Source organism: Macaca fascicularis, chromosome 13 (genome assembly GCF_037993035.2).
Source record: "Macaca fascicularis isolate 582-1 chromosome 13, T2T-MFA8v1.1".
NCBI lineage: Eukaryota > Metazoa > Chordata > Mammalia > Primates > Cercopithecidae > Macaca > Macaca fascicularis.
The window spans coordinates 115401540-115473628 of NC_088387.1; the positions used below are offsets into that span (position 1 = coordinate 115401540).

Here is a 72089-nt window from a genome sequence, read left to right on the forward strand (position 1 = left end):
TTATGCCACATTGAAACTGAAGCCATCTCTAAATGTAAATGCATAACGACCTTTAGCAGAAAATTGTAAAAAAGCACAAAACAATAAGAAATACTATGACTTTAAAATGAACTCTCCCTTTTTCTCTCTCTGTGTGTGTATGTGTGTGCGTGTGTGAGAGAGAGAGAGATAAATTAAAAGTAGTTGTGAGAAAGTGACCTCATTTATAACAAAATCTTTAGACAACAATATCGCTCACATTTTTTCTAGCATGATGAGTCTATGAAATGAAAATCCTCAAATTTTCATTTTATTTTGGTTCTTAATGGTTTTTTTTGTTTCTTTTAAATGACCATAAGAATCCTTAGTTTTTATTTTTCTGCTAATCATTAGTTTTTATTTTTCTTGCCTAAATTGAAGCCTTTATTGCCTCTGCTTCCTGTGGGTATAAATGGAGATTAATGTGACGTTAATCTCCTGACTGCCCAAGTGAATGGAGAACATCTCTGGGTGAGCAGGAAGAGAGAGGTACTGATAGGCAGACACAAGGGCTGCTTTTCTCCACTTCAGATCATGCTCCCTTCGCCCTCCCCCTATTTCTGATACCTGGATTGAAAGAACAATGGCTAAAAGAGGAATTTTTCCTAAAACAACTGGTCAACCAGACAAATTATCCATGACACAGAAGCAAAAAAGATCTGCATTGGAGCTCTGAGTTCTCAGTTCCAACAGGTTCTGGCACCAATTAGTGAATTGCATTTTGCAGAATGTGTCCTTTGACTTCTTCAGACATTTACATGAGGCAGGAAGATTCTTTTCAGTTATAAAATCTTGCACAGCTTATCTATTTGCTCATAGCTGAAACAGTCTTTCTTTATACCATACAGATTGAGACAATCATATTCAATTAAATCTCCACTATCGTCAAATAATTTTGCTTGAATAAATAACCTCCCTGACCCAGGTGAGCATTGTTTCCCAAGAAAACAATGCTTGTAAACTTGATAGGCATTCACCCTAACTTTGCTAAATATAGAAAAGACTCTCCCCAGCAGAATAACTCCTGGACAAGATGGATGCTGGACAAGCTAAATCCCAGCTGGGAAACCACCTTCCAAGGTATTTTCCTGGAGTTGCTGCCTCTGGGTTGTCTGCTCAGGAAGGACCTGAAAGTAGCCCACTGTGGTCATCAGTGTGAACTGAATGGACCAGGGGACCAGGGGATGGTGGTCTCTACTCATGGAAGACTGTGCTTACTGTTGGACCAAGGAGATGCTCTCTCTTTATAGGTCAGAACATGAGACAGAGTTAGGAATTTGGTAGCAGGAATAAAGGAGAAATGCATAGAGAACAACTAAATCATTTTAATACTGCAGCACCCCAAGGTTCTGCAAAGGTTCAGTGAGATAACAGAGTCCTGATACTGCCTTGGTTTCCAAGCAATCTTTCCAGTAACCATGAGCCTGGCCCCTACTCTTGTAACTTGCTGCCATCCATTCCTCTCTTCCTTATTTTCATCTTCATCACTATCAATCAAAATAGTAGGGCAAAGGATTAGGTATAGTACAGATCTATTTTTCCTGTATGGCCTCCATTTATCCTATTCCCAGTGACAATATTATGAATTTTCTCTGGGGAATGACTCTCAGTCTTCATGTATTTTGGAGTTGTCTCATGGGAGCACAGGACCAAGGCCAATCATCACAGCTTATTCCTGTGTTCACAGAAAATGTTTCAGGGGCAGGGATGTAGTTTAGTTCAGTCCAATGGTACTTATGCTCAGCACCTTTATTTGAACGTGTGTGTGTGTGTTGGGGTAAGGGAGTGTACATCTAGAGTTGTTATTAACCATCTTGTCAGCAAATGGACTTTGAGAAAAAATACGATGAGACGGGAACAGAAACTCAGCTATGGGACTATCTTTATCCTGAGTCAAGTCACTTCTATGGCCAGCAAAACCAGTAGTATCCCTGAACTTTTTGGTTACATTATGAAATTATGCTATAGCAAGTATGGCAGACTGGTGTAAGGTTATGAAAAGCCCCTGCCTCCTCTTTGTGGTGTAAAAGCTAGGCTACTTTGGCAGCTTCTTTTGTAGTTAAGTGTGGCCACAGGAATATGTGGAAGACATGTGTTCCTCCATTCTTGTTCATAAAACCTTTTTATGACCCTCCTTTCTCTTTTTCTTTGTCTGCCACCAGAAGACTCTGAAGCCTCCCAGAATGGTGGTTTTGGAAAATGGAAGGTACTTGGGTCTATGAATGACTGTGTCAAAGGTGACCTGCTTGCCAGTCCACACTGGGCTTAGTATGAGTAAGAAAGAAATGTTTGTTGTGTTGAGCAACTGAAAATGTAGTGACGGCTTATTATAGCATCCACTTAATAGAGTCAGTTCTTTTTCTTTCTGTCCTTCTCAACTCAAATGTAATGAACTGATCATTTTGTATCTTTCCCTTCATTCTTACCTTGCAGCCCCAAAGAGCAAATGAGCATTCATTGCATGCCCCCTCCACTGTAATGTGTGAAGTTTACACAGAAACTTTAATGTGATTTGTATACCATAAAGAATAGTTAAAATGAACAACAGTGAAATATTACTTTCTGGCTTCAAAGAAAGCATTTCACATGCAGACATTATTTACTTAATTCATTTGTATTTTGAAGATTCCAAAGTTAGCCCTGGCTTTCCTCTATGTGCTTTGGAACCACTACTCTTATTTATTTATTTATTTAAATATGAATTAACAAACAAAGAAACAAAGAAACCAAGGCAAGTGTTGGTTCCCAAGAGATCAGGTTTATTATATACTGCATTACTTTCTTACCTAACTTTTTTATTTGATTTCATTTTCATAATAACAGCTTTGTGATGTAGAAGCAGAGTATTAGCCTCATTTTGCAAATCTGTAAATTAAGCTCTAAGGACAAGAAATTTATGCGTGGTTACCTAGAATTCAAATTCATCTTTAAATTCTATGGTTTTTCAATTTTTTCACTTATTTCTTAATGTTTTAAAATGATATAACAATGATAGCTCTTATATTTCTGTGAGTGAGACTTAAGAGAGTTGTGTGAGAGGCCAACATTAATGAATACAAAGTGAAGGCTCGAGATAAGTGTATAAAGAACCTGACATTTCCTTCCACTGGCAAAAATTGCTGTATATTAAACCCTGGAGGAGCCTCTTTGATGAAAAAGCCAGTATTCAGTTCTTCTCATTGGAACTTGAAACTTTTTTTCCACTGATCATACTAGAATTGCAAAGGCTCAAAAATGCCCCCATACATATTTAAAATATTTTTATTAAAACATTACCACAGTGACTCCTGCAGAAAGAATATATGTATACTTAGACCAAAACATTTTTTCCACACTACCCACCCAATGATATTTCTGGATTTACGGTAGTACAGCATTTAAATTTGCCATCTGTTTTTAAGTATTAGTTTATTCACACATGAGTTTTTAGATACATTTTTTACTACAGCATATATGCAGCAAGTGTTTGCTTTACCGAATTTACTTGCCTTATCCAGCCTCATGTCTTCCTGAAAGTTCTTTCATGATTATATGGAAATTATGATTAATATTGTTAAAATGCATAGCAATTTTTCAGTTATGTTTTCTTTTTCCTGTGTGTTGTCACGAAATGTAATTTACTAATAATTTATTTTATACTTTTTAAAGTACAAGGGGCATTGATAAAATTTTTAGCAATTGCTAGATAGCATTATTTTCAACTTCTATGCTTGTCTTAGTCTGTTTAGTGTTGCTATCAAGGAATACCTGAGGCAGCATCATTTATAAAGAAAAGAGGTTTATTTGGCTCACAGTTCTGCAGACTGGAAGACTGAGCATCTGCTGAAAGCCTCAGGCTGCTTCCATTCATAGATCAAGGTGAAGGGAGAGCCAATGTGCGCAGAGACCACATGGGGAGAGGGGAAGCAAGAGAGATGAGGGAGTGGCAGGCTCCATTTAACAACCAACTCTTGTAAGAACTAATAGTGAGAGCCCACTCCCACCCAAGAGGAAACATTAATCTATTCATGAAGGGTTCACTCCCACGACCCAGTCACCTCCCACTGGGCCCCACCTTCCCAAACCTCCACACTGGGAATGAAATTTCAACAGGCGTTTTAGAGGGAAAAAATATCCTAACTATAAAAGTATTCCCTCCAGAATGGTACTGGATGCAAGCCACTTCTCAATACACACTTGCTAAATGGCTATTCCTCACTATACTTTAAGAGATCAACATGGCCATTATATTTTTGAAGAAGGACAAAATCTCTGGAGAGTCAACCACCTTTTGGCCACACAGTAAGCTCTTGGCAAAATGCCAGTTTAACTTGCTAATTTGTAGGTTGATGGTAAAATGTGAAATTCTATCAACTTTTTACAACATTTTAATTTATATAAAATTCATATACTATACAATTAACTCATTTAAAGTGTAAAATCTCATGGTTTGTAGTATATTCACAGATATATGAAAACATCAATTGCAGAACTATTTACAATAGCAAAGACTTGGAACCAACCCAAATGCCCATCAATGATAGACTGGATGAGGGAAATGTGGCACATATACACCATGGAATACTATGCAGCCGTGAAAAAGAATGAGTTTATATCCTTTGCAGGGACATGGATGAAACTAGAAGCCATCTTTCTCAGCAAACTAACACAGGAACAGAAAACCAAACACTGCATGTTCTTTCTCATAAGTGGGAGTTGAACAATGAAAACACATGGACACAGGGAGGGGAACACCACACACTGGAGCCTGTTGTGGGGTGGGGAACAAGGAGTGGTAGAGCATTAGGACAAATACCTAATGCTTGTGGGGCTTAAAACCTAGATGATGGGCTGATAGGTGCAACAAGCCACCATGGCACATATATACCTATGTAACAAACTTGCACATTCTGCACATATATCCTAGAACTTAAAGTTAGAAAAAAAAAGGACATTTTCATCCCCTCAGAAAGAAACCCTAATGCTTCTACCCCATCACCCCTTGCCTTAAGCAACCATTAATCTACTTTCAATAGCTATAGATTTACCTATTCTAGATATTTCATATAAATATCATAAAATATGTGGACTTTTTTGACTGACTTCTTTCACTTAGCATAATATTTTGAAGGTTCATTCATATTGAAGCATCTATCAGTACTTCATTCTTTTAAGGGCAAAGTAATAACCCTTCACAAGGATATGTCCCATTTTGTTTATCCATTTGTCAGTTGGAAGACATGTAGGTTGCGTCTACAATTTTGCTGTTATAAGTATTTGTTTACAAGTTATTGCATGGACATATGTTTTAATTTCTCTTGAAAATATAACTAGGAATAAAGTTTCTATGTGTTACAGTAAATCTACAGATGACTGTTTGAGTAAGGAACTGCTAGACTATTTTGCTATTTTCCAAAGTGACTGCATTTTCTACCAGCAGTATATGAGGGTTGTGATCTCTCTATAACCTCTTTATCACATGTTATAATCTGATTTTTAGATTCCAGCTGTTCTAGTGAGTGTACAATTATATCTCATTGTAGACTTGATTTGTATTTCCCTGATGGCTAATGATATTGGGCATATTTTCATGTGCTTATTGGCCATTTGCATAACTTACTTGGGGAAACATCTATTAAGATCATTTGTTTACTTTTAAATTGGGTTGTTTTGTTATTTCTGAGTGGTAAGTTTTTATATATTCTATAAACAAGATATTCCCTTATTACATATATGATTTGCAAATATTTTTTCTTATTCTGTTGTCTTTTCACTTTTTTGATGTGTTCTTTGAAGCACAAATTTTGATTAAGTTCAAGTTATTGTTTTTTTAATTGCCCATGCTTTTGGTGTCCTATCTAAAATATTATCAAATCCAAGGTCATGAGGTTTTCTCTCACATTTTCTTCTAAGACTTTCATAATTTTAGCTCCTACATTTATGTATTGATGCATTTTGAGTTAACTTTTTTATATGGTGTAATGTAAGCGTCCAACTTCATTCTTGTGTTTGTGACTATCCTGTTGTCCTGGCACATTTGTTAAAGAGACTATTCTTTTTCTGTTGAATGGTACTGGCATCCCTGTCAAAAGGTCAGTTAACTATTGATGTGTGAGTTCATTTTTTGGACTCTCAAATCTATTCAATTGCTATATACATCTGTCTTTATGTCAGTACCGCACTGTCTTGATTACTGTTGCCTTGTAGTCACTTTTGAAATGAGAAAGTGTGAGTTCTACCTGTTCTTTTTCAAGATTGGGTGTGTGAGTGTGTGTGTGTGTGCATGTGTGTGTGTGTGAGAGAGAGAGAGAGAGACTATTTTGGCTCTCTTGCAATTCTATCTGACTTTAGTATCCTCTCGTAAATTTCTACAGAGAAATCATCTGGAAATCTGACAGGGAATGTGTTAAACCTATACATCAATTTGGGGAGTACTGTCATCCTAACAATGTTAGGTCTTCCAACCCATTAATGTGAGATGTTTTCATTTATTTAGATTTCTACTTTTTTTCATCTGTGTTTTAGAGTTCTAAGTTTTCCACTGACTGTTAATTTATTCCTAAGTATTTTATTCTTTTTGATTCTATTATAAATTGAATTGTTTTCTTAATTTCATTTTTTGAATTTTCCTTGCAAGTGGATAGAAATATAGTTTGTTTTAGATATTGATAATGTGTCCTGCAACCTTGCTGTACTTGTTTAGTAGTTCTAATATTTTTTACACAGTCATGTCATCTGTGAATAAAGGTATTGGAACTTCTTTTTTTCCAGTATTTATTTATTTGATTTATTTTATTTCTTTTACGTGTCTAATTACCCTGGCCAAAAAATTAAGTACAATGTTGAATAGAAGTGCCATGAGTATTATTGCCTTGTTTCTGCTCTTAGGGAAAAAGGATCAGCTTTCCAGCAATAAGTATAATGTTAATTCTGGAATTTACAGATGTGTTTTATCTTATTGAGAAAGTTTTCTTTTAGGCCTAGTTTGCCTAATTTATTTTAATAGGTTTTGTTGTGTTTTGTTTTATCATAAAAGGGTATTAAATGTTAATTTTTTATGTTAATTTAAATAATCATGTGGTTACTGTCTTTTATTGACATGTTATATTGTATTAATTGATTTTGGGGTGTTAAAGCCATCTTACTTCCCTGGTCATGGTGTTTAGTTATTTTTACATGTTGTTGGATTTGGTTTGCTACTACTTTGTGGAGGATGTTTGCATCTACATTCATAAGATGGTAGTCTGTAGCTTTCTTACCTTGGGATATCTTTGTCTAATTTTGGTATCAGTGTAATGTTCACCTCATAGAACAAGTTGGGAAATGTTCTCTTCTCTGTTTTTTAGTAGAGTTTGTGAAGAATTGGTATGACTCTTTCTTTAAATGTTTGGTAGAGTGAAGCCCTGAAGCCATCTGGGCTTAGGTTTTTCTTCGTGTGTAGTTCTGAAATTACTAATCCAATCTATTCACTTGTGATAGGTCTATCCAGATGGTCTATTTTTTTTTTTTTTTGGAGCCAGTTTTGGTAGTTTGTGTATGGGGGTAATTTGTCCACTCGATCTGAATGATCTTACTTATTTGCATACAAGTGCCCAACAGTATTACTTGTTGCTTTTTAATTTCTGTAATATTCCCTCTTCCACTTGTGATTTTAGTAGTATTAGTCTTCTCTATTTCTTTTTTTGCCAAATATAGCTAAAAGTTTGCCAATTTTGTTGATGTTTAAAAAACTGTTCTGGTTTTATAGATTTGTTTAAATTTTTATTTTAAAACTATAAATTGACAATTTGGAGCTGTGTATATGGAGTACAAAGTGATGTTATGATTTATAAATACAATGTTGAATTAAATCAAGCTATTAAACATATCTATCACCTCAAGCACTTAGCATTTTTATGAGAACACTTGAAATTTACTCTCATAGCAATTTTGAAATGTGCAATATTCTATTATTAGCTATATTCACCTTATTGTGCAATAGATTTCGAAAACAAATTCTTCTGTCTAATTGAGATTTTGTACTCATTGTCCATCATTTCCTCATTCCCACTACCCCTCTCATCCATTGATTTTTCTATAATGTTTATATATTCTCTATTTCATTGTTTTAAACTTTAATCTTTATTATTTCTTTTCAATTGCTTGCTTTGATTTATTTTGCCTTCTTTTTCTTGTGTCTTAAAGTAGAAGGTTAGATTATTGATTTGAGATTTTTTCTTTCTTATTATAAGCATTTGCAGATATAAGTTTCCTTCTAATCAATGCTTTAGTTGCATCTCAAAAATTTTGGTATATTGTGTCTTTATTTTTATTTATCTGAAAATATTTTCTAACTCCCCTCTTTGACATATCAGTTATTTAGAAGTTTTTTGTTTAATTTCTACATATTTGTGAGTTTATCAAATTTCTTTCTGTTATTGATTTCTATACTTATTCCATTGCGGTCAGAGTACAAACTCTGTATTATTGCTATCCTTTTTATTTGTTGAAGTTTGTTTTATGGCTTAACATATGGTCTAAACTGGATAGTATCCATATGCATTTGAGAACAATGTGTATTCTGCTGTTTTGGGAAGAGTATTTTATAGATGTCTGTTAGGTTGGATTGGTTTATAGTGTTGATAAAACTTTTTCTTTGCTTATTGATCTTCCTCCTAGAAGACCTATCCATATTAGAAAGTGTGGTATTAAAATCTCCAACTATTATTATTGAATTGCCTATTTATCCCTTCATTTCTATCAGTTTTTGCTTTACGTATTTTGATGCAGTGATTTTAGGTGCATATATGTCTATAATTTCTATATCTTTCCCATGTATTGACTCTTTCATCATTATACAGTGGTATATTATTTCTGGTAACATTTTTTAAAAATATGTTTATTTCTGGTAGCATTTTTAAAAATACGTTTCTGTCTGATATTAGTAGAGCTGCTGCAATCCTCTTGTGCAGTTTGCCCTACATGTATTTCTATACTTTTGCTTTTAATATATTTGTATTTTTGAATCTGAACTGTATCTATTATATCCTACATATATATATAGATAAATAGATAGATAGATAGATAGATAGATAGATAGATAGATAGATAGATAGAGATCTTGTTTTATTTTTTTAAATCCTGTCTGACATTTCTGCCTTTGGCTTGAGTTGTTTAATCCGTTTATATTTAATTCTGGTATTGATATAGTTGGATTTATGTCTGCCAACTAACTTTTCCTTTCTGTATGTCTCATGACTTTTTTGTTCTTCCATTCTTCCTTTATTTCTTCTTTTGCATTCAGTGAGTGTTTTCTAACAGGATTTTAATTCTGTTAATGGTTTTTTTCCACCATATTTTTTAGTTATTTTCTTAGTGGTTGCACCTGTTCTTGCCATAGACCTCTTAACTTACCAGAAACTCCTTCAGATTTATATGGTCTTAATTCCAGTGTGTTATAGAAATATTGCACTTAACTTTATTCTATTTCAAGTCCTTTTCAACATTATTCTCATACATAATACAGCTGTAGCTGTTACATACCCAATATTGTTATAATTTTTACTTTATACAAGTTTATATCTTTTATTTAAGGTAAGAGTAGAAATGAGAGTAAGTAGATAGCTGTAGCTTTCATTACATAAACCTACTGATTTATAATTTCTGTTTATTCCTATAAATTACAGTTATCATCTACAGTAATCCCTTACCCCAATACAACTTTGATTTGACAAGCAAATAATAACCACATACTAGAAAATAAAAAAGAAAAACAAACAGCCTCTGAGTATGACAAGATATCAGATTTAAAAGACAGAAACTACAAAGTTGCCATTACAAACATCACACCCATCTTCTTTGTGCTGTCATTGAAAAACATATTACATTTCTATGTGCTATGAATCAAACTGTGTGTGTACATGTATCTATATCTATCTGTATCTCTCTCTATATGTTTGATACAACTGCTTTTTACATAATTTAAAAGAAACAAAGAGAAGAATGCTATTTATGCAATTCGTAATATAATTACATAAGTTATCTTTACAGGTGCTCTTTTTTTAAATCATGTGGGTTCACATTATTTTCTGAGGTCACTTGTTTTTGGCCTCAAGAACTTCCTTTCATATTTCTTGTACAGCAAGTCTGCTAATTACAAGTGCTCTTTAGTTTTTGTTATCTAAGAATGTGTGTATTGTACCTCCATTTTTAAAAGCCAGCTTTGCTGGATATAGGATTCTTGGTTATCTTTTTTGTGGGCACTTTGATGATGCTATTCCACTTTCTTTTGGCCTTCACTGTTTCTGATGAGAAGTCAGTTGTTCATCTTTGGGGGAATTACTTATATCAATGACTGCATTTTTCTTTGATGCTTTGAAATGTTCTTCCCAGTAAAAATGGCTTTCAGCATTTTTACTATAATTTGTCTTTTTGTGTAACTCTTCATATTTATTCTACTTTAAATTTCTTGAGTTTCCTGGGCATGTAGGTTAATGTTTTCAATACATTTGGAAAGTTTTTAGCCATTTTTTGATATATTTTTTCTGCTTCTTTGTCTTTTCTACTTTTGGTAATAAAATAACATGTAAGTTGTTGCATTTAATTATGCCCCACATTTTTCTATGGCTTTTTATATTTCTATATTCTTTTCTCTTTCTGTTATTTGGATTGCACAATCTCTGCTAATCTTATTTCAAGTTTGCTAGCAGATTCTTCTGCCAATTCAAATCTACTCTTCAGACCCTCTAGTGAATTTAAAAAAATGTTTCAGTGACTGAAACTTTTAATTCTACTTTCTCCATTTTTTTTTTTTTAAAAATCTACCTCTTTACTGATGTCTTCTGTTCTGTGGCATTATCACGATACCTTTCTTTACTTTTTAAATGGTTTATTTAGTCTAACAAACATGTTTGTAATGACTACTTTGAGGCATCTGTCTTTTAATCTGATACCTAGTCACTCTAATAGGCTGTTTTTTTTCCCCTACTTTTTAGCTTCCTCATATCTGGGTCATACCTTTCTATTTGTTTGCATATTATATGATTTAAATAATGTTAGGGGATCAGGATTTTTTTTTTTTTTTTTTTTACTTGCTTGTTTGTGACTGACTGTGTTATTTTGATGAAGTCTGTTTTCCTCTTGGCCTGTGAATCCTCTGATGCTGCTTCTCAGGGGCCACTGGCTTGGATATGCCCACAGTTACCCTATGATGACAGCAGTGTGGACAAGATTTTCTTTTATTGTCTCTTTCCCTGACCACGACAAGCTGTTTAACTTGACTAATTGCTGGCTGAATGCTGTATTGTTTTCAGCCATCCTGGGGCATATACTGTGATCCAATCAAATGTAGTCTCCTTCGAGAAACTAGTTGCCAAAATCAGAGTTTGAGATTCATTTTGTCCTCAGAAGGGCTCCTGTGAGCAGTCTCTTTCCCCTGTTATTTTCATAAAATTAGCCAGTATATAGTTCAGCTTAAATCTCTAGTGAATCTACTAGTCTCATCTTAATTGCCTTTCATTACAAGCCCCATTGGTTTTGAGAACAATTTTAGGCTTGATTTTCTCCATCCTCTCTTAATTCTTTTGGGAAGAGACTTGAAGATTTTTTTTTACGTGTACTTCTCCTCCCAAGGAACCATCTTTAATCCATAGCTCTGGAGCTGTGGGTAGGGAAAATGGCAAGTGAGCCAGTCAGTACTGAGCACTTGGTGTGGTTACTACCAGTTGCTTCAGATATTTTCAGCTTGCCTCTACCAGCGTTTGACCTCTACCTTATAAAACAGAACAAGAGACATCAGAGCCCCAGTATTCTAGGCAACACCATACTGAACACACAGACCTTCTATTCCACAGTGTAGGTTGAATGGAAGAATGGAGTCTCCATCTCTTGGCTTCACTTGCCTGGAAGGTACTCTTAGCAATAGATAGGTGAAGGCAGGATAAGAACTGTTGGTCCTTACCCTTCTGGGAAGATAGCCCTCCGACTGAAGTGAGAGGGACCCCTGTGTTCTTGGCTACAGCTGTCTGGAGTGACGTTTCCATTCCAGTGAGCTCTGAGGGTGGAGAGAGGGAGCAGAGTCTTGACGTTATTCTACACGGACTTTCGCTGTTCTTACTGGTTGTATTTTTTAAATAAATATTCCTTAGCCATGCATGGTGGCTCACACCTATAATCCCAGCACTTTGGGAGGCTGAGGTGGGTGGATCACATGAGGCCAGGAGTTTGAGACCAGCCTGGCCAATGTGGTAAAACCCTGTCTCTACTAAAAACACAAAAATTAGCCAGGCATAGTGGTGCATGCCTGTAATCCTAGCTACTCAGGAAGCTGAGGCAGGAGAATTGCTTGAACCTGGGAGGCAAAGATTGTACTGCACTCCAGGCTGGGCAACAGAGCGAGACTCTGTCTAAAAAAAAAAGTAAATAAAATAAATAAGTAAATATTTCTTAATTTTATGTATGCCTTTGTGTCTTTTAGAAATAATTAATTTTTACCAGTTTTACTGGGGAGCAGGTCCACAGACTTCCTTATATTATCAAGCAAGAAGTTAACAAATTTTAACATTATTCCTCTTGCTTGTGAGCTCCAGGATTTTTGGAGCATGTTAAATTTACTGCATTTCAGGTGTTCTACTTGTTGTTAGGATTAAATAAGAAAATGCTTGAAAATTTTGCAAATTATAAAGTATAATGCATGTTAGCTCAGTTTTACCCCTTACTGGTTATAGCAAACTAAATGTTGTATAATTTCTAAGCTAATGCAGTCCTTGGACCTATTACCTTTGGAAACGATCAGGCACTGGGGACCACTTCTCAGGGTTGTGGACAGATGATGGCATAGATCTGGCAAGAGTGTTTGGCTTCCTTGTCTTGGTGCTGCCTGGCTCAGTTTGCAGGTCAGGCTTTATTAAGTTCTGTGCATATACCTTCCTGTTCAGTCACCAAGAGAAAATAGGTAAAGGTGGTGCCCTCTTATCTGAGACCTGCTCTGAATGGAAATTGGGGTGTGGATAACGGGAAAACGTGTGAAACTGACAGAACACTGATGGCATTTGTCGTAGTTTCCTTCCCCAAGGTGAAGGCCCTTTTTACTCTTTTAATTCTTCCAATGTTTACCATTTTCCAGGAGTTATGCTAATTTTAGGAGGGGCTAAAGGCATTTTTAAGATTTTATCCTGAGCTTTAAACAATGAACAATCTTCATAGAAAGGCAGACATGTATGCAATAAACAGGGCTTGGGGCTGGGTAAAATGGGAGGTAAAGCTTAATCAAGCAGAGGAAAGGAATGAATACCAGTGTTCAGAGAATTATAACTCAGCCGTGGCTTCCATAATGGGCACTCCATAAAGTGAGAAGAGCAGCTGGTGATAAGAATGTGGACTGGGGGAGGTTACGTAGGATTTGAATAATTATGCCAGGGAGTCTATATATTGTCGCATGGAAAATAGGTGATTATCAAAGGTTTTTAAGCAACTTAGGGCCATCATGTTCTCTTTGTAATTCATATAAACATGGGAGCTGTGTAGATAATGAAATGACCATGGAGAGGGCAGATGAAACATACATTTTTTTTTTAAATGTAATTTTACTTCATTACTCATTGGCTGATGGTCCGCTGCCCCTGTTTGGAGCACAATTTCCTAATCGTTAAGATGAAAGTACTAAAGTAGATGACGCCCAAGGTTTTTTTCATTAAAAAGATATTCACAATAATTCTACTGCTTTTTGAGCTACTCAGATTCACTGACATGATATAATAGCCTTCTTCATTGTAATTCTGATGTTAAACATATTCATCCCAGCTGTTAGATTTTTAAAATACTATGTTCAGTGATACGCATCACACATCTTCTTATGTTTAAGAGGTATTTGATACACTCAGAATGTTGGCATTATATGGTGAATATTTAAATTTAATTCTTTTTTTAAAGTTACTCTGTCACATTAGCCATTACCATAATTCATTAAGCTCCATGAAGGGGCCAGCTATGCCCGTAGTGAGACAATAGTTGGGATTTACAATCTGTTGGAATTGCAGATGAGAGACAGATTAGAGAATGGAAATGAGGATCCGGGTCACACAAATATGGCAGCTGACACATGATGAGAACTTAGCAGGGAGGCTTATCAGAGGCTGCCAGCCCTGTAGTCTCACACATGCTCCAGAGACAACACGGAGAGCTTTAAGAATAGGGATTCATAATCAGAAAGAAGCCAGAAATGTTATTCTAAGCAAAGGTTTGTTATGAGTCTGGCAGTTTTGAAAAAAGCGAGGGATTTTTAAATGGGCAAACTGAATAACAACCGTAATCATAACAAGATGTATAGCTTGGGGAGGTCACCTAACAAGCTGAGTCTCCCTGCCCTGAAATGTAAATGGGTGTGATATATTATCAGGTAATTATGAAAATGAATGTGATAAATGAAGAAAGTCTGTCAAAGATGAATTTATTATGATTTTAATACCTGTGGTGAATCTAAATTTTAGAGTTTATAGGACCATTTTCATTCCCAATATTCTTCTGTATAATCATCCTAACCAACTTCAAACAATGCTCAATTTTCTGTGTAAACAACATGGCATGCAGGATAGTTTAGGTAAGTAAGTGTCAGGCATAAAATAATTGAAACTGATGGAAGCACAAAGTCAGGATAAAGGCAGTGAATAAAGGCCTTTAGATAATCAAACAGTGTTAAAATCAGAATGTAAAGCTTGGTTTACAAATCTGAAAACATCTGATACTTATATTATAAAGAAGGTATGTAGTGATGGTTGGTGTTTCTAATATGACAAATTGTTTCTATCACATACATACACATACACAGGCACATACACATGCACAGGCACACCCTTTGCATTCATAATAAAGAAATAAATCAGATTAAGCAGCAAATATGGAGTCAGAACATGCAGATAAAAGTGCCTAGAACATTGCAGGGGTCCCATGAATATTTAAGGCTTAGAAGCTTTCTCTCTGCTCCTAGGTCTTCTATAGCTAAAGGTAATCCATCCAAAATCATGGCCTCTTAAGCTACAATATGGGTCACACTTTATTATTTCTTTGCAAGTCTAATGTTTTTGAGAACTGAACATTTTACTTTATATGTGTGTATATGTATGTGTGTGTATATATATGTATGTGCGTGTATATATGTGTGTGTATATATATATATAAGATTTTGCTTTTTTTTTGAGATGGAGTCTCACTCTGTCACCAGGTGGGAGTGTAGTGGTGTGATCTTGGCTCACTGTAACCTCCCCCTCCCGGGTTCAAGCGATTCTCTTGCCTCAGTCTCTTGAGTAGCTGGGACTCCAGGCATACACCAACACACCCAGCTAATTTTTGTATAGGTAGTAAAGATGGGATTTCACCATGTTGGCCAGGCTGGTCTCCATCTCTTGACTTTGTGATCTGCCCGTCTTGGCCTCTCAAAGTGTTGGGATTATAGGCAAGAGCCACTGCACCCAGCCATAAAATATATTTTAACAGTGCTGAGTACTGATTCCTGCCCCAGTCTCCTCTGGAGTTTGTGGTTTGCTTATTTATTTGTCTGGTGACCTCAATAGACCATTTCAGTGAGGTTTATTTTTTACACAGTGTGAAGCCTCTGATGTTGCTTCTCAACAGGCTCAGCCTTGGGCATATGTACAGTTACCTTGAGATGATGGGCTGACATGGCTCTCTTTGACTGTCTCTTTCCTTGGTCTTTCTGTTAGCTCTCTACCTGTTTTGGTATCACACTCAGTTCCAGTCCATTGTTGACTGATTATTGTTTTCATCAATGTCCTGGAGCATAAATTGCTCTGCAGTCCAATCCATTTAAACCTGGGCACCTCTACAGGGCTATGTTTGAGGCCAGTACTTGAGGAGCATTCTGACACCAAGAGAGTCCTTCCTAGCTGTCTCCTTGCTTGATTCTCTCTAACACACAAGCTGGCTTATTCATGGGAATTACTGGCCTCTTCTTAGTTGCTTACCACAAAAATCTCCATTGCCTTTAGGAGAGCCCTTAAAAGTTTGAGTCTCTTACTCTGTCCTGAATAAAAGCAATTCCTCTGGGGAGAGCTTTTGAATTTCCTGTTCTGTTGGCCTTCCTCTCCCCTGGACAAAATCTTTGAGTCACTACTCCAGAGCTGATAGTTGGGGCACTGGCCTGCTTCTTTTGGAGACACCCCAGCTTTGTGAGCCAGCTCTGGGTAAAGGCAATTGTTTCTGGTCTTCTTGACTTGCCTCTCCACCTTGTGAAATGGAGCAATGGAAATTGATACTACAGTATTCTCAGCTTGATGCACAAGGAGTGGGTCCTCTACCTTATGAGTGGGGACTGGGTGAAGGAAGGGAGTCCCCAACCTTACATTCCCCATCATGTGGAGCTGCAGGAAAGTAGAAATGCTGGTTTGCTGCACCTCCAAGAGGTTCCCGATTGGGAACTGGGGGGAAGAGGGAGATTCATTTTCTTGGTCACACTCACCCAGAGTGGAGCTTCCATCATGCTGAGCTGATGAGCGTGGAGGGAGCAGGTCGTGTTTTTGCACATAGAATTATTTTTTGTGTGTGCGTTTTGATCAGTTCTGGAAACATTTTCCCTTATTTGAAGTATTTGATTCATTTATATTAAAATGTAAGTACTGATAAGGTTGGTGGTAAGTCTGACACCTTGTTAATTACTTCCTCTTGGTTTCATTTATATATTTTCTTTGTTCCTTCATGTTTTCTTTTAAATTTATCATGTTTTAAAAATAGTTAATAATCACTTTGGTTGTATATTAGATTTATTGTAATAATTTTTTAGTAATTATCTTTAAAATTACAAAATGTTCCAGTTTACCTTATATCAGTATTTTACTGCTTCATAAAATATATAAGAATATCTTACTAGTTTGGCTCCATTGTCCTCTCTCACAGTTTTTTGTTGTTATTGTCAAAAGTTTTACTTTTGCATGTTATATATCCCATAAAACAGTGATTTTATTGTTGCTTAAAGCAACTGATAATCTTTATTATTATTATTATTATTATTATTTTGAGACAGAGTCTCACTCTATCGCCCAGGTTGGAGTGCAGTGGCACAATCTCAGCTCACTGCAACCTCTGACTCCTGGGTTCGAGTGATCCTCCTGCCTCATCCTTCCAAGTAGCTGGGATTACAGGCATCCACTACCGCACTTGGATGATTTTTGTATTTTTAGTAGAGACAGGGTTTTGCCATGTTGGCCAGGCTGGTCTCAAACTCTTGAGCTCAAGTGACCACCTGCCTTGGCCTCCCAAAGTTCTGGGATTACAGGCATGAGCCACTGGGCCCGGCCTAAGTAACATAATCTTTTACATTAACCCACATGTTTATACTCTCTTGAGTTGTTCATTTCTTTTTGCATTGCTGTGCTGCCAGAGGGATTCACTTTTGTTAATTTTGAAAACTTCCTTTAATATTTCTTGTTGTTCAGGTTTTCTGGCTCCAAATATTTCAACTTTTGTTTTTCTAAAAACTTTTTTTAAATTCAAGTTTTTATTTGTAGGTAATTAGAGATTCACATGCAGTTGTAAGACATAAGACACAGAAATCCCATGTATTCTTTTCCCAGTTTCCATTAAGGTCACATTTTGCAAAACTAAAGTGTAAACTCACAACCGGGATATTGATATTGATACAGTCGAGATATAGAATATTTACCTTGTCTTAATGAGAATATTTTAATTTTGCCTTCATTTTTGAAACTGTTTTACTGGTTGCATGCCCCCACCTCCCTATACATGCTTTAGAAATGTTAGTCCATGTCTTTGGACTTTCATAGTTTCTGTTGTAAAATTAGCCCTAATTAGCCCAAATTCTTATTGTTTTTTCCCTGATGGGCTGATGGCAATGCCTAGGTCTCTCTCTCTCATTCTCTCTTTTTTTTTTTTTTTCTCTCTCTCTCTCTCTCAATCTCCTTTTGGGTGTGTGTGTGTTGTACAGTGTGTGCCTGTGTGTGTGTGTGTATAAGTTAAGCATCCCTAATAAAAAAATCCAAATCTGAAATGAAATGCTCCAAAATATAAAATTTTTTGAACACCAACATGTAGAAAATGTCACAGTTTAGTCAAAATACAAGTGCACAACACAATTTATTCAGAATGCCTTTTCATTCCTAGAGGACCCACTTCCTGATCCCTCAGCTGCTTCTGATGTTTCTTTTCCCTAAAAAAATAAAATACAGTAGCCTTTTAATGAAAACACAACATCAAAGGTAGAGACTGCTAGCCTGCTGTAGTCTGTTGCTTAACAGCTGTTGCAGGTGCTCTGGTGATGCCACTGTCACCCTGAACACAGGATCTTTTTCACCGTATTAATGGTCATACCTTTTACTGTTAAGCACCTACATGTGAATAAGTGTGATAAAATGATTGATTATTGCTACTGTACAAATTCAGAGTCAGGAGTGATGGCGATACCGAACAAGCCTGGATTATCCACATGAGTGGCTGTGATAGTGACACCTTTGCTTTCAGATGGTTCAGTGTATACAAACCATGATGCACAAAGTTATTTAAAATACTGGATACAATTACATTCAGGCTCTGTGTATAAAGTGTATATGAAACACAAATAAGTGTGTTTCGACTGAGTCGCATCCCCCAAGATATCGTACGTGTATGCGAATATTCTAAAATTCAAAAAAATTCAAAATCCAAAACACTTTCAGTCCCGAGCATATCGAATAAGGAATACTCCATCTGTATGTATCTATATAGTCTCCCGCTGTGTTTTGATGTCTTTTCAAATATTGTTTCTGTCCTATTCTCTCTCCTCTTTTTTTCTTCTAGGACTTTCATCACATTAATTGATTTTGGCTGTGCCTCGTGTATTTCTTATGACTTGTTCTGTTTTCTTATTGCCTCTTTTTTCCCCTCTGGTGTTTCAGGGCAAACAGTTTCTATTGGCCTGCCTTTAAGTTTACAAATGTTATATTCTTCCCAATCCAATCTACTGTTAAATCACTCTAATGAGATCTTAATTTCAGAAATTACATTTTTCAGTTCTAGAATGTCCATTTAATTTCGTAGTTTCATATTATCTATTAAATATTCCATCATTTAATCTATTCTGTCCACCTTTTTTCTATTATTTTTAATATATTATTTTTGCTAATGTGCTTACATGCCAGCTCCAATAACTGGATCTTTTTTTCTTTTCTTTTTTTTGAGACAGTTTCACTTTGCTGCCCAGGCTGGAGTGCAGTTCCATAATCTCGGCTCACTGCAACCTCTACCTCCTAAGTTCAAGCAATTGTCTTGACTCATCCTCCTAAGTAGCTGGGATTACAGGTATCTGCCACCATGCCAACATGCCCGGCTGATTATTTGTATTTTAGTAGAGACAGGTTTCACCATGTTGCCCAGGCTGGTCTCGAACTCCTGAGCTCAGGCAATCTGCCTGTCTTGGCCTCCCAAAATTTTAGGATTAGAGGCGTGAGCCACCATGCCCGGCCTGGATCATTTCTTTGTACACTTCCATTAATAATATTATCATCTGATTATCAATAATTTTTCTTGTCTCTGCATATGTGTATTATTTTTCAATTATATGTTAGACATTATGCATGACATGTTGTAGAGCTTCTGAATTATGTTACCTTCTTCTAAAAAATGTTGATTTTTTTTTTTGTCAGACAGGCAGTTCGGTTAGCGGCAGACTACTTTGCTCTTGTCAGACCTTTGTTGTAGGCTTTTGTGGAGTAGGATTACCTCGATGACTCCCTTTGTACCAGGATGTAGTTCCTATTCTTAGCATGTAATCATTACCGCTGGGGCATTGCCTTGTTTTCTGTTGTCATTGGTCACATTCCAGTGCTTATCTTGTTGCCAAAGATAGGGTTTGGCTGGGCCCCAACCCCAGCACCTCTCCAGAGCTGTGTGATCTTAAAATCTCCATTCAGGACTCAGCCTCCCAGGAGCTCCTGTCTTCTAGGCCTCCTGGAACCTTGTTCTGTAGAAGTTTTCTAAGGACCAGAGGTCCATTTTGTGGAGAATATTTTTGGATCCTTCTCTGTGACTTACTTTTCTCTTTTAATCCAGCTCCAAAATCTCTGATACATTATTATTCCAAAGGTTTTATCTCTGTTTCTACCACCAAACTACTGTGCTCTGTCAGGCTCTATTTCCCCACATAGCTATTTGGAAAATGCTACAGAGAAAGGAGAAGTGAATACAGTGCTCACCTCATTTAATCTCTTCTCTCAAGAAGCGTGGCTTAACATGACTGCTGTTCAGTGTTTACTAACTGTTGTTTTATGTATTTTGCTCAGATGTTTTTCTTGTGTATAGTGGAGAGATAAATCTGATACCAGGTATTCTGTCAAGGCTCTACAATTGATGTTTAAAGACATAGGGTTGGAGATTCCCAACAGAGTTAGTTGAAATAAAGAGTAGAAGAAAATTGAGGACCAAGCCTTGGGCCATTGCCATTAAAGAGTTCAAGGATTGGAGCAGGACATATCCAAAGAGATTGAGAAGACATAATCAGAGGAATCAAAGATAAACAGAGTGATGTTCTGCGAGCCAAGTGAAGAAAGTCTGTCAAGGAGAGGATGCGATCTATTATTCCAAGTGCTGCTGCTAGGTCAGGAAACAATGAGAACTGAGCATTAACAATTTGATGTACCAACTAAACCTATGTCCTTACACATCAGCTTCTGATTCCAAGATAATAAGCAGTAAACCACATTCTTTTCATTCCTTGTCCTGTTCAGTTTGAAGTGTAGAAAGACGGCCAAATGCTAGAAAATGCCCATAGATGACTACATGGATTTGAGGTGCAGAGTTACTAGAATAGATTGGGGATTCAGGTACCCACTGTCTAATTTGGAGATTAGTGTGGACAACCTTTTCTTTCCCTTTTCTCTACAGTTCATCTCAAAGAAAACCTGTGACAAGCATGGGTTATTTGGGGAGACAGTTTTTTATTAGACTCCATGAAAGCTATTTTGACTTTTCCCTGTTTTGTTCACTGGTATATCTCCGTCATCTAAAAGAGCACCTGGCCATAGAAGACACTCAACAAGTGTTAACTGAAATTTGTTATTATAATTGCATTGTTATTACTGTTGGGCTCTTTTCCAAGTAGGCCAATGTAGCTAGACTGTTGAATCCATCAGTTGGGTTACTAGTGATCCGTCTTTGCTGTTGCCTCAAGATTAACAAGCCACATAATCCTGGGGACTTAGATCTGAGTTAGATCTTTACCACCAAAGAATGCTGGCTAGCACAAATGGAAGAAGAAATAGTACCCATTTTGTCCTTTAATACCATGAGCAATTTTACTTCTTGTCTTCAAAAATTAAATTATTTTCTGTATGAGACAATACATTATTGCTATCTGTCAGGCAGGTGAGCAAAAATATCAGCTATAATTATGTTCATAGCTTCAGCTTTGGCATTCTAGTTAATCTGAAAAACACTCATTTTCCTAGGCGATGTTATGTAACCAGGACTTAGAGTCTGCCATGGTTCACTGTCAGGTTTTGTCCTACTTAAATTTCAGCAAGGAGTGTTACGTGACAACTGTGAACATATTGCTTTGCCCTGTGTCTGCAAGAGGGAGGCTTTAAAGAGTCTAACATTTGTCAGATGAAGCTATTATCAGAGGAAACTATTTTTAGCTTCCTGTTCATAACTCCATATTTCAGTTTTCAGGTGGTGGTGTTAATATTATGCTCTCTGTTTCAACAGAGAAGAGTTTAAGGATTGTCTCTCCAAACTGAGAAAATCAACATGACCCAGGCTGGAGTGCAGTGGTGCAATCCCGGCTCACTACAACCTCTACCTCCTGGGTTCAAGCAATTCTCTTGCCTCAGACTCCCGAGTAGCTGGAATTACAGGTATGTGCCACCAGTGATATGGAGAAAATGAACCACAACGTGGTCATTCATTCATTTAACAACTTTTAATTGAATCTTTAACACAAGAAGACCCACATGCTAGGAAATGGGGATACAGTGGTTTGCAAAATCTAGACGTGACAAGTTCCCTGATGCACACAATAGTCTAGTGGACAAAACAGACATTAATAAATTAAAAGAACACACAAAATAGTTAATCTTTCTGGAAACATATAAACTATGAGAGTTAAATGATTTGAAGCTTCAAGATTTTTAAGCTCCATCTGTATCTTCTGTAATAGTGTAAAATGATTTCAAATTACCACTCGTTTGCTGTTTCTAAATTATAGAATTATATTACGTTGCATCTGGTGATATATGTAATATATGTACCAAATGCGTGGCATTTAGGAGGTGAGCAACAGATGTCAGTTTTCTTACTAGTCTCTCTCCTTTGCCCCAGGAAAAAAAAGCAAACAAATAAAAAGTTGATGTTCTATCTAAGAGACTGCAAATCTCCGGCTGCTTGTAAAATTTTGGGTAATGTCCAACTTTTACAGTTGACTGTTTTAGCTTTGTCATGAAGAGGCCACTGCATAGTTTATGTTACTCACAGGGTTGAAAATGCCTATAGCCTGTTTGCTTCATTGTAATGGAATTGAGACACAGGTCTTCTTTTTTTATGCCTTAAAAAAAAAAATTTCCTGTTGAGTGTTCCTCAGACCAGAATTGACTTCTGAAGGTCAATGGAGATATTTTGTGTGAAGTCAGAATTATTTACAAGAGTTTAAAAATCGATGTTGATATTTTATCTATCTATTGTCTGTCTATGTATATGTGTACATATGTGAATGTCTTTATCTGCTTGTATACCTGTCTGTCTTTATATCCTGGATCATTCAGGGAACCAGGATTTGAGTTTGTAGTCACACTAATGCCAAAAGATCAATTAAATGGCACCACTTTAACCTGTAAAATGCATTTTCTCAACCCAAGATCTATGCTCTTTTGTCTTATATATACACATATATATCCATCTATCCATATACATATATGTATACATATACATATACATATATAACATAAATGACACATATAACATTTATATATTATATATGTTATATATAATATGTATGTTGTATATCCATATACATATAGGTATACATATATCCATATATCCATATACATATATGTACCATAGGTATATGCACATGTGTACATATACATATACACATATGTACCATAGGTATATGTACATACGTATATATACATATGTGTACCATAGGTATATGTACATATGTATATACACACATATATGTGCATATGTATATATACATATGCACATATATGTATATACATATGTACATATACATATGTGTATATGTACCATATGCATATGTAAATATGTATATATACATATACACACATATATGTACCATATGTATATGTACATATGTATATATACATACACACATATGTATATATGTACCATATATGTGTACATATGTATATATACACATACACACATATGTATATATGTACCATATATGTGTACATATGTATATATACACATACACACATATGTATATATGTACCATATGTATATGTACATGTATATATACGGTACATATGTATATATGTACCATATGTATATGTACATAAGTATATATACATATACATGCTCGTATGTATATATGTACATATGGATATATATGTATACATATATGGATATATAACATATATAATATATAAATGTTATATGTGTCATTTATATGTGTTATATATAACACATATATGTTATAACATATATCATATATATATAAACTTTATATGTGTGTGTGTGTATATATATGTAACAATTTTCTTTATCCACTTGTTGATTGATGGGCATTTGGGCTGCTTTCGTATTTTTTCAATTGCAAATTGTGCTGCTACAAACGTGTGTTCATCTATCTTTTGCGTGTAATGACTTCTTTTCTTCTGAATAGATACCCAGGAGTGGGATTGCTGTATCAAATGAGAGGTCTACTTTTAGTTCTTTAAGGAATCTCCATGCTATTTTTCATAGTGGTCGTACTAGTTTACATTCCCACCAACAGTGTATAAGTGTTCCCTTTTCACCACATCCACACCAACATCTTTTTTTATTAATTTTTTTTATTATGGCCATTCCTGTAGGACTAAGGTGGTATTGCATTGTGGTTTTGATTTGCATTTCTCTGATAAATAGTGATGTTGAGCATTTTTTCATGTTCGTTGGCCATTTGTATATCTTTTTTTGAGAATTATCTATTTATGTCTATAGCCCACTTTTTAATAGGGTTGTTTGCATTTTTCTTGCTGATTTGTTTGAGTTCCTTGTAGATTCTGGATATTAGTCCTTTTTCTGATATATAGATTGTGAAGATTTTCTCCCACTGTGTGGGTTGTCTGTTTACTCTGCTGATTATTTCTTTTGCTGTGAAGAAGCTTTTTAGTTTCAGTAAGTCCCATGTATGTATCTGTGTTTTTGTTGTGTTTGCTTTAGGGTTCTTGGTCATGAAGTCTTTGACTAAGCCAATGTCTAGAAGGGTTTTTCCAATCTTATCTTCTAGAACCTTTATGATTTCAGGTCTTAGATTTAAGTCTTTGATTCACCTTGAGTTGATTTTTGTATAAAGTGAGAGATGAGGATTCGGTTTCATTTTTCTACATGTGGCTTGCCAATGATCTCAGCACCATTTGTTGAATAGGGTGTCCTTTCCCCACTTTATGTTTTTGTCTGCTTTGTCGAAGATCAGTTAACTATAAGTATTTCGCTTTATTTCTGGGTTCTCTATTCTGTTCCATTGGTCTATATGCCTGTTTTTATATCCATATCATGGTGTTTTAGTGCCTGTGGCCTTATAGTATAGTTTGAAGTCAGGTAATGTAATGCCTCCAGATTTGTTCTTTTTGCTTAGTCTTGCTTTGGTTATGTGGGCTCTTTTTTGGTTCCATATGAATTTGGGGATTGTTTTTTCTAGTTCTGTGAAGAATGATGGCAAGTATTTTGATGGGAATTGCATTGAATTTGTAGATTGATTTTGGCAGTATGATCATTTTTACAATATTGATTCTACCCATCCATGAGCATGGGCTGTGTTTCCATTTATTTGTGTTGTCTATGATTTCTTCCAGCAGTGTTTCATAGTTTTCCCTGTAAAGGTCTTTCACCTCCTTGGTTAAGTATATTCCTAAGTGTGTTACGTTATTTTTCTGCAGCAATTGTGAAAAGGTTAGAGTTCTTGATTTGATTCTCAGCTTGGTCATTTTTGATGTACAGCCATGTTACTGATTTGTGTACATTGATTTTACATCCAGAAACTTTGCTGAATTAATTTACCAGTTCTAGGAGCTTTTTGAGTGAGTCTTTAGGGCTTTCTAGGTATACAATCATGTCATCAGCAAACAGCAACAGTTTGATTTCCTCTTTACCAATTTGGATGCCCTTTATTTCTTTCTCTTGTCTGATTGCTCTGGCTAGTGATATGGACAGGAGGCAGGGAAATACTGGGTAGAAGAGGGTGAGGACCACACCCTCAATCCGGGACCCACAGCCCAAAGTAAGAACATGCATTTTTCCACTCAAACGTTGCCTTTTCCAAAATCACCCTGGCCTGCCCTGGCTCCCATCCTGTACCCATTAAAAACCCTAGACCCCACTGGAAGAGAGGCAGAGCAGCAGGGAAGAAGAGAAGAGAAGAAGCAGTCAGACATTGGAGAGAAGCAGCCTGGCTTCAGAGGGATGGCTTAATGGTGGGACCCTGGAGAAGAGTTTGGCTGGGGTTGTCAGAACTCCAGGGGAAGATCACCTTTCCACCCCATCTGCTTGCCAGCTCCCCATCCCACTAAGTGGTACTTCTACCACTCAATAAAATCCTCCACATTCGCCACCCTTCAACTTGTTTGTGTGACCTGCTTCTTCCCGGACGCTGGACAAGGACCAAGGTGTAGATGCAAGAGGCTGTCACACTGACCCTCCACTGAGCTGTTTAACACTTAACACAGCAAAGATAAAAGAACAAACCGTAACACATGCCCTTTGTGGCTCCAGGGGTCACAGGCAACCTCTAGATACTGCTGCGGCCCTGCACAAAGTTCTTTTCCTGCTGGTTTTCTAGAAGTGCTCATCCCAGCCTCTGCACCAGCTCACCCGTGTGCTCCCCTCCCAAAAGCAGTTGAGAGCTGCAAACTGAGTAAATGAGCCAACGCCTTTGCAAGTTCCACAAAGGAGTCAAGGGAACTATCCCATTTCATCTGGGTGTTTGTCCAGGATCCCTCAGAAGGGTAAGTATAAACACAGAACTGTTGGATCCGTCTCTTTTGCAAGGCACTGCCACCTCTCTCTCTTCTGGGTGAAAGGAATGTTGGCTCAGTTTCCCTTCACAGAGCTGTAGCTGTCATGTGGGACCACGACAATGTCCTTGGGAACTGAAGGCATCGGCCAAACCCCCAGATTTTCCTATGTATCTTTCCTTCCTTCTTTCACAGTTTGAAATGGCTCCTATGTCTCCTTTTATAATGTTAAGGGTTTTGCTACAAACTACAGACGTGTTAAGTAGAATGAGCATTTGGCCCAGTAATCAGATATGCAATTCAGAAACAGTGTGACTTTCATCTGTTCTTAGAGGTGCCATCCCCACCCCAACAGCCACAGGTGTGTGTGGCACACAGCAGTTTCCCTCCTCACCCCCTCTGCTACCAGTGGAGGTGCCTGGTGTGTCTGCCACACATGTAAACTGCGCCCAGTGGCCCAGCAGGGCAGGAGTAAGCTGTGCATGCCACCAGGGGCCCTAGGCAATTGTGTAGGCCAGGGCCCCCAGACAGGGGGCTGTGTCTACCGTTCGCTGTCCCCTCCAGCCTGCTGTCCCCTCCAGCTCACTGTCCTCTCCTGCCACACTCTCAAAGAGACTTTCCATTCATGGTTGAGGAGTTCAACTCGGTCTGAGCCGGCAGGAAGGATACAATGATTAAAGAGACCCATTTGCACAGAGCAAGAGGTTTTCCTCCCAGGCCCCCACTTCTTTTTGGTTTTCTCTCTTTCACTTTAAGCTGTTTTTCCCCCCTTTTCTATGTGAGAGGGTTGTTTTTTCCTACCCCAGCACTCTGCTTATGATGGGAAAACAACAGAGGAGCGACCCCCATTGACTAATAACTGCAAATTTGGCACGGCCGGTTTGGGACTTAATCTAAACGAATCCATACAGCCCCTCAGACACCTTTTGTACCAAACTCAAATTCTTTTTTTTTTTTTTTTTTTGAGACGGGGTCTTTGCTCTGTCGCCCAGGCTGGAGTGCAGTGGCGCCAACTCGGCTCACTACAAGCTCCGCCTCCTGGGTTCACGCCATTCTCCTGCCTCAGCCTCCCGAGTAGCTGGGACTACAGGCGCCCGCCACCTCGCCCGGCTGGTTTTTTGTACTTTTAGTAGAGACGGGGTTTCACCGTGTCAGCCAGGATGGTCTCGATCTCCTGACCTTGTGATCCGCCCGTCTCGGCCTCCCAAAGTGCTGGGATTACAGGCGTGAGCCACCGCGCCCGGCCAACCAAACTCAAATTCTAATCTTTGGGTTGCAGTCCTAGAAAGGAAAACCAGATCCAAAGGGTCCAAAGCCAGGGAACATGCACAGTGTGAATGGACAGGACTACTTCCTGCCAATTAAGCCCCCGCTTCATGGAAGGGGGACATGCTTCATGGTATAGATAAGGCCCAGGGAACTCAAAGGGTGTCAACAGCAGAGGAGGTGGAGGAATAGGTAAGTGTGTATAATTCCTGTTCTCTAGACCCTCCCTGCTTCATGGGTGCCAGCCACATTGGCACACATGGGTGGCAGCTGCCAAGGTCGCAGGGACTCTGGGATAAAAAGATGGAAGAGAAAGTGGGGACACCCACTTTCTCTCTCCTCACACCCCGAGTTTTCACTGAAAGAAAGAAGGGAAATGAGGGACACCTATTTCCCTGTCTTTGCAAATGGAAAACCAGTTATTTTCACACACTCAATTTACACTCCTCTGAGTGTATCCTGAATCGCTGGGACTGCTTTGACCCTCAGACTCTGGAGCAAAAACACTTTACAGCCCTTTGCACAAAGGTTTGGCCAAATTATGGAGTACTGGCTTGGCCTCAGGAAGGAACCATTCATTTAATGCCATCTGGTAATTGGCCCTTTTCTACAAACGTAAGGTCAAATGGTCTGAGGCCCCATATGTGCAGGCTTTCTTTACCTTTCAGGGGAATCCAGACCTTTGCCAACAGTGTAGAATTGATCCAACCCTGCTATTTGAAATCCCAGGAGACGCTGCAAGGGGCAATCCCAGGGAACTAAAGAAATGAATCCTAAAGGCACCTCTGAGCAGGGGAGCCAGCTCCCTCCAGTTCTGCTCTTCCAGATCCACCCCATCCTCCCTCTCCAGCTTCCCTCTTTCACTTGCCCTCTGTTAGAAATCCTCACCCTAGACGAGCCCCATTCTCACCCTTGCCCCTCCAACAGATGCCTGGTGAATTTGGTCCCAGTAAGGTCCAGGTCCCATTTTCCCTGCAGAATTTAAGGCAAATTAAGGGGGATCATGGTAAGTTTTCAGATGACCCAACAGATACATAGAGGCTTTCCAGGATTTAATCCAAGTATTTTAACACTCCTGGAAAGATGTTATCTTACTTTTGAATCAAACCCTGTATAACACTGAGAAGCAGGCTGCTCTACAAGTGCAGAGAGATTTGGGGATGAGCTTTGTATCACATAGAGCATCAGGGAAGAGACCGAACTTTATCCAACTGGAAGAGAAGGAGTACAAGTGGATGACCCTAAATGGAATCCCAGTGATTAGATGGGAAAATAGAAAAGGAGACATTTTCAGGTGTGCATAATAGAGGGCTTATGTAGGACTAGAACTAAGCCTCTCAACTATACCAAGTTATCCATGGTAGACAGGAATTTAATGAATATATGTCTGCCTTATTGGAGAGGCTAAGAGGGGCCACTAGTAAAGCACACCTCTCTATCTCCTGATTCTGTCAAGGGACAACTAATCCTAAAGGATAAATTTATTACTCAGGCACCCCCTGATATCAGGAGGAAGTTGCAGAAATGGGCTCTGGAACAAGATAGTACTTTAGAGAATTCCCTGAAAGTGGCCACCTTGGTCTTTTACAATAGAGATAGGGAGACACAAGAAAGAAGCAGAAGTTTTAATGACCAGCATGCAAGCTCACAAACCCCAGAATTCCCAAGGTGCATCTGTTAACTGCTACAGATGTGGCAAGAACAGTTATCTCTCTTCTAAATTTTAACTGTTGCCATACAAGGCTTAATATCTTTCACCAGGGTGAAACAGCTGGGGTACAATGTAATTAGTATATTTCACTTTCTTATTTCTGAAATCTTTGGCACTAGATTCTTTCCTTGTATAATACATATGTTTGGCCCATGCATGCTTAGCCTTGTAAAACTTTTTTTTTCTCTTTTGCCTAGAGGCCATCAAACTCCAAATGGTCAGGCAACTGGAGCCTTGGACAATGTCTCCCTTTCACCAGGTAGCCCCCGGAGGAATCTGACTGCCATTTTTTCCAAAACAATGCTCCCTATCATCAGGAAATAGCTAAGATTGGTCATCATCCATATTCCAATGGCAGTTAGATGTCTCTCTTCAGAGGGGAGAAATTATACAGACAGGAGGCAGGGAAATACTGCGTAGAAGAGGGCAGTCCCCAGTGAGGGCCACACCCTCAAGCCTGGGCCCACAGTCCAAAGTGAGGATATGTATTCCTGTTTTCCCACCTGAATGTTGCCTTTTCCAAAACCAGCCTGTCCTGCCCCACCCCCTATCCTGTATCCATAAAAACCAGACCCCTTTGCTTTAAATTTATGTGAGTCCTTCTGTGTCAGGCGAGTCTGTTGAAGAGAGCAGTTATTTGGTTGGTGAATTCTTATCCTCCTGCTAATCTGTATCTTTTAAGTGGAGCATTTAGGCCATTTGCATTCAACATTAGTATTGAAATGTGAGATACTATTCTATTCATTGTGCTATTTCTTGCCTGAATCCCTTAGTTTTCTTTCATTGTGGTGTTGTTTTATAGATCATGTGGGATTTATGCTTTAACAAGATTCTGTTTTGGTGCATTTCAAGGATTTGTTTCAAGATTTAGAGCTCCTTTTAGCAGTTCTTGTAGTGCTGGCTTAGTATTGGCGAATTCTCTTGGCATTTGTCTGAAAAAGACTTTATCTTTCCTTCATTTATAAAGCTCAGTTTCACTGTATACAAAATTATTGGCTGATAATTGTTTAAGGAAGCTAAAGATGGGATCCCAACCCCATCTTTTTTACGGCTTCTGCTGAGAAATCTGCAGTTAATTTGATATGTTTTCCTTTATAGGTTACCTGATGCTTTTGCCTCATAGTTCTTAAGATTATTTTCTTCATCTTGACTTTAGATAACCTGATGACTGTGTGCCTAAGTGATGATCTTTTTGTGATGAATTTCACAGGTGTTTGAGCTTCATGTCTTTGGATGTCCAGGGCTCCAACAAGGCCACGGAAGTTTTCTTAGATTATTCCCTCAAATATGTTTTCCAAACTTTTAGGTTTCTCTTGTTCCTCAGGAACACCAATTATTCTTAGATTTGGTCATTTAACATAGTCTCAAACTTTTTGGAGGCTTTTTTCATTTTTTAAATTCTTTTTTCTTCCTCTTTGTTAGATTGGGTTAATTAGAAAGCCTTTACGTTGAGCTCTGAAGTTTTTTATTCTACTTGTTTGATTATACTCCTGAGACTTTCCAGTGCATTTTGCAGTTCTCTAAATGTGTCTTTCATTTCCAGAAGTTATGATTGTTTTTTAAATACGCTATTTCACTAGAGATTTTTCCATGCATATTCTGTATCTTTTTTTTTTTTTAATTTCTTTAAGTAGGATTTCACCTTTCTCTTTTGCCTCCTTGTTTGCCTTAATAGTGGACCTCATGAATTCTTTTTCTGGCAATTCAGAGATTTCATCTTAGTTTTGATCCATTGCTGGTGAGCTAGTGTCATCTTTTGAGTGTGTTAAAAAACCTTGTTTTGTCATATTACCAAAATTGTTCTTCTGGTTCCTCCTTGTTTTGGGAGACTATGTCAGAGGGAAGATCTAGGATCCAAGGGCTGTTGTTCAGATTCTTTTGTCCCACAGGGTTGTCTCTTGATGTGGTGTTCTCCCCCTTCCTCTAGAGTTGGGGCTTCCTTACAGCCAAACTGCAGTGAGTGTCATTTCCCTTCTGGGTCTAGCCACCCAGCAGAGCTACTGGGCTCTGGGCTGCTACTGAGGAGTGCCTGCAAAGAGTCCTGTGATGTGATCCATCTTCAAGTCTCTAAGACATGAATACCAGTACCTGCTCTGGTGGAGGTAGCAGGGAGTGAAGTGGACTCTGTGAATGTCCTTGCTTGTATTTTTGTTAAATGCACTTGCTTTGTGTTGGTTGGCCACAAATTCATGCTGGCCCTTTCCAGAGCCCATCATTTGCAATAGCATAGGGAGAATGAGGTGGTGGGCAGGGCCCTTGAGCTCCCAAGAGATTATGTCCTTTGTTTTCTGCTACCAGGGCCAGTAGAGAAAGACCATCAGGTGGGGGCAGGGCTAGGTGTGTCTGAGCTCAGTCTCTCTTTGGGTGGGGTTTGCTGCGGCTGTTGTAGGGGATGGAAGTGTGGTTCACAGACCAACGGAGTTATGTTTCCAGAGGGATTGTGGCTGCTTCTGCTATGTCATGCAGGTCCAGGGAAGTGGGGGAAAGCAGCAGCCACAGGACTCACCCTGCTCCCACTCAGCCTACAGCCCAAAAGGTTCGTCTCACTCCCACTGTGCTCCCCCAATAGCACCAGATTTATTTCCAGGCAGCCAATGAGCAGGGCTGAAAACTTGCCCCAGGCTACAAGCCTTCCAGCTGAGAAATCAAGCCAATTTGCAGTTCCTCGCTGTCCCACAGAGCCTGCAGCCCAGCAATCCACCTCCTTCAAAGGCTCCATGGAATCTCTTGGCTTTCCTGTTAGGTTCCCGCGGTCGTTCTTGGAGCAAAAGATCACGATGTGGGTCTCCACACACTGCTCTGTCCATCTGAGAGGGAGCCGCGAGTTAGTCCTGCCTCCCGTCTGCCATTCTCCCCTCCTTTGTTGAACAGGTTTTTATTTTTCTTATGTAAATACCCAAATGTGGGATTGTTGGGTCAAATAGAAAGTATGCATGAAACTTTATCAAAACTACCCTACTGTTTTCCAAAGTGGTTGTATCATTTCAAAGTCTTACCAACAATATGTGAGAATTCTAGTTGCTTCATATCCTTGTCAATACTTGGTGTTTTTTGGTATTTTTTTTTTTAAAAACATTTTATTTGAAAATTTATTTATTTTCTAGTAGAGATACAGGGATTCTTTAAATTTGCATTTCCCTGGAAAATTTCAACCTATTTACCAGGCCAGTGAGGACCCCAGATCATGATAATTTCAGTATAAACAAAGGGCTGTTATCATGTTTTATAATTACAGGATGTCAAAATATGTGACCTAATGAAATATATGAAACAATATTTTTTCTCTTAAAAATAAATCTCAACCAGCAATATGGTGTGGAACAGAGACCAAAGTGATCACTCCTTTCCCATCTCTCCTCCTTCCCACCTCACACAGAGTTTAGAAGAAATGGGATCCTTTTTGTCAGGAAACAATAATTGTGCATGTTGTAAGACTGACTTCACTCTTCCGGGCAATGAGATTTTGGCACTGGAGTCACAGAAATTGCTAGTCCTCTTGGTTGTTTCTGTCATGGTGGAGTCATTCTGTGAGACATTTCTTGACTGTGGTTTCCAGGGTACTGATGTGACAGAGATGCAAGTTCTATTACTGCACTCCTTATTAAGCAGCAACTTGATAGCATAGAGAGAGTTGAATGGGTTTCCAGCTCCTTCAACAGAGAAGACATTTCTTGCCAGTATTTTGGGGAGGGGAAGAAACTTCTCAGAGAATTATTAAATAATGCTGACAGTGCTTGGATGCATTATTATTGTTATTATTTTATAGGATTTTAGCTTAAATGAAAACCAGATTCTGTCACCTCATTGTGGCTTTATTTGGGGTAAAATACATCCATACTGGGCTCATCAAATCTTTTTTCTTCCTTTTTTTTAATCCAAGGCTGGTGGGAGCTAAATCCATAGAAAACAATGTTTGGTTTAGCATCACGTGTCTGGCTGGTTTTCATGCACTATGAGAAAACATTGTTGAAAATAAGAATCCTCAGTAAGGATGACTTCATGGGGTTTTGCAAGCCAGTTTAGGTGGAATCAGATTATGCTGTACCTTGTTCTTCTAATCTATACTCATGTGATCTGAGGCTTACCCCTCAATAGGTTTATATAATCACCTTCTGTGGGGTATTGAGAGATGATTGCAGGCAAACAGCATCACTTGCAGTCAGCTTGGTCCCTATCCTAATGAAATCTCACGGTTGAAAAATGAGCTGGCTGTCACTGAAACGGGATCCCCATTCTCCAGCACAGGCTCACATTTCTGCAGCCTAGCTAGGTCAAGGCTGGCAACCTGGGAGATCTAGGGTACAATAGTAGAGATTAGAATGAGTAGGACAAGTGAAAGTGCTGAATGAATAGAACAGAGGCATGAAAAAGCTCCTGAATTTTCCACTGTGTTTTGAATAATCCCTTTGGTTTAAACCCTTGAGAGGCCCAGATCAGAAATAACAACAGAGATCGGGAAACCAGGTAGATTTACAAAGAGGAATCAATACATCTAAGGAGCCACAGGGAAATATTCCCTCACATCTTTTCTGTCACCCTTTCTTCCCAGTCTTGATTTCCAAAGGCACAGCTCCTGTGAAGCCTAAGACCTCAAAACCCTGCTCTGTAAGAGAAAAGGGTGGGATTCGAGATCCTAAGACCTGCAATATGGCACCAATCCATCCCTTATTATCTCTTGAGTCTAAATTCTCTGAACCTTGCTTTCCTCATCAATAAAACAGAGACTGTAATCTTCAGTTGTTATGAAGGTTAAATAAGAATAAATGTAAAAGTACTTTTTAAACCATGGAACAAGGAACAAATATTTGTTGCAGAAAGACACTGGAAATGAGCCTTCACAGACACCTCACGACCTGCTCACCTTACAAAGGAAGAGACTGAAACTCCAGAAATAAAATCATTTATCCATGAAGATTTGTATCCAGCCCTTGTGACTCTGCGTTCTCTTTGTAGTTCTACAGTTTAAGTGACTTATCCCTTCCCATGGTTTGATGTATGGCCGATTTGCTGGTAATGACAGAGTCTACTTTCAACATGTCCTCTCTCCTTCTCCTCTTCCTTGTTAGCAAATATCTTGACAGGATTAACAGAAATGGGTGACAAAGGAGGACTAGCTAGGCAGGAAGCTGCCCAGGTCATAATACCTGCAGCACCCCGGGTACCCACCAGGTACCCCGGTCACTGTAACTCAGAGGCTCTGGCTCTGGAAAGGTCCTTCTGTCTAAATCCTGTGAGTGCTGTGAATGACCACTCACACCTGAGAAGAGGACTCTCAAATTAATGAGCACAGACCCCCTGGAATCTGTAGATGTAAACTCAAGAGATGATGCCTTTCCTTGGAATACACACACACACACACACACACACACACACACATATACACACACACAGACATTTTAATAGTCTTAACAAAACTTTGGCAGTTAGAAAGATAAGAGGTCCTTCTTGACATAATTCTTAGTGAGAAGATATGTTCCTATAATTAGACTGGTTTCATGTGACTGTGAACTCCAGGGGTCCATGAATGTATTCTGCAGGGTCTAGAGAATTTCTTTCCTTTAAAAGGGATCTTTCCATTATTCAAATTTTAGAAACACTGTGACACATCTGGGACAGTTTATTGTAGAGCTTAAAAATACAAACATATCTTGAAATTTGTTTTTTGATTTTAATCTTGCACTCTGGTCCAAGACTGTTTTAGAGCATCAGTTATAGATTATAACCCTCCCCTGTGAAACCTCAGACCACCTCTTCCTATAATGGGTGGTACTTCCTTTGTAAACTGTAAAGTAAGCCCATAAATATTTTCTATGGGCATAAAAATTTAGTTATTGCAGTTATGGGCCTCCACTGCAAATCTAAGGTCTTATTGAATTACAGCAGGAATTAATCTTGATTCATCACATAGGGTGTGCAAGAATATATATATATATATAATATATAGATATATATAGATATATATATATATAATCTAATTAAATCAGACTCCAAGTCTCCATGATAGGAAGATGATGGGCACATGAAACTGAACTTGACTGGACTCCATCCCCGATAGTGCAGAGGTCTCAGGGACCACATGATGCCCATGATTCTGGAAGTCCTCTACGGACTTCATCTCCAGGCACCACTGAGAAGCTCTTGGTCCAAGAGCCCATGACCCTTTCAGCTTGGAAGCATCAACGTATTTGTACCACTTAAGGCACCTGAGTCTTCGCTGAGACCTTGAGCCCCTAGGCCTGGGTCTGACCTGCCTGACCATGCTGAACTGTCCTTTCCTTGGAGGCCTAGCCCCCTGTTCAGGAAGGATGAAGGAGCTGACCATGAGTTCTTTTCACCACTGTGGAACTCAGAGAAAAGCAATGCTTCTGAGCCAACACTGCACATTGTTCCTCTTCCCATTACGTGTTTAGTCCTCAAAGGCCCTCCTCTTTCATCTTCCTTTCTGAGATACCAAGTTGATTCCCCTTAATACATTTAAGTGTGGTGAAATTGAATCTTTGAAATTCCGAGCAGTTATTTTACTGTGTTTACTTTCCTCAAGTTCGTTGTAGCTCTGAGACCCAGTGCTTCTGGATGGAATCTCAGGGATTATGGGGGTTCTTCTTCTTTCTTTGGATTGCACAAAAACAGAGGAAGCTTACATGGAAACCATACAATGTTGGAGGGGCCTCTGATTTGTGGTCCACTATGGTTACCACTAACCACCTGAGGGTCCAAAGCTATGGTTGGGGCTTAGAAACATTTTTCAGGAGAAGAACCCTGATGCCCAGATGCAGCTACCTTCAGCGTACCCTATCCATTCTATCTTGGGACAGAAACTCTACTATTTCTCTGGCTTCTGAAGGCAAAGCCAGCCACAGGGCCCAGTGACTCACAGGATCTTGTATCTACACCCCTTCCAAAATCTGAGAACACTTGCCTCTCTCTCCTGCTGTCTGCAAGAGCTCTCCCTTCTCTTCCTGTTTCTCCAGCCTAATTTCAGGCAATGGAGCACGAAGGCCAGCTCTCTACTTGGAATGGAGTGGGAAAAACATAGAGCACAAACAGTAGCTAATATTTAGGGGAATTCCCCTTCCAGAGAACTCTAAGGAGAAAGCTAGAGAGATCAAAGCGTGTCTTCCTGCTTAGAATGTGGGGGTAACAGTTGAAAATAGATGATCACAAATGCAAATGTATAGTTCAGTAAATAATGCTGCACGCATTCATTCAATCCTTTAACAAAAATGTACTGAATACCTAATATATGCCAGGGACTAGGCTTAAAATAGATAAGCCCAACCTAATTCAGAGACAGGTAAAGAGAACATCATGCTACAGCTTAAGTCATCCAAGCAATGGGAAGAACATGAACCCTGCAGTTGAGGTGTCCTAGGTTAAAACTTTGACTCAGCTGCTAACCATATGAGTGACTTGTGGGAACTTCTTCCCTGAGTCCCAGTTGTCTTTATTCACCCAATTGGGCTGTGGTATCTGTGTCAGATTGCTGACTGGTCTACACGCCTGGTTTTAGGAATCCTCAGTGTATGGAAGCTCTCACCCTCTCCATGTGTTGCAATGGAATTCAAATTTTATCTCCAAGTTTGTGACATATTTTCTTTTTCCTAGAAGAGTATGAATGAATACGTTTTATACTTAGGTTTTATCATTATCATTTTATTATTCTTGTTAAGCAGAGCAGCAGGACTTTGTATTTCTATGTGCTCTTTCTTCAAAGCTGCTTGCAGATACTACTGAGACTCTTCTTAGAAAAGGGAGGAAATATCCAGTTTCTCTGAGTCATACCGTTTGCCCAGTTGTCACTTTAGAAGTTAACTGTGAGTATGCCAGACACTAGCTGCTAAGGCCCCTCTTTTCAGAATATCAGCATCCGCTGAGGCGCTAGTGAGCAATGACACAGGGCGGTCTTCCTCAAGTAAGCTCCCACAGCCAGATTGTCACGGGACTCTAGTGTTCTCTTGTGCACATGTGAGTTCCTGACTGTACAGCATCCTTTGATGCCCGTCCAGGAGTGCTGTCCTGTATCACCCGGGTGAGAATCAGGGAAGACCCAGATACTTGACAGTGGCTGACCCTATGTGTGAGTCTGTGGGGGCGTTTGTGTGTCTGTGTTTAGATCTTGCTTTTTGTTCCACCATGTGCTATGTAGACTATTTATTTTAGAGCATTTTAATACTTATATTTTATTATAAATATCTTATTATTTATTTATTTTAAAATATAAAAGTATATTTTGCCTTGGTAATTACATAACATGTTTTGAGACAATTAGAGATGTCCTAAGAAATTGTTTACTCGGGAGAAAATAATCGTTTTCATAGTGTCAATAGCTACAATGAACTGAGCACATTTTATGTGCTAGGCTCAGCTCTAGACACTTTACAAACCCTTTTTCTAATCCCCACCTCAATCCTAAAGAACCAACTGTGTTACCCCTTCTTTTGCAGGTGAAGGGATTGAGACTCAGGGGAAGAAACTTAATTTGTCCACAACTATGTGGTTCATTAGAGCTTCTACAGTGGAATTCCACCCTGGTTTTGTCTGAACCTAACTTCCAAATTATCTCTGGTTTTCCACCCACGATTCCATGAGAATTGGGAAACAAAAGTGCATCTCAAATTGAAACACATACACAGTTCGTGTCTGTTGTGCCTGGAATATGTGAAATTTTTGAAAAAGTTTGGAAGAACTCCTAACTTTATAGTAAACTCTCTGTAGATTTGCTTATCACATGTGATTCATATTTTTATAAGGTGTTGGAAAAACAGTTCCCAGAGTGCAAGGGTTTGGAAGCGCAGCAGACCAATTCCAGGTGAGTGTGTGCTCCTCTCCCCCCTTACAGCTTCCTATCCCCTTTAGTGCACCATTTTAATTGGTCTTTTCAAGCTTATTTATGCCCCTATTCAACTGTGAGCTACTTAATTGAAGGATTTGTCTCAGTCATCTCTGTATCCTCAACATCTAATACCACTTTCTGACATACATGTTACAAGACACTTGCTGGTACTTAAAAATTTGACTAAATATTACAAAATCTGTACTTTCTAATAGAAATAATTTAGTTTTTAGTATATTTAGAACATATCTGTTATCACTTAGCATTTCTCATGTAGCCAAATCTGTTAAAATCTGTTCTGTTCTCCTACTGACTCAGGGTTTGGGTAATTTTCTGCTTCATCTATTTCATATAATCCCTTTTGAGCAACCCCTGACAAAGCATTCACTGTGAAAAATGTCTTAAAATACACTTTGGTTACAATTAGGCATTCCAGTTGCCTGCTGTAATGTTACTTCAGTTCTTTACCCAGTGGGGTGCCCTTCCCCAGCCACGGTTTTGGATATTATTAGGAAAGAGTTGAAGTTAAGCCTTCAACCTGGGCCTGTTAGTAGCGTCCCAGTGGCCCTGGTGCCCGTCAAGCAGTGGTGCATTCTTCTGTAGACTCTCCTGGCCCAGCACCATCAACCCTCTCAATGCTACGTCTCCCTCCCCTCCTCCACGCACTGATGCCTAGCCACCTCCAACTACCTGTGTCTCATTGGGACAGGCAGTGATGGTTAATACTGAGTGTCAACTTGAATGGATTGAAGAATGCAAAGTATTGTTCCTGGGTGTGTCTGTGAGGATGTTGCCAAAGGAGATCACATTTGAGTCAGTGGACTGGGAGAGGCAGACCCGCCCTCAGTCTGGGTGGGCACCATCTAATCAGCTGCCAGCACGGCCAAAATAAAAACAGGCAAAAGAACGTGGAAGGACTAGACTGATTTAGCCTCCCAGCCTCCAGCTTTCTCCAGTGTTGGATGCTTCCTGCCATGGAACATCAGCTCCGCGTTCTTTAGCTTTGGGAATCGGACTGGCTTCCTTGCTCCTCAGCTTGCAGATGGTCTATTGTGGGAACTCACCTTGTGATCGTGTGAGTCAATACTCCTTAATACACTACCCTTTAAGTGGCAAGGCCCTGAGGTCTGATTTAGAATCTGCCATATTTAAATCAGCCTGGGTGATTTCTCAGCCAAATATCCCTTCTCTAGTATTTAGATGGACCACAATGCTTTCCTTCTTTCCACTGCTATTTTTTGTTTGTTTGTTTGTTTGTTTTGAGACAGAGTCTCACTCTGTCGCCCACCTTTGAGTGCAGTGGCGCTATCTCAGCTCCTTGCAACTTCCGCCTCCTGGGTTCAAGCGATTCTCCTGCCTCAGCCTCCCAAGTAGCTGGGACTACAAGTGTGTGACACCTTGCTCGGCTAATTTTTTGTATTTTTGGTAGAGATGGGGTTTCACCGTGTTAGCCAGGATGGTCTTGATCTCCTGACCTCGTGATCTGCCCGCCTCGGCCTCCCAAAGTGCTGGGATTACAGGCGTGAGCCGCTGCACCTGGCCTTCCACTGTCATTCTTATGCTTCTCTGAAATCACATGCATAAACTTCTCTAATTAGAACAAAAGTATCTTTGAAGGAGGTAGCCATGTCCAGTTTGCTCTATCCCTTCTCCTTTTCCTTCTGCTTTCCCTCTTCTTGTACGTTAAAGATGCTTTATGGGTGGTTTTGACAGAATGAAAGAAGAGAGTACCTTGGCTGTCTGTGGGGATACAGTAGAAAGAATATGCTGATGCACTAGCTGCCGATGACCAGCAGCTGAATTCCAGTTCTACCCTTTGCTTTTTTTTTTTTGTTTGTTTGTTTGTTTGTTTTTTTTTTTTTGAGACGGAGTCTCGCTCTGCCGCCCAGGCTGGAGTGCAGTGGCCGGATCTCAGCTCACTGCAAGCTCCGCCTCCCGGGTTTACGCCATTCTCCTGCCTCAGCCTCCCAAGTAGCTGGGACTACAGGCGCCCACCACTTCGCCCGGCTAGTTTTTTGTATTTTTTAGTAGAGACGGGGTTTCACCGTGTTAGCCAGGATGGTCTCGATCTCCTGACCTCGTGATCCGCCCGTCTCAGCCTCCCAAAGTGCTGGGATTATAGGCTTAAGCCACCGCGCCCGGCCTCTACCCTTTGCAAGAAATCGTGGGCACATCGACTTCAGAACGTTCTTTCTTCTTAAAATATGCAGGGGAATTAGCGAGGCTTTTTAGTTAATGAATCTCCACATCCAAGATTCCTGCTCTGAGAAACTCCCTGTGGCCTCTTTCCTTCCCAGGGACTTGGTCCGCTCTCTACTTTCTTCCCCGTAATAGCAACGACATCTTTGACTTTTACTGTTTGTTGAATTTTTCTTTTCCTCCTAACCAGTTACAGTGTTTCTCTTGTTTTTCATACATTTCTTATATCTAGTAAGCTTTCGCAAATATGTATTTGTAGAAAGACTGGTCAAATGGATGAACAAAAACTCTAATATCCTGCTAATTTCTTCCAGTGATGTTTACCAGTCACTAAATCCTGCTAGGTCATAGTAGAAGCGTTTTTCCTATTTTATTTTTCTCCCCAACCTCCCTACAAAATAATGCACACAGATCTCCTCTCTCACTTAGATATCATATCCCTAAGGTGACATTTCCTATAAGTGTTTTTATAGAAGAACACTAGCTTTATAACAGGCTCTAGTGAAAAAAAAAAAAAAAAAGAAAAAGAAAAGATGCAAGGCCACATAAATTACTTGATGATAAATGTATTTTTTTTTTCTGAGTAATATCTATTCATATCAGAATCAATTTGGAAAGCACTCTCCTATGTATTCATTGTTTCTACTACACAAAAGCTCTTTTCATTTGAAGATTTTTAAGCATTCCCTAAAACACTGTAATTTTGCATATGAAAATTCTGGATACAAAAAAGATTCTTAATATCTTTTTTCTTTGACAATCAGAGGACTCCTTGTGCAATGACAAAACCTCAGTGGCATCAGAGATTGGATATTGCTCTCCCTTGAAATTCTAATGCCTGGGTCACTTTCTTCTAGCACCCCTTTAGAATTGCATAAATAAAGCACATCACAGATTTTAAAGCCCTGTAATGGAACTAATAGCTTTTTCAAAGATATTCTTTAAGACGTATTCAAATCTGGCAAGACATAATAAATGAGGGAATGATGAGAAGCATTTATTTCTCAGTGTGTAACTGTAATGTCTCCTCTCTACACTCACAATTTATGAGGAGTAAGGATTTTTTTTGTGAGTGGAATGCATTACGTTAGGAAAAAAATTAATGGCCATCTGTAAATGTAGGGATGGCTGGCAAATCTGTTATGCATGTTGTAATAAAAATGGTTTATTGGGCTATCGAAGTCAGACACAGGAGTCAAAAACTGCAGACTCCATTGGGTTACATGCTTGGACCTAACACTGTCTTCACGTACCCTGGAGTTTTCCTGAAGCACAGTTCTTCTGGCCCATTTGGAAGGAGTTTTATGAAATGGCTTCCTTTTGGGATATTAATCCTCGGACAAGTGGCTTCTGCTTTTGAGCCCTCGTTTCCTAATATGAAAGTGATAGGTTAGATTAGATATATTCTAAGGTCCCATGCACACAACTTTCTAGGATTGAAAATCCTTTCTCGTGGACATAGCCTAAAATAAACCCAGTTAGACTGAAGTCCTCTCTATCTCCTTACTGTGTAAGAACAAAAGAAATGACGTACCCACATGATTTTTCAAAACCTCTTGTGCCAGGAAGTAAGGACTTGCTCAGAGAACAGGGACACACACCATGAAGTACAGGGGTCAGCTTGGAGGGATTGCCACTGGCCGAATCAGAAACGGTTTGAGCATCCAAAAATTAACAAAGAATGGCAGTGATGGCTTACAGAACCAACTGAACAAAGTGAGAATCTGTAAGTTCATACTGATATAAATCAATCAATCAGGAGCATAAAGTGCTTATCCCTCCAGTTCTGCCGATGTTGACTTTGGTCATGTGGTTTGGGTGGTCTCTGCTGGGTTTCTCACTGCAAAGTTACTGCTTTTTTCTTTGTAAAATCTTACTGCTCTGTAGCAAGATACTTTAAGACATGTGAACATCGTGGTTCTCATCAAACTTTCACTACTGGCATCCACCCATGATTCTTTCCTGAATCACATGCTTGCTATGATGGTTACCACATAGTGATTCGCTTAATCATCATGTCTTCCACATTTGTGATTGACTGGCATTCTGTTCTAAAGCTGAGTCCCCCGCCTCTAAAATTTATTATTTGTTTGCTTATTTATATCAGTATGGACTCAGTGACTCTTGATGAAGATTATACAGGTGACACGGTTTGGCTGTGTCCCCACCCAAAATCTCATCTTGAATTGTAATCCCCATAATCCCCACATGTCAAGGGGTCAAGGGAAACACACCAGCTGGAGGAACTTGGATCATGGGAGCGGTTCCCTCATGCTGTTCTCATGAGGGTAGTTGTGTTCTCATGAGATCCGATGGTTTTATACGTGTTTGGTAGTTCCTCCTGAGTTCATTCTGCTTCCTGCTGCCTTGTGAAGAAAGTGCCTTGCTCCCCCTTTCCCTTCTGCCATGATTGTAAGGTTTCTGAGGCTTCCCCAGCCATGCTGAACTGTGAGTCAATTAAACTTCTTTCCTTTATAAATTACCTAGTCTCAGGCAGTTCTTTATAGCAGTGTAAAAACGGATGCCTAATATGAGTCTTACTAGTTTTCTATGTCTAAAATTATTTTAAAATGAAAAGTTTATGAAAACTGTACACATGTGCACCAGCAAACTGGGGAATGAATCCTTGGCTCCCAGTGGTTTCTCAACTCAAATAGCCCTCGGTTGCCTTTGCTTTCCCTATGATAGCCAGTGCCTTCTCAGGACTCACCGAGATACATAACGGAGCAGTATTTCTCTGCCATAGCCACCAGCTGTATCATCGCAAAAATAAAAATAAACAAATAATCAAATAAACACATGTACGTGCACACACACACACACCAGAAATCCTTTGAGGGTCTCTAGCTCAGTAATCAGGCATCCCCATGTGGGCTTCTTATGAGGCCTGCCCTGCCTCTAGCCTATGGAGCAGTGGGGTCCCTCATACCCACCATGTTCTCTAGTGCTGAAATTGAGGTGAATTTGAGTCCTTGCTCACACTGATGGGTTTGTTCTTTGCTCCAAGTGGCATCCACCGGCTTAAAATGGGCCACAGTGTGAAGTCCACTTATGCCTCCCTTATCACCTGAGCATGAAATAAGCCATTTCACACCACTGTGGTGTAAATGCTGGTGTCACCTTCTCCCACCTTTTTCTTTTTAATAACTATTTTTTTAGGTTCAGAGGGCACATGTGCATGTTTGTAACATGGGTAAATTGCATCAGACACATACTCTTGATAGCTTACAAAGATTTTATCACTTAGCTATTCTGCTTCTGTGCCCCTTCTTCCTGGAGCATGAGCAGAGAAGGCCAGGAAGAAGGCTGGGATCCAGAGGATGATCTGAGGGGCCCATACCTCTCATCCCAACAATTACTGGCAACCTTTGGATCAAGCCTATGCACTTAGATTCTTGTTCCCCATAAGTCTCTTCAGTGGTTTGTACTCACAAGTTTCTGAAAACCATACCTCAGATTTGCCCTAGATTGGAGTTCACCTGACTCTGCATTCTGGTTTCCTAGGAAAGAAACAGTTTATGCCTATTGTCCTACTTATACTAATAATGCCTCGTTTCACTCACAAAAATGTTCCTGTTTGGATGACGTGTTTATTATTTAGCCAGTTGATCTAGAGGGGGTAATATAACCATAAACCCTTTTATATTTTGGTTTCCCCAGAAATTTCAGACCAACTGGATAGGAGGGTGAAACTTAGGAAACTTAGGAGGGTGAAACTTAGGACCATTCCTAGGGTGAGTGTTTGTGTCTAGGAACAGGGTCGCAAAGCTCTACCCCCATAATTTTTTTCATGGTTCTGCCTGAAGACAAATTAATCAGGTAAAGTGGAAAAGTGAAGGAAGAAGCCTCAAGAAAAATGTTTATTGATAGGCTAAGGCTTGGGATCTCAGAAAAATTAGAGTGTGATGACTGTGGAGATGGGTGAGCATTTAGCATAAAGCTCCGTGAAGCTTCTCCCGGGACAAGGACACTGTGCAGGCCACAGCAAGTTACCACGGCTGTGCTTAGGGGAAAGGGGAGGGGGATGCTAAGGTGCAAACCCGGACAATTCGGCTTCAGTACAGATTGAGGTATGTGCCGGGGCCTAGGAGCAAACCCAGTCTTGTGTGAGCACTAAGGAAGGAGCAGCCGAAGGAACTGGAGGCATCATCACTTGCGGGCCCCGAGCACAGCAGCAGCTCAGCCTGATGGATGGGAAGGGTGCCACGTGGCAAACAGTTTAGTATGCTTGCCTAGAGTCAGAGCGTGTGAGGCCTTGAAAGTCCAGCCAAGGATAGGGCTCGACAGTTACCGAGTGTGAGCATAAAATGTATAGCACTGTTTGTCACTGGAAGATTGAAAAGTGAATTATGAAAGGGTAGACATGTGCTCCAGGACTTCTCAACAAGGACCCATTTTCATCCTTCCCTTTGAGAAGCCCATTCTGGCTAATGCACTGGGTTTTGAGTATGAACAGGCATGCAGTCACCTGTGGAGGTGGCACCTGGAGCAAATTAGTCCAACAAGGTGGTCACCTCTGCCCCAGGGTTTCCTTCTGTGATGGACGGAGTTGGGGCAAAGAAGCATTTGACTTGGACATTTCTCTTATCTCAGAATAACAAAAAGGCATAACTCAATTTTACCCCAGGTAAACGAATGTATAATCTCTTCCATCTGTGCAGCCCCTGACTGTTCCCGAGGCTGCTCTCCTTCGTTTCTAACTCATGGGCAATGAGCACTGGCATGGGAATCAGCTTTGGGTTCCAGCCTCAATTCAAATGGCTTATTTTGTCACCTTGGAGGTGTCATTTACAGAAAGGGAAACTAATATTTTTGAGAACATACTATGTGTTGTCCAGGCTTTTACATCCATTCCTCACCCCACATGTGTTAATCAACCTCCACTGTATGTCAGACACTGAGCTAAGTACTGGCCACACAGAGGTTAGTTAAACAGAAATTGAGTCCTCAATATTCATTAAACCCCCCTGGGAGTGGTGGTGTTTACCTCCATCAGACAATTAGGAAGACTGAGGCATGACAGGGTATCCAAGTCACACAGGAACATGGTAGTCTAGAGATTTATGAATATACTCATGTCTCGGAGGCAAAGCCTTAAGTTTTCCTCACTTGTAAAAATATGATGATTGGATTGGAGTGCTTGTAATGACCTTCCTATCTCTACAATTCTATGACACATTTTTAAAATTTCCATGCCACAACCTTATGTAATAGCTAGGTCAGTTGGTTATCCTTTTAACACCTGGATTCTCAGAAACTGTAGTTGTATATAAATTGTGCTGTTCTCTTTCTATTATATAATATATCATTGGCAGGCTAAAACATAATGGCATCATACTTTCCATGTGATTAACCTTTTGAAAATAAGTTGAGGACAGATCTCACCCCGTCAAGAAAGAAAAATGGAAGGCTTTTGTTTTTTTATCTTAAAGGATGGTCTTTAGGGATTGAGCAAAGGAATTTAAAAGGTGGGAATCACAGACCTCCTAATATGTAAGTGAAGTAGAATTGTTTCTGTCTTGGGTATAATTTTGAAATGCTGATAAGACCAACTAGGGAAAATGCAGCTAATTAGTGGAAGGTCTTTAAGCAAATCATTGCATATATCCACATGCCATTATGGTGGTTGGCCGAGTAAAATAATGTGAGGCTCTCTGACGGCTTGTGAACCACACCCAATGAGGATCTGGACTGCAGACTTGTTTGGCTTGATTAGAGTCAAAACTAATTATAAACTGCTGAGTACACATGTCTTTAGGAGGAGCATGCACTCTTCTGTGCCCTGTATAGTTTTTCTCCTCCCTTTTGCCATATATCTAGTGGCCTTACCCATGCCCAGACCCTGGAGATTCATCTGTGACTACCACCTCCTCATGTCGTGGGAGATCTCCTGGGTCATGGCGGCTCCATGTTGGGTGCCAAAGAGAGCAGCTGAAGAGTGGGAAGAGAACACAGGGGCTTCACACAAGGCGCTCTGGCTCTCACTGACTCGTCACCTGGTTCCATTGAGTTAATCCTCTGAACCTTGGTTCTATCTGAAAAACTGATCAATAGTCTTGCAGGATTTTGTGAGAATTAGAAATAAGAAATAATGAGAAAAGCCCTAACCTATGACCAACCTATAGCTACTGTTCTTTAAAGGACAGCTGTCATTATGTCTTAGTTCATTGTGGCTGCTATAATAATTTAAAGAGCACCCAGAAACTGGGTAACTTAAACAAAAACGTTTGTTTTTCACAGTCCTGGAGACTGGGAAATCCAAGATGAAAGCAGGTTTGGTGTCTGGTGAGGACTCGCTTCCTCATAGATGGTGCCTTCTTGCTGGGTCCTGCCATGGTGGAGGGGGTAACCAAACTTCCCGAAACTTCTTTTATGAGGATATTAATCCCATTCATGAGGGCCCACCCTCATGACTGAATCACCTCCCAAAGGCACCTCTTCACACCATCACCTTGGGGGTTGGGATTTTAACATATGATTTTGAGGTGGGGCACAAACATTTAGGCCATAGTACATGACCGTGTTCTTCTGTTCATTTTGCATGTCTTGCACAGGTACAAGTACTTACCACTGTGCTTGGTTCAGGAACTACAAAGAAACAAAACTGTTATTTTATTTTCAGGAAGTGATATGGTTTGAGTCTGTGTCCCCAACCACACCTCATCTGGATTTATAATCCTCACATGCTGAGGGAGGGAGGTGATTGGATCATGGGGGAAGTTTCCCATGCTGTTCTCATGATAGTGAGTTCTCATGAGATCTGATGCTTTTATAAGTGTTTGGAAGTTCCTCCTTCACTCTTCTATCTCCTGCTGCCATGTGAGGAAGGTGCCTGCTTCCCCTTGCCTTCTGCCATGATTGTAAGTTTCTTGAGGCCTCCCCAGCCATGTGGAACTGTGAATCAATTAAACCTCTTTCCTTTATAAATTACTCAGTCTTGGGTATTTCTTTGTGGCAGTGTGGAAAAAGACTAATATAGGAAGCATGTCTTTTAGTGGTTCATCTCCTTGTATTGGTAAATGGGAACAGAAGGGGTTGACTACAGGGTATCTCTGATCCTGTCCACATTCTCAGCTCTGTGATTTTTCAAGGGAAGTGCTGCTTCTCCCAGTAATGAAGCGGCATCTTGGTTCACACCCTGTCCCTTGTCTGGACAGCATATGCATAATTAGCTCATTTTCTTCTAAGACTCTTTGTTTAAGAGGGTTTGGTAGATTTGCTAACTCAGTTGCTTGTTTATAACTCTTGTCATACAATCAATTACAGAAGTCTTTGAATGTTACTGAAAATGTGTTTGGCTTAATCAGTTCCGACAGTGGTGGGGACGGATTGAGAATCCATGTGCCCTGTAAAGAAGCTCTCAATGGACTGGGCTCAGGATGGATCTCTTTGCATTATCAGGGTGACTGTGCTGAGCAATTTCACCTCTCCACAAACCACTCTATCACCTCTACCAGCAAGTTAAGCAGAATTGGCATTTAGAAATTTTAGGAGCCCAGAAAACTTCCTCTAAACTTTAACCGCAGCAGCAACCACCATCACCACCACCAAATAATGCAGCCAAGAGCAGAGGATCACAGCAGGTGCTGGAGTCAGATTTCCAGGTTCAAATACCAGTGACACCACCTACTAGGCATGTGACTTGGGCAAATGACTTAACTCCTCTATGCCTCAGTTTCTTTATCTCTAAAACAGCATCAGAGAAAGGATAATAGAACACAGCTCAGGGTGGGGAAGCGCTTACGTGAGAATACATGTGAGGCACTCCTCCAGCACCTGGCACATGGTAAGCATTCAGTGAAGTAGGGGAGTCACATTCACTCCCTTGTACCAGGCACAGAGATCATTTCTCTACAGAGATTAGTGCTAACATGGGAGCTAACAAGTACTGAGAGTTTATGTCATGCCAGGATTTCCTCTAAGTGCTTGTGGAAGTTAATTTTAGGTGTCAACTTGGCTGGGTTAAGGAATGCCTAGAACCCTGGTAATGCGTTGTTTGTAAGTATGTCTGTGAGGTGTTTCCAGAGGAGATTAACTTGTGAGTCTGAGTGGACTAGGTGGGGATCATGGAATCGACTGGGGCCCTGGAGAGAACAAAAACAGAGAAGAGGTGAATGCGTCCATCTAACAGTGGGAGCTGTGATACACATTTCCTTGGGCAACCAATTCAGACTCCCGGTCTTGGGACTCCAGGACTTACATCAGTGGCACACACTGAGAGTAGTCTCACACTGAGAGTTATACCATCAGCTTCTCTGGTCCTGAGCCTTGGTTCTTAGACTGAGCCACAACACCAGCACCCCAAGGTCTCCAGGTTGCAGATAGCCTGCCCTGGGACTTCTCAGCCTTCAAAATTGTGTGAGCCAATTGTCCTAGTAAATCCTCTCTCCTATATCTCTCTATATCCTATTGCTTCTGTCTCTGGAGAATCCTGATTAATACAGTGCTCTACCCATATTAACTCATTTTAATCTTCAGAAAAATTCAATAAATTAAAAACATGTTTTTATTTCATAGAAGAGAAATCTGAGGACTAGCAGAGTCTGGACATGAGCCCCAGGTTTATCTTACTACAAAGTGAATGCCTAAGATCACTGCTTTGAGAGTAGCTACTGCTTGTCATTCTGCCCTGGGCCAGTGACCTCATAAAGGAAGCTTGGCTGTTCTTCCAGAAGCTGGGGTGCTGGAGACTGAGAGAGGAAAAGAACACCTTTGCAATCTTTGACAGCAGAGAGACTAAGGCAGAGTTTTGTGATTCTGTGTAGTATTTTGACAAATGTGTAAGAGGCCCAGAATGTGTAAGCTGCTAATGGACATCCTGGCCCTGGATATGGAGGTGAGAAAGATGTTTTCTCCCCTTCTCCAGCACCAGCACATTCTTTCTGACGTGACCATTCTTCCTCCTTCTCCCCTCCTCCTTCTTCTTATTTTCTCCCTTCTTGTAAATCCACTTCAATGTCTACTCTACCATTTGCCTTTTTCAGGCAGCATGCTTAATAAGAATGCAAATGTTCTAGAACGTCACTGCTCAAAAGTGTAGCTCCACAGGCTGGTAGTGTTGGCCTCCCCTGGTAACTTATCAGAAACATGGAATCTTAGGCCCCTCCCCAGTCCTCTGAATCACAACCTGCATTTTAACAAGATCTCTAGGTAATCTGTGTGCACATTAAAGATGGAAAAGGGATGGGCTAGAAGGAATATGAACTTTGGCATCTGAAAGAAACAGACTTGAATCCTAGCTTCTCCATTTATTATCTGTGTTGCCTTGGAAAAATTACATAACCTTTCTGACATCGTTTTCTAATCTATAAATTGAACTTCATAATATCTTGTAAATTGTTTTAAGAATTGGTGAAAATAAGGTTACTACATTTAATCCTCTGTACCTGGTACAGTGTGAAATGTTTAACATCTATATTCTTTCTCATTTCAACCTCACAACAAAGCAATTAAGTATATGCTGACTGTATCTCTTGATGCAAATGAAAAAGTTCAGTTTACCAGCAGAAAGTACCGTGCTGAGGGTTGCAAGTCGGTGAGTGATGAAATCAGCACTTGTCAGAGCTTTGGTTCCCCAAAGAGTGAAGGGGATTATTATTATACTAATTCCATCCAGAATGGAGAGATGTCTTGGTATTCACTTTTTTATTTCTTTAATCTCCGTGTGTCTTTCCAGTACCATTCAAATTATTTCACATTCGTTATTTCATTCACCTGGTGTCATGCAAGGTACAGAATGTCATTACTTAGTGTCTATAAAGCAATATCCTTTCTAATGAGTGAACCATGCTTTCCCAAAGCCCACTGGGTTGTGAGCAATATGGCTGTCAGAGATCAAATCAGTTGAACATCTGATAGTGGCCTCCAAGGGTGTGGTTCTTCCTCTGGTAAAATTACCTCCCTCCTCTCCTCCAGGGCAATTGGAAGGGAACTTACTTTGCTCCTCTGAGATCTGACCCCTTCCAAACCCGGCTAAAGCCAGGGCTACTCCTTTGCCCAGCCAGGTGTCTGTAAGGTGGCAAGTTGTTTTTTTCTCTTTTAGGGCTGTGTCTGAAAAAGACTGTCTCAAGGGAGTCCTAAATGGAGCCTTCTCCTGGCCACATTACATCTCACTCTGGCCCACTTGGCCCCATTTGAGAAGCTTGTGAGAGAGCATCATGACCATTCCTCTCAGCAGCATCCAAGAGGGATCCTGCTCAGAGGATACTAACTTGGTTTTGTTTGTAATTTTATTACAAGGAGTTTTGTCAATGTTTCTAGACCGAGAATGTTTTAAGAAAGATTAGGATTAATCAGGCTATAAATCCTTGCCAGGAGTCATGAACAGCATCATCTCATAGTCTCTCTTTAAGGAATAAAAGTGACCCAGACAGATGTTCTGCTAAGGCAGTGCTGAGTGTGTTATGCGTATGGAAATTCTTTGGGTCTGCATGGAGCCATTGATGAATTAGGAGCAGTCAGAGGAGGCTTTCGAAAGAACAGGACCTCTGCTGCGAGATCAGAAAGAGGCCTCACTAGATTCTTACAAAAAGAACATAATGAGGCCGGGATGGTGGCTCACAACTGTAATCCCAGCACTTTGGGAGGCTGAGGCTGGTGGATCACGGGTCAGGAGATCGAGACCATCCTGGCTAACACGGTGAAACCCCGTCTCTACTAAAAATACAAAAAAAATTAGCTGGGCATGGTGGCGGGCACCTGTAGTACCAGCTACTCCAGAGACTGAGGCAGGAGAATGGCATGAACCGGGGAGGCGGAGCTTGCAACCAGCGGAGATGGAGCCACTGCACTCCAGCCTGGGAGACAGAGTGAGACTCCATCTCAAAGAAAAAAAAAAAAAAAAAAGAAAGAAAGATAAAAAACATACTGAAATGAGATGTGACCTCACACTTTAATCTTGATTTCCAAAGGGAGCTCATCTCCCCAAGTCCTTCTCCCTGTCTCTGTGAAGTCCTCTGCACAATGGCCACCAGCAGCTGACAAAGATGAACAATACCTGAATGCTTCATCTAGTGTGCTCCTAAGGGATGCAAAAGGAATAGAGGAAGGGGCTGAGGACTGGAGATTGATTTTGACATTGAAATGTGATAGCTGCTATGGGATACATGTGTCCGGCCCTGGGGATAGCCCTCCTATGCAGAGCACCTTGTTTTAACTCACGTATGTTTTTCTGTGCTCTCTCAAACTGGTTCTGCAGTTGAGGCTTTTTTTTTTTTAATTGTTTTTTTCCGAGACGGAGTCTCGCTCTGTCTCCCAGGCACAAACTGCCAGGACAGAGGAGGAAGCAAAACTTTTGTGTCCTCATTCCCATTCTTTGGCAAAAATAGCAGAATTTCTAGAAGGGGAATCAGTTTTTTGCCAGGCCCTGGTCTTCAGCTAATGTCTGTCCCATTGGGTTACAGTAGAATCATACAGGAAATCATTCACGGGGCCTTGCTCATCTGACTGCTCCGGGAAGGTGAAGTCCCAGGGGTCATCCTCAGACAGACCCGTCACACTGGGTCCGGGAGGACTTCGGTCTCCTCTGCTGCTTGTGTACAGGATCCAGAGCTCCCACCAATATAGTGACAAGCCCTGGTCACCTGCCTCAGCCTCCCTTCTCTCATGGTGTGTGATGCTTTGGGGTGTCCATGTTCTTTCCTGCTAGAGACCTTTGTCAGGGTCTCCTCTTCTATCAAATGCTTCTAATAACATCCAACTGGAAAATGGAAAGATCAGAGTCTGTCTCCATCCTTTATATTCTCAGGTTCCTTCACTCACTTGGAATTGCATCGGCTCCTGGGAGGCCAGCTGTGCAGATTCAAGGAGCACTGTGCAGGGAGCATTCCTGTGTGCTGGCGGATTCCTAGTGCCCCACCCCAGGACAAGGCCCATCGGTTCAAATAAAAGCAATTTTCAAGAGATTTTCTGGAATTATGAAGACCCGATAAAGATTACATGCTGTCATCAGAGAGTTTCTTGCAGAAAAAGAAGGACCCATTTTTCAGTCAACAAGCTACATAAACCAATAAAAGTGTTCAATGAATGTTTGTGGAGTGCTTCATCATTTACTTTGCATGCATGGATACTAGACGTGCTCCAGCTGCAGTCTCCTCGCCTTCCCTGTGTTCCATACAAGAGCCTTGTCTTGGCCAGAACAATGAGGCAGGGACCTGCCCCCTGTCCACACCTCCTCTGCCCTGGGCTGGGTGCCCAGCGTTCCTGCAGGCAGCATCTCATGCATCATTAGAATGACCCTGGATTGATTTCCTGGGGCTTCTATCGCGAAACATCACAAGAGTGTGCCTGAAACAACAGAAAGCTCTTGTCTCACAGTTCTGGGGGTTGGAATTCCAAGATCAAGGTGTCAGCAGGGTTGGTTCCCTCTGAGGGCTATGAGTGAAAATTGGTTCCGGGGCTTTCTCCTGGCTTCTCATGGCTTTCTGGAAATCTTTTGTCATTTTTTGACTTGTGGACTCATCTCTTTGATCTCTCCCTTCGTCTTCACATCATGTTCTCCCTGTATGGGTGTCTCTGTCCAGAGTCCCCATTTTTAGAAGGTCACCATCTATATTGAATTAGAGACCTACTCTGTTTCACTATAATCTCATTTTAACTAATTACATCTGCAATGCACTTGTTTCCAAATAATTCACAGTCTGAGGTCTTGGGGGACTTCAACATATGAATAGGATTTCAACATGTGAATTTTGGGGGAAAAGAATTCAGCCTCCACAAACTTTATGCAGCAGACTTTGCTATCTACACTTTAAAAAGGATGACAATGTTGTGAGAAAATTAATAATTTACTTTGGCCACCTCGCTCAGAAGTCTGAATTCAAAACCGAAACTTTGTCTAGTAAACGTTGCTACTTCTGAACAGAGAGCAACCAGACTCCCTGATGTTGATGTTCAAGTCAGCTTTGAGGGTTTGCTGTGGACACAGGCTCACAGGAGCCTGGGGTGAGTACGTTCTGATGTCTGTGGCCCGCCCTTCTCCCTCGGGCTTGTCTCTCCTTCATGTGAACACACTCATTTATTAGCTGTCTTTGCTCCAATAAAGACAAAGCTAAAATGTGTATCCCAGATAGCTGATTTCAGGGGCTTTTTGTTTTCTGCCAAATTCAATTCTGGTGAAATCTCTCCTGCATTTTCTTAGCAGGGAGGTAAGGGGCCCACTTAGATGCTTTTTGTGGGCTGCATTTTTAAATGAATGCAGCTGGTTATTTTGATTAAATGCATATTGAAATCCACTTGTAACTAGTCAACCAAGACAATGAAAGGGCCTCAATGCACCATTAAGATTGTTTTCTAAATTTTTTCAAGTTAAACAATTCAATAGAATATTATTATGCTCTGATATCACCTAGAAATGGGGACTGAACCCCAGGACCAGTGACATGTGCTGGCCCATGGGTGACAGCCCTGCCCAATGTAGGAGGTCTGGGCCAAAAGTCCTGCTTTTTCTAAGATGGGAATAACTGCTGGAAGAGATTTCAGGGCTATGCTTGACGTGTATCAGGTGCTTAGTGAATTATAAATGGAATCATCAACATGGTTTTGCACAATTCAAAGCAGTTCTGGAGCTGGGGCTGAGGCTTCTCCATCAACTCAGCAACAGATGTGAAGTGTCCACATTCTCGAATGTCTGCTCATTTCTGTGGATTCTCAAAGCGATCCTTTTCCTTGAGATCATGTTATTTGGATGCTGTAACAGACATTCCTGGGTGGCACACACAAATCCCCACGTGCCCTGATTGATTCTGGGCTGTGACGTTATGTCAGCTCTAGGGTGGAGAGTGAAAAGTGTCCAGTGTTCACTCAGTTGATGAGCGTATCCACATATCCACCGTCAACTAGGTGCGGAAGTCACAGACATCAAAGGCCTTGCTCACAGTCTGGAGTGGGAGACAGACAGACAAGTGAGTGTAACCCCGCATGAGGACCTCCCTGAGAACTACAGTCCACGGAGGAACATCATGCCCAAATAGGAGACAGGGAAGGTCAGAGAGGAGTTCCTGGGAGAGAACCCTGGAATTGAGAGCTGGAGAAAAGAAAGGGTTAAGCAGGAGAAGGATGCCCAGAGGGCATTGTAAGCACAAAGAATGAGCTATAAAGTCTTCGAGGAGTGAGCACAGAGGGTGCTGTGTTTAGAGAACCACAATGAGCTCCATATGGATAGAGTATATACAAGACAGCAAAGGAGAAGTTTACAAAGCTTTTACAGTCCTGACAGAGAAAATAAAACAAAATGTCTTCAAGCTCAGGGGCTCGTATTCACCTACCCGCAGTCATAAAATCTCATCTTTTCTTGGGGACAACCAGGACGTATGACCAGAGTAGTTAGGCACTTTGGCTTCCAGAAAGATGGAGATTTGTGCCAGAATGATCTCTGGGCTCCCCATCTTCCCTCGAAGGGCTCTTCTTTGTAAATCAGAAAGTGCTCTATGCAGGAAGATGGAAGAATGAGTTACTATTCCTGAAGACTAGTAAAAATATATGTCTAATTTTAGAATTTAAAGTTTTTTACCTTGAGAGTTACCCGATCAGACAACCCATCCAACACATGATTAGCAGAGTCATTTTTTGCCTTTGCAATCCAATGTCACCAAAGGCATTGACTATCTGTCACATGCCAAGCAGTTCCAGAGCTGCCCTGGGGTCCCTGGGTTTTCTGATCCACATTTGATTACCTAGCCATCACATCTAGATTAACCCAACCCCTTTAGGCTGATCACGCTCCCTAATAGCTATTTATTTAAGCTTCCTTATACTTTTTCAGCATTGTATATTTCTTAATATGTCAATTCAAGTGAGATATATCTTCTCGGAAATCATATAAGCTTCAGGAGGTTTGTATACTACTCTCTGCAGTACTTGAGGCCATGCTTGTCTGGGACCTCAAGGGTGCCCCAAAATGAATAAATGAATGAAGTACTCCTGGTATGTTGAGCTTCCTTCTTCAAAACTCTAGAATCTTGCCTGTTTAAAACTAATGAGAGCTTTTATTTATAAAGCAAACGAATGTAGGACACTCTGCTTTAACACTTGACTGATATTATTTTACTTAATGTTTATGAGTATCCAGGCAGGTAGCTTTGTGGTTAACAGCATAACCTCTAGAGTCACAGCGATTGGCTCGAATTCCTGCTCTGCTATTTGATAGCTGTGTGTCCTTGGATTAGAAATCAGAAGTGTTTTCTTGCATTGACATGAGACAAAAAGTGCTTCCTAAAAGGCCACAGTTGTTGCTCTTTAGGAGAATGCAAAACTGATCTATTCTGTTAGACATGCCAGCAATTATTTGAAGAGACCTCTTGTGTTCCCCAAATATTCCAAAGCTAAGGTCCTTTATATTTTCCTCACATAGGATAGTTTTGTAATCTTTCTCTAACCTCTATCAGGGCCTCAGGTGTCTATACTCTCCTGATCAGAGGCAGGCTGTCTGTTTCCTCGCTGTGTTATCATGTGCCTGGAGACTAGACGCTATGCCTTCCTATCTCCGCATGATGTTGGAGTTATCGGAGCTCAGGAGTCTGATTCTCCGACTCAGTTACCTATAAGTGTGTCAATGCTACTAAATAACTGCAGCATTCTGGGTATCATTTCCTCACCTGTAAAAGGAGAAACTGAGGCTGCAGTTCTGAGGTGCAGAGGCTGAGATGCTAGGGTTGCTCACAACCCCCTTCCAGGCGGTCCATTTCCTAGGCCACTTGTAGCGTGGCAGTTGACTTCTTCAAGGTCACCAGGGCTTGTGGTGTTCTACTATAAGGACTACATCTCTGTAGCAGGTGGATGGACACATTCAGCTTCCATTACATGCTGCTGGGCCTATCTCCACTCTGGACTGCACTCTGGAAACTTCAGGAGGCTCGAATCTTTAAGAAAGCCCACAGTGAGTACCTTCTACATGGCCCTGCGTGGGAGGCAACTGGTGTTGACGTGGAACTTTGAAACCCACCCCTCCTTCGTGGGGAGACAGGCACACTGGAAACCTCTTGGATGTTGGGGTTAGGCAAACCCCAAGCTAATTATGTGAACCTGGGGAAATTACCCAGCCTCTCTGAGCCTGAGAATTAAGTGCAGAATAGTTGTTTGTTGAGTGAAGAAATGGCACTGGATTGGTGCCCATGGAGATATCAGGGTGCAGCCTAATGATTCCAGGTACAGGGCAGGTGAACAACAAGCTGTGAAAGTTGGGAATCACAGAATATTGCAAGAAATCATGTTCAGAAGGTCAGGACTGGAGCTTTTGGAATTTCAAATACCAAAATAAAGGATTCTGGCTCTTTTTCTGTAATTCAAAGTTCACAAAAGTATGCTTATTATAACACAAGATCAAAGAAATATTGATAGAACGATGTCAACAAGTTTATAGGAGCAGTTGAAAAACACTGGGTTAAATAACGTCTAATTGTTTGCTTTACTGCATAGTTGCTTAGCATCATCCTACATCTTTAAATATGCATGTTGTAATCTCTAAAGCAAGGAGATATGTTTTGCAACTATCCCAAACCGATTTGACCACTATTTTTTTTTTTTTTTCAGAGAGAATATCCTGGGGCTGGCAACAGGGAACCAATGTTATTTAATGGAAAGACTTTCAAGAACTTTGAGCAAGAGGATGTTTAGCGAAGATATGCTTTCCTGGAAACAATATCTATTGACTCTCCCTCTGTTCTTTAAAACCACAGAGAACTAGCTCACCCTCTTCTCTACTGGGTGATCCGTTAGGTCCCTGAAGACTGCTATTGTCTCTAGCTTCCGTTTTTTTCATCCATGCTAAATGTCTCCTGATCTATAAGCTGTCTCTCAAATGTTAGCCTGGTTGCATTTCCCTTACCATCTGGTGGTCATAACTGGATTTGAATTCTAGGTGCATTTTGGCATAAGCAAGAAAGAATGGACCCAATTTTCTTACATATAAAGTGAGCTGGGCAGGTGGGGTTGGTTTCCTTTTCCTTTAGTCTTAATTATGTCACTTAATTATAAAGACCTTACCTGTCTTCCAAACACGGTCAGTCATGAAATCTGGCCTTTTTTTCCTAGGACAGAAAAAGTACACTGATTTCTTTTCTTGAAAGCTTAACAGCCTGGAATATTTTAGGCACAAGGACATGAAGGGCTGGGGGAGGAAGGCAAATGAGTTTTGTGCTTTATACCAAAGCCAGGCTTTTTCTGGTTTTACTAATGGAAGGTGATCACAGAACATTTTAATGTCAGAAAGGTTTGAAAGCCATTATGCTTCTCCGCAGATCTTAAAACTCTCCTACTTAACAACTAGTGCCTTGGAAAAGCCAGTGTGCATGTTCTCTCTGTCTCTCATACACACACACATACACAAACACACTCTGAATATAAAACTAAGAAGCTGATTCTGCTATTATTTGTCATGCCTACAACAACCCCTCTGTGTTGTCGGAGGCACCGAACACGTGGTGCGTTCTTTAGCAGTACTTAGACACGCTGACATAAAATACAAAGATGATCCAATTACACTTGCTGCAACTGCATCTCATTCTGCTAATGCTTACAAATTAAGGGTGTCTGTCACTGCCTACATGAGCCTGTACAGAGAGCATCTCCAATCTCATGAATTTTCGAGTATGCTCCACAGAAATGCAGAAACCAATTCAACGGCAAGGAGTTGACACACAGCTCATAATCCCTGTCTAGTCAGTATGAAAATCTGTCTGTGCAAGGAATGCAAAACGTAGTCACCCGTGGAGTCATGGGATATCAGCAGTGTTATTTTACCAGATCAGAGGTAGTGCTTTACTGACATGAAGCACTTAAAGCGGAATTGCTTTTCTGGGTTGAAACATGGGTATGTGCTCAGCTAATTTCAATCAGCACCGTTTAGTTGTTGTGCTTTGCTTTTCGAAACTTTCTGAAGCCAATTGCCTTCTCAATTGCTTCCATGATCTCTCTTTTAACAGGCAGGCTTCAGAGAGTCATGGGTTCTGATTTTGGAGACAGGAGTTGGGAGCAGTGTTATAGCTTGTCCGTGAGCTCAGGACCCTGAATTACTCGACTTATACGCCCAGCGTGGGAGCCTCCTCCACCTGCTTGAGTACCGGCTCCTGAGTCCTTCATCGGTTGACTGTCTGGGTTGGAAATGTTTCAGTGATCTGAAAACATCCATTCAGTCTTATCTAATATATCCTTTCTTCTTCGGGCTAAATGTTAACAGATCTTTCGTTCATTCTTCAAATACTGCCCAGTTCCCAGGGCTTTCTTCTGCACAAATGAGTCAAAAGCTCTGCTGCATCCAACAGTGAGAGAGCGGATGTGTCGTCCTCATTCAGAACACCCAGACTCTCTTACTGTGGCTTAAGGGGCTATAACCTTCTGACCCACCCTTCATACCGTAAACTCATGCAGACTGTGAAGCCAGCTAATGCGAACCATCCTTCCCGGTTGTTTTTAAAGCAATTTCTATTAAACCTGTTTGCTCCACCTTTAGGCAGTTGCCTTCTGAATTCAGGTTCATACCGTTACATTTCCTCCTGCTTCAATGTTATTTTCAGCCTGTCTTTCAGGCCTGTCCAGACTTTGGTGGATGCTATTACTGAGTTTCCCTGCACTCAAGGTTCCTCCCACAGATGAGTCATGCCCAAATTTGACAAGTGTGCTTTCTACATCTTCCACTACAATTTCTGAGAAACGAACAGGCTTCTACTGACGTTGGTGAGTGGCATAAGCCTGAATGAAATAGATTATGACTCTTGACTGGCTGAATATGCAATAAAAGCATAGAACACAAAATGCTTTTCCAACATAGATGCTAGAAATGAGACTAAAGCTAAAATTTCCAGCCCTACACCCCATGTGGCCTCCAGAACTCTACATTTAGTTGCCCAGATATCAGCACACATGGCTGTGATGGAGCCAGGAGGTGGGTGCTTCAGTCTGCCCACTTTTTATCTTGTGTCCCACTATCTAACTTGTTTTGGGCAAGTCAGTTTTTTTGAGCCTACCTTTCCTCCTCTATGGTGTGTGGGTAATAATACCAGTCTGACTTACCTGAAAGTTGTGTGAATGAAAAGCATAATCTGTATGTCAACCCTGAAGATAAATGTATGTCAGAAACTATTATAAAGAGATCATCATTAGTTTCCTTTCATCTCATGATGTAGAAACATTTAGATGTTGGGATCCTTCCACATACTTGTCTAAGAACATCTCTGGCCCTTCCTTCCTTCCTTCTTTCCTTCCTTCCTTCCTTCCTTCCTTCCTTCCTTCCTTCCTTCCTTCCTTCCTTCCTTCCTCCTTCCCTCCCTCCCTCCCTTCCTCTCTCTCTCTCCTTCCTTCCTTCCTTCCTTCCTTCCTTCCTTCCTTCCTTCCTTCCTTCCTTCCTTCCTTCCTTCCTTCCCTCCTTCCTTTTAGATGGAGTCTCATTCTTGAAGCCCAGGTTGGAGTTCAATGGCGCCATCTGGGCTCATTGCAAACTCTGCCTCCTGGGTTCAAGCAGTTCTCCTGCCTCAGTCTCCTGAGTATCTGGGATTACAGGCACCCGTCACCACGCCTGGCTAGTTTTTAAAATATTTTTAGTAGAGACAGGGTTTCACCATGTTGTCCAAGCTAGTCTCAAACTCCTGACCTCAGGTGATCTACCCGCCTTGGCCTCACTAAGTGCTGGGATTACAGGCATGGGCCACTGTGCCTGGCCTGGTTTTTCTATTTGTTTATTTTTGTGTTGGTTTTTCTATTTTTGGTGTTTCTGGATCATGGACTTTGAAAAACTTCTTGGCTTAGCAAATTAGTGTCCTTAGATTTCTGCTGTAGGCAATGAGCCAATTGGCCAGAAAATATCCAATTATGCCCTGCAGGTTCAAGGTGGATGGGGACTTCCACTGTTGTTTAGAGAAACCACTGAGTGGGTAAAATCCCAAACAGCAAAATCAAATGGGGATTCTGTACACTCGGGAGTGTCAGCTCTGGACAAATTAGGTTGCACTTGATTGTAAGAAGCCAGGCGTTATTAAAATAGAATATAAACATTGACAGAAATGGACTGCTTCTAATCCCCACTGCCATTGGCCAGGGAGGCCTCTCTTCAGGTTTTCTGAATAGAACAAAATAAGAAGCCCATGTTACCGCGGGAAGGGCACTGTGATTAGGAGTCTTTCATGAGCTTCCATGAACGTCTAGGGCTTGGAAACTTCGTTTTCAAAATAAGGCTGTTGGATTAGATGATTTTCCCAACCCCTAACCCTCTGTGTTAATGAATGGGACTGACTCTATAATCATGTTCCTTGGACATTTCTGTGGAAACACTGAGCCATCATCAGGGAGGCCTTCATTCTGATGAAACAAAGCCAGTTGTGTCCATATGAGAACATTGGCCAGGGTGGGGAGATGGAGGCCGTGTTCAGGCCAGTCCACGCTGGGTCACCCATGTGGCCTGCTGCTTAGCAATTCCTAATCACCATCTTCCCTTCTCAGCCTCTTTTTTCGTGCTAAGAGGTATAAATGAAATGATGATGATAAAAGTTTGAGCTCTTTTCGTGGAATTCTTGTGATACAGATATGTGCTGCATGTTCATTATCTCGTTGGTCTTCACCATGATAACTGGGGGGTAAGAATTATCAGCAGTTCACAGGTTAAGGACTTGAGACTGACAGTTTGGCTTCCCTGTTTCAGGTGGCAAAGCCTATGGGGTATTCACCTACCTGCTGCATGAAGGCAACATGGAGGGACTGTGGTGGATTATCTGCAAAGATGGCCAAAATTCTCTCATCCCTACAGGTATATACAAGGTAAGAACACCTTTGACCAGTGGAATGTGATGAAAATGCTGCCCAAGGCCGGGCGCGGTGGCTCAAGCCTGTAATTCCCAGCACTTTGGGAGGCCGAGACGGGCGGATCACGAGGTCAGGAGATCGAGACCATCCTGGCTAACACGGTGAAACCCCGTTTCTACTAAAAAATACAAAAAACTAGCCGGGCGAGGTGGCGGGCGCCTGTAGTCCCAGCTACTCGGGAGGCTGAGGCAGGAGAATGGCGTAAACCCGGGAGGCGGAGCTTGCAGTGAGCTGAGATCCGGCCACTGCACTCCAGCCTGGGCGGCAGAGCGAGACTCCGTCTCAAAAAAAAAAAAAAAAAAAAGAAAATGCTGCCCAGCCAATTCTAGACAGGGCCTTAAGAGGTCTAGATGATTCCACATTTGCTTTCTTGGGAGCTCTGAGTATCATGTAAGAACCACCAGTCTCCCCCACCTGCACCCTAAGCTCATTACCCACAAGGCTGTGCAAAATAATAAGTCATTGTTGTTAGGACACAAAGTTTGGTAGTGGTTTGTTATGTAGTCATGGATAAGTGAGGAAGGGATCTCAGCATCTTTTCTTCTCCGAACTAATGTTTAAAGTCAGGATGTAACATATTGTCTCCATGTGACTTTGTTGAACTAAATAAAGAATGCTAATACCAGATGCAGACACTGCCACTTCTGTTCTCTAAGACTAGGCATTGCTCTCTGATCAGAAGAGTCAATCCTGGTGAGTTTAATTTGAGCCTCAGAATCCTACTCAACACAAAGTTCCAGAGAGAAGAGATTAGCAATGCCAATACCTTAGAGATGGTACTGGGTGTGGAATCCGTCCTCCCTTGACTAGGTGATCTCTAAGTTCCTTTCCAATTTTGACGTTTTCTGTTCTGATTTATCTTTTGGTATTGTGCAGGTGTCAGGAGAAAAGAATAATGCCAATGTGTCTCTTTAATTCCTTTATCATTAAGTCATACCCTTTCCCAACTCCCAATCCAGTTTTCTTACGGCAATACCTTGGTTTTTGCTTTGTGAAGATGCCAGAGTCAGTCAAAACTAAGCTCACCGTCCTTGCTAATATTCTACCCCAGAGGAGAACTAAAGCTCAGCTATTCACCCCTACAGAAAGCCTGAATTTTGTAAATGTTCTGCTTAGAATGAGGAAGAAAGATGAAGAATGAGGAGGATGAAGGGAAGAATGAGAGAGAGGTAAAGCCAACGAGCAGAGCAGACCTACATTTGCAGCATCTCCAAGTTTCTGCAACAGCTTTATGTTGTTGTTATGTTTTGTTTTAATAAAAGTAAATACCATTTTTTTCTTTACTGTTATATTCTTTTCATAAGAGCTCAGCTAAAGACAGATAATGCTGGAGTCAGCCTTTTCTAAGAATTAGTCTCTTCAAACTGGCCATAGAGATTTGGTAGAAGTCATGGGTTTTAATTGAATTTCTCCTAACGGTCTCCCAGGGATGGAAATATGACTGATACAGGCTGACTTTCCCTCTCCCCTTGGTGAAGCTGTATTGCCTCCCACAGAACAGACTGTTCTTTATGTTCTAACCGGGCTTTTCATAACTCCACTGGAGAGCTGTGCAAACCCTAGACTTGGCAAAGGCTTTTTTGTTTTCTGAAGCCAGACCAATTCTGGACCCAGTTCCTGCTTTCTAGGAAGAAATAGCACATGCATCTAGCCTCTTCCCTGATGAAAAAATACCTCACTCCTTTTTAGACAACTTCTCGTATTGATAATTTTATAGAAATATACTGTCTGAGTGAAAGTCAGCATTTCCATTACACAGCAGCCTGCTAGAGCTGCTTCCAAGGGGCAGAGAGTCCTGTTGGCTGTTTGTCTGAGGTGATCTTCCTCTCTTAATCTGTCAGTCTAGACCTTGACAATGTTCCCCAAATACCGGCTCAAGCCCTTCTTTCTCCCAATAACTTTTCCATGGTCTCTGGACCTCCTTAGTCTGCAGTGCCGCTCCTCCTGAGTTCCTGCACCACCTGCCTTCAACACCTAGTCTGTGTTGTAAGTATGAGTTTTCTTGTGGCTTCTTTTTCTCAAGGCAGGCTGGGTGTGGGGAGCTGTCTCTGCAGCATCTTTTGAATATAGATGCCATTTCTCACTTTTCTTTTCTCTGTACCCGCTGTAGTCCATTACAAATACGGGGCAATTGATAAATTCATGCTAAAAAGGATGACGATCAAGGTAGGGACAAGCTGCGTAGATGAGGGAAGAGGTGCCACCCACACTGGGCACCACAGTCACTTTCCCGCTGTGGATCTAGGTTTCCATCTTGTTTTTTTTTTTTTTTCCTTGTACTTATTTATTTATTGGTCAGATGACTTGATCTTTTTGGGCTGCATGACTCTGTCCTCTCATAGGGTTCAGCCTTGGAAACAGGATGATGTCATTAGAGTCCATCAGCCCACAGCCCTCCTTGGGTGGCGCTCTTTTTGGGGGGCTCTGCTCTCACGTGCTGCCTGTGCTGTGGACACATGTACACTGCCCACTTGCACAGATAGTGTGTCTTTCTGCAACCTCCCTGTTTACATGCTTCCCCAAGACTGGATTCTGGGGCGGGGATGAGCCACGCCCCCCAACTGGCTCTGACCTCCCCTGCGCCAGCTCTGCATGCCAGAGAGTCACGGTTCTGCTGCCAGATGTTTCTCTTCCTTTCTTTAGGTTGCTGCATGGCATACTAAAAATTATGGCTATAGGATACGTGCAACTGTTCAGTGACAAAGACCTGTGCAGCATCGACAGTACCGCCTAATGAAGTATCACATACCATAACTAAGTATCACAACCAGTTTACAGACCAGAAAACTGAGACACAGGAAGGGTTGGTGACTTGAGCAAGGTGCATCAGCTGGTAAGTGCAGAGCTGCGAATTTGCCTGGCTCCCAAGCTCACATGGTTGCTAAGACATATGTCAAGTCTTTTCCCATTGCATTTTTAAACCCCTGGGAAACATAAGACACTATCTCAGATCTGGGTCGGAGAAAGGCGTGGAAGTTCAAGATGTGTACTCGGCTCTTCCAAAAACAACCCGAGAGCTCGATTCTCTTCTTTCCCCATGCAGCTGCTTCCCAGCACAACTGTCCATCTGTGTTCTATTGTTACATGTTTATTTCTTCCTTGTGAGCTTCTACAGTTCCTGCCTTTTATGGGATGTTCTTACTCTGGAAATACAGAATGGATTTACAGGGCTGGCAGAAGTGTGCTGTTGGTCATTTTCCCAGTGTTGTCATTATGAGGTGCATGGGACCAGCCAACAATTGGATTTTATGATCAATTACTACCAGGATGAATTGCTAATAGACATGTCATTAGAAACCAAAGGGAGATATTTCATAACAACTGTTTCTTGTCTTTGCTTTTCTCCTTTTTTGAACTTGACATAGGCCACCTAAGAGTTGGCTTAGGCCAACGTGCTTAGGGGGTCTGTTGTGTACAAAGTGCTTTCTCTGGAGTCTCCCTCTAAGGGTCAGGAGTCAGCAGTGACCACTGGAGGATGCTAGACACTGGATGGTAGATCATGTATACTGCATCTCACCACTGCAGGCACAACACGGGCTTAACAGATACAGTTGGTTCAAATTCTGCATCTACTCTTTACAGATTTTGTGGTGCTAGGCAAGTCTCCTACTTTTCTAAATTCTTAGTTTTCACATCTCTACAATGGAAACAACACTACTAATCTCAAACATTTTGTTGAGAAGATTAAACCAGACAGCATGGTTTCTGCGAGGCAGAAACCAAAGAAAGAACGCCTGGTGTCTGCTGCTCAAACAGATCAAAATGGGGGTGTAGCAAGCCCCTGCTTCACACAGTGAGAGGGAGCACAGCAATCCCCAGAGCACGTTGTGGTCAGCCAGCAGTGGGCAGGTGAAAAGCAGGAAAGGGGAACAGGAGTTCACGTGTTAGCAGCCAGCATTTGGGAAGCCTGGCTGGAAGAGATGGAGTCCCAGAGAGGGGATGGCCATTTAGGAATAGGAGCCTGAGATGAAGCAAAGGGGGATCAGCTTTTTCAACAACAAGAGTCCTGATGAGATGAGGCGCTTAGTCGTGGAATAGGCGGAGCTGCCCAGACGGCTGCCTAGAAAACTCTCTCAACACCTAGGCACATGGCCTATCCCAAAGACTGTAGATTCTCTCTCATTGTTGGGGAAATTCCTTTTGCTGTCCTTGCAGGTGGATGCCAATGAAAGCAGCTGTATTAGTTCGTTCTCACACTGCTAATAAAGACATAATTGAGACTGGGTAATTTATAAATGAAAAAGGTTTGATTGACTCACAGTTCAGCATGGCTGGGGAGGTCTCAGGAAACTTACGGTCATGGTGGACTGCTGGACATGGTGGACATGGTGCACATGGCAGCTGGGAGAAGAAGAATGAGAGCTGAGCAAAGCGGGAAACCCCTTATAAAACCATCATATCTTGTGAGAACTTATCACAAGAACAGGACAGTGGAAACCGCCCCCATGATTCAATTATCTCCACCTGGTCCCTCCTGCCATGTGTGGGGATTGTAGGAACTACAATTCAAGATGAGATCTGAGTGGGAACACAGACAAACCATATCAGCATCCATCTATTGAGAACTTGGTCTAGCCAGACAGGAGGCTGAGCATTCTGCTTGTGTTTCTGTTTTCTGGAATTAACAATCCAGGGGAACCATTATATTGCTGCCTCATTTTGTGGATGAAAAAAACTAAGGTTCAGAGAGGCTACATAAATTACTCAGGCTCCATTAAGGTCAGATCCACACACCCATCCTGGGGACCATTCCATGGCACAAACCCTCGCTGGTGTCCCTGCAGCTAACTCAGGAAACATCGTCGTTCTGGGTTCTAGAGGAAATGTGCTGGAGAGGGTGCCACCCTCCGTCCCCCAGTACCTGAAATGACAGTTCCTATAGCTTCTTCTTCCTTGTTCTTCAGTAAAAACCCCTCCAGAGATGTTAACGTAGGGGCTGAGAGTGAGTCAGACACATCCTACCACAGTCCCCCTTGACCTTGACAGCTCTGTCTCTTTTCCCTGCCTCCTATTGGATCAGGTGAGAGTTCAGTTGTTCTTGTTGTGTTTGAACAAACTATTTTTAGAGAAGTCTTAGGTTCACAGCGTAATTGAGTGGAAAGTATAGGGAGTTCCCATAGGCCCATTGTTCCCAAACACGCACAGCCTCCCTTATTATCAAAGTCCCCCACTACAGTGGTACATTTGTTGCAACTGATGAGCCTACACTGACACATCACCAAAAATCCCTAGTTTACATGAGGATTCACTCTTAGTGTTCTATATTCTGTGAATTTGGACAAATGTATAGTGATGTATATCCATCATTATAGTGTCATACAGAGTAGTTTCACTGCCCTGAAAATGCTTTTGCTCTGCCTATTTATTTTTTCTCCCCCAAACCCTGGGCAACCAATCACATTTTTATTATCTCCATAGTTGTGCCTTTTCTACAATATCATACAATTGGGATCAGTCAGTATGTAGCCTTTTCAGAATGGCATCTTTACTGAGTAATATGCATTTAAGTTTCCTCTGTGTCTTTTCATGGCTTGATAGCTCGATTTTTTTTTCTTTACTGCTGAACAATATTCCTTTTTCTGGATATGCCCTAAATTATTTGTTTATTTATCTACCGAAAGACATTTTGGTTGCTTCTAAGTTTTGGCTATCATGAATAAATCTGCTGTAAACATCTGTGTTTAGGTTACTAAGTGGACATAAATTTTCAACTCTTATGTGTAAATAGCAAAGTGCGTGATTGCTTTGCTGGATCATACGGGAAGAGTACATTTAGTTTTGTCAGGAACTGCTGAACTGGCTTTCAAAATGGCTGTACTTTTTGCATTTCCACCAGCAATAAATGAAAGTTCCTGTTGCTCCACATCTTCACCAGAATCTGGTGGTGTTAGTGTTTTGTGTACTCATAGTGTAGTGCATAGTGGTATCCCGCTGTGGTTTTAATTTGCATCTTCCTGATGACATATGATGTTGAGCAACTTTTTGTATACACACTTTCCATCTGTTGTATTTTCCTTGGTAAGATGTCTCAAGGTCTTTTCAGTTTGTTCATGTTTTATTGTTTAGTTTTAAGAGTTTTTGGTATGTTTTGGATAACAGCTTTTTGTAAGACATGGCTTGTGCAAATGTTTTTTCTGTCTTTGGTTTGTCTTTTCATGGTCTTGACAGTGCCTTTTATGAACATTTTTAATTTAAATAAAATTCAGCTTATTGGCCAGGCCCAGTGGCTCACACCTGTAATCCTAGCACTTTGGGAGGCTGAGGCAGGTGGATCACCTGAGACCAGGTGATCAGGTTAACATGGTGAAACCCTGTCTCTATAAAAAATACAAAAAAATAGCCAGGCGTGGTGGTGGGCACCTGTAGTCCCAGCTACTCTGGAGGCTACAGCAGGAGAATCGCTTGAACCCAGGAGGTGTAGACTGTAGTAAGCTGAGATCGTGCCACTGCACTTTAGCCTGGGCTGCAGAGTAAAACTCTGTCAAAAAAAAAAAAAAAAAAAAAAAAGTTCAGCTTATAAATTATTTCTTTCATGAATTATGCCTTTGGTGTTGTATTTAAAAATTTACTGCCATACCTAAAGTTAGCTAAGTTTTCTCCTACGTTATCTTTTAGGACTTTTATATTTTTGTGCTTTACATCTAGGTTTATGGTCCATTCTGAGTCAGTTTTCTAGAAGAGTATCAGGTCTGTGTCTAGATTCAGTTTTGGCTTTAGGATGTCCAATTGTTCCAGTACTGTTTTTTGAAAATACTGTCTTTGCACCATTGTTTTGCCTTTGCTCCTCTGTCAAAGATTAGTTGACTATATTTATATTAGTCTATTTCTTGGTTGTGTATTCTGTTCAGTTGATCTATTTGTCTTTTTTCCACCAATGCTACACTATTTTGATTGTTCATTGTAGCTTTAGTCTTGAAGTTGATAGTGGCAGTTCTCAGATTTTGCATTTCGAGGTAGCTATTCTGGGTCTTTTTTCTCTCCACATAAACTTTAGAATCATTTTGCCAATATCAAAAAATATGTCGATATTACTGGGATTTTGAATGGGATATTATTGAATCTATAGATCAAGTTGGAAAGAAATTAAAGCTTGAAAATATCAAATCTTTCTATTCCTGAACTTGGAATATCTCTTTGTTAATTTAATTCTTTAATTTATTTGGTTTGAGTTTTAGTTTTTTCATATAAATTGTTATAGACTGAATGTTTGTGCCACTCCTCCCCTCAACATTTATATGTTGAAAGATCCCCACTATGATGGTGTTGGGAGGTGAATCATTCAGCAGGCGATTGGGTCATGAGGGCAAAGCCCTCAAAAATAGGACTAAGGTCTTCATAAAAGAAACTCTTTAAGAGCTCTCTTTCTCTTTCCATCATGTGGGAATACAGAAAGAAGCAGGCACTCATGAGATGGCAAATCTGCCAGCATTTTGATCTCGGACTTCACAGCCTCCAAAATTATGAGAAATAATTTGTTGTCGTTTATAAGCCACCTATTTTATGGTATTCTGTTATAGCAGCCTAAACTGCCTAAGATATAGATATTGTACATATTTTCTTAGGTTTATACCTAAGCATTTTATGTTTCACTTATTCATCATTGGTATATAGGAGAGTTATTGACTTTTGTATATTAACCTTGCATCCTGCAACCTTGCTATAATTGCTTACTAGTTCCAGGAATTGCTTTGTTTAATCTTTCAGATTTTCTACAAAGACAATCATGTAATCTGCAAACAAAGACCGTTTCATTTCTTCCTTCCAAATATGTATATCTTTTTCTTTTCTTTTCTTACCTTATTGAATCAGTTAGGACTTCCAAAACAGTGTTGGAAAGCAGTGGAGAAGAAATATCCTTGCCTTCTTCCTGATTTTAGTGGAGAAGCTTCTTGGTTTTCACCATTAAGTATGATGTTAGGTGTAGGTTTTTTTGTAGATGTTAGAATTCAGTTTGTACCTCTTCTATGCTTGCTCCCTCTTATCAATCTTGTTCCTTTTTAGAAATGTATCTAAGTTTTTCTACTGTTCTAGTCCTCCTCTAGCATTTCATCCACCTGGGCTCGCTCCCAGGTTTTCCCTATGTCGTTAGTACAATGTAGCTTCAGTGTTCACCAAATGGAGCTATTTAGCACTCAAGCCTTGCTGGCTCTGCTGTCACTGAATTGATGAGCCTGAGTTCTGTTCTGAGCCACACTGTGAAGGATGAGACTGTGTTCCATCCAGCCCATGCACAGTGTACTTACTGGTGATGTACATTTTTTAAAAATGGTAATCCATTGTGGATAAATGGGTCCTCACTGCTTACCAGAATATTTAATTAAACCAATCACCCCCTTCCCAATCTATGGGAGATGAATGGAAAGTTTCTGTGCAGTGAAATCAAGTTCTCATTTATATGACCATCTGTCCCTGTGATAGAGTGCCCTGTGAAGTCTATACAACTTTGGTGTCGCTGCTTGTTTTTTTTCAAAGTACCATGAGCAGAAGCCTACGGGAGGAAAAAGTAAGCGGTAAAACCCTTCTGTTCTATTTGGTTTTCCTGTGTGTTAATCACAGAAAAGAAAAATTATTCTTAGGATCTGCATGGGTACCTAGAGAATTGGAGATTATAAAAAAGTTGAAAATAATTTTTTCAGCTTTTTCACAGCTGAGGCTAATATTCCACAGATTGTATCTACTGACATAAATTTACCAACTATACCTACCTTGACTTTAGAGATGTTGGGAACTCTTGGCTGTCTGGAAAAACCTTAAACCAGAGTTGTATCTACTGGATCTCAGTTCTTGAGCACTCTTCTCTTGAGTTTATTTTCTCAATAGTTTTCTTTTCCTTTTCGTTTTATTTATCTCTTTGTTTATTTATTTTTTGGGGGGTGGGCAGTCTCACTCTGTTGCTCAGGCTGGAGGGCAAGTGGCACGATCTCGGCTCACTGCAACCTCCTCCTCCTGGGTTTAAGCAATTCTCCTGCCTCAGCCTCCAGAGTAGCTGGGACTACAGGCGTGTGACACCACACCTGGTTAGTTGTTTTGTATTTTTGGTAAATGTAGACACAGGGTTTCACCATGTTGGCCAAGCTGGTCTAGAACTCCTGACCTCAGATGATGCACCTGCCTCAGCCTCCCAAAGAGCTGGGATTACAGGTGTGAGCCACCACACCCTGCCTTCTTTTTGTTTTAATTCATCATATATAGAGAGTCTATTTCTAAGGATATCTTCTTGCTGCATTAAAGTTTACAAGATGTTGCCATGGTTGCTTTCTCTCCCTTTCTCTCTCTCTCTCTCTTTCTCACACACACACACACGCGTGCACACACACACACACACGGGGTAGTGTAAAAATAATCTCTTAATCGTATGGGTGCTTTTTCTGATATGATGAATGAATTAACCATGTTTTGTATTTCAATCATCCCCAAGAGTACTCAGCTCTTGGGGGCTCTGTGGCCCCAGAATTGGTTTGGTTAATAGCCCAACAATTTTCTTGAATAGCTCCATGAAAAAGCCCTGGAAAAGGTCAAAAATTTTTTCCCTATTAACACTTCAAAAAAGCCAATTAATTGACTCAAAGTGCCTCAGGGAGGAGAATCTTGTTCTCAATTATAACAAGCTCTGTTTTGAATAGAAATTTAAATCCTCTTTCTATAGAAGCTTGAAGGTGAGGTAGCTCTCACAGATTCTTTTTTTCACAAGGCTGAAAATATAGATGAACTCAATGAGATTCATCTGTGCAGGCCAGAGTCTGGTGGCTCACAGAGAGGGCCACGGGAGACTGAACCAGGGACTTGTGAGAAAGAAAGTGGGAGAAGGGAAGAGAGAAAGTGAGAAGGGAGGAAGAGAAAAGAGAGAGAGAAACCAACCACCATCTGACAGTCAACCTTCTCCCAGCACCTTGCATACTATGATCTGCTTAACCATAAGCTGATCCCTGTGACACAAAGATTTAAGGCCCTTTGAAATGCATTCAGTGAACAGGAGAGGAGGATGTCTCTTGCATGTTATTGTACATCTTCCTGTTGGCAAGAGTGACCAGGCAACTCATTTGTGGCTTTATCGGCTTTTGTGCACCCAATAAATAGTATCCTACTTGAGACAACAAAAAACATTGATGAATCCCTACTTAATAAGGCCAGCTACTTGGGGAGAGGAGAAAAAGCCTAGCATTTAGCATTTATTTTTTCAAAAGGAGATTTTGCTTTCTCTTCTCATTGTTTTTGTGTTGAAAAACAGAGAAAAGCCACACAGCGAGTGCCCCACCCCCACTCCTTTCGTTCTGGGCTTTTGTGTTTGGGGATTGGTTGGGGAGAGACTTAAAGTGAGAAGATCACAGTTTGTCTTGGGGCAGGGAGGGGGTGCTGGAGGTTGGCGTTAACCCCGTGAATGCCAGACAACTGACGGTTAAGCTCAAGACAGGGATCCTTTCTTTAGGATAGAGCTAACGTAGAGAGAGAGTTGTGAAGAGAACCCACATGTTCTGTCCATAGTAATTTTTAAAAGTAAAAATAGTGGCATTTCTGTTTCTAAAGTCAATATTTTATGACTATATAAAACTCAGGGAAGAAAACAGAAACAAATTACGTAACAGAAAAAAAAAAAACAATTCCAGGATCAATGGCAAGTGTTAATTATGGTTGTTAGTGTAATTATCATGGATTATTTTTGGTAATATAACTTAGTGAACACTGTGCTAGGTGCTTTACCTAGTTAACCTACACTTCCTAAAACTGCCCTAGAATATAGGTATTATTTTCTCCATTTGACTGATGAAAAAATATTTTATATATGTAATCCTAATTTCCTTTTTGTGTGACTACTTAAGTACTTAGGTTATGTTTATGTGATCTTATTTTTATTCCACTTAACAAAGTGAGAAACTCCATAATTTCTCACACTACGTTTTTAAATGACTGCATAATCCTATATGTTATATGGTCATTTACATCTAAATGATGCCCTACCTGAGATGAATCTCATGCTTTATGTAGCCATTTCTTTGTGTTTAGATGTTTATGTAATGCAAAAGTTTTCTTTTGTAAATGAGATGGTATTTTGGATCTCTTTTGTGCATTGCTAATTATTCCTTTAAGCCAGGTTTCCAGAAGTTCCCCAGTCGTTGAGTGTTTCTGAGACTCTTGATGCATATGCCAA

General features: G+C 40.6%; 2 long non-coding RNA genes across 2 annotated transcripts; both read left to right on the forward strand.

Moving 5' to 3' along the window:
- Positions 1-21617: 21617 nt before the first annotated feature.
- LOC123568302 (uncharacterized) lies at positions 21618-52181 on the forward strand. Its single transcript, XR_006691488.2, has 3 exons — positions 21618-21830; positions 37875-37933; positions 51903-52181. It is a non-coding gene; the product is annotated as an uncharacterized lncRNA (long non-coding RNA).
- An 8297-nt stretch (positions 52182-60478) lies between these two features.
- Positions 60479-62216, forward strand: LOC107127213 (uncharacterized). The gene is made up of 2 exons (XR_001484751.3): positions 60479-60898; positions 61941-62216. It is a non-coding gene; the product is annotated as an uncharacterized lncRNA (long non-coding RNA).
- The last annotated feature ends 9873 nt before the right edge of the window (positions 62217-72089 follow it).